A 60948-nucleotide genomic window follows, 5' to 3' on the forward strand; every position below is an offset into this window, starting at 1 on the left:
AGTTACCGATACGCGTATGAATTTTGTCGTGTCATAAAGAGCTGTCGTAATAATACGTTCTAGATGAGGCGGCGAAGATTGGTTTGAGCAAGCGTTGTGCACGAATGTCTGATAATCTCGCCAGTTAGAACAACGGATGAGAGGTGGAGGAGCTTGAAGGAACCATTGCAGTTGTACATATGTAGGTATGTGGTCGCTACCATGCGTTTCCAGATCTGTGCACCAGGTTGTTGAGGGTAGAAGGCTTCTCGACACAAATGTAAGGTCCGAGGAGCTACTACATTTCGGGCCTCAGAGAAATGTAGGGCAACCGTCATTAATGGTTGCCAAACCCTCGTTATGTATGAAGTTTGTAAATTCTTCACCCTGTCTATTCATTTAACACTGCGCCATAATAGGTGGTGGGCGTTAAAGTCTCCGGTAATTATACGTAGTCCAGGGCACATTTGCACGACAGAACTGAGGTGTAGGCGATAAAATCTCTCTTTTGGCGGTGTGTAGCCTCCAATGATCGAAAACAAGCGCTGCTTATGTCTTACCGTCACACAGATGTATTCATTAGAAGCCTGTTCCGCGACCATATGCCGGGCGTATACCATCATGTCCCGACGTATGCACAGCAGAACTTTCTCAGCCTGGTAGTCTCTGGCACTATATCGGCGAGTCCAATAAGGGTTATATTGAACAGCGTAGGGCTGGGTACGCCTCCTTGAGGTACGCCACTGCTGATTTGACGACGACTGGTCTCCCCATCTGTCGTCGTCATAAATATGGTCCGGCTTGTAAGGTAGTTCACTAACCAGTGAAGCATCCTACCTCCAATTCCTAGCTCCTCAAGTGCGTCAAGAATGGCGTCATGCAACACATTGTCATATGTACCTTTGACGCCCAAAAACAGTGCTCCTGACAAGCGTCGACGCTTGTTATACTGTTCGCGTAGTTTCCTTTCCCTTTCCGCAGAGAGGCAGCTGCTTCTGTGCGCCGACGGTGACGCCGCTCACGGCAAAAGCACAAGCGTGCCAGCAGTACAACCAGACCACATGAACCGGAGGCTCCACAAGCGCCCCGCATCTTGTCCGCGCAACCGTCGACAGAACCAGAAAACGTATGGAAAGCCCAAGTGATCACTGCCGGTATATCGAGGCCGGCGAGAACGCCCACAGTGAGCTGGCCCAGTGCAATATGCTGCTGAGGTTGCCTGGCCTTTCCTTCCGTCGATAGGTTCTCGCAAGGATCATACGGACGAAGGTTCTACGGTGCGTCCTGCTGACAAGATTGACGGAGCCGAAGTCCAGAGCATGCTTCGACAACTGATGAATACGATGTGTGATATGTACTTTCTAGTCTACGCACGCAATCAGCGTTGGCTGCGTTACAAATTATTAAAGCCAGCTGCGCTCTCGCGCCCCTCGCAACAGCTCACTTGCGCAAGCTGTGGGAGGGAGCCAATCACATTCGAGAATTTCGATTCGAGTTGGTCTCGATTGCGCTCTGAGGTGGTCGTGTGATACCGGTATACCTTTATGTCGTAATTTCGTTACCTGTGGATTTGAGAGGAGGACATTACAATCCATTCACAACGTCAAACCGCTTTTTTTTCTAACCTTGTTTCCACTTTCTTGCGCCTGCAAACGGACCTGGAGAGAACGCCGCGCCTGCTAAGCGCCGTTGCGAAGGTGCTAATCTTTTGAAACACGAGTGGCGCTCGCCGAGGTCTTTGACGCCTTCAAAGATAAAAATTTGTTTCTTCAGCACTGGCAATTCGATCCGGCAGGTTAGCGGTCGTACTATCGGTGCTGGCAGTGACACCTTATGAAAAGAGGCACTGCTTCGCCGTGAGGGCCACAGAGCGCGCGTGGTCGCAATGAGACGCCCCACTGCTATGCTGCAACTATTGCTTCTGCTGGCAGCCGATGCGGCGTGGGCGGCCGACAGCCAGCAGGCGTACACCTGCAACGCCACGCAGCTCTTGTCCTCGGAGCTCCTCGCAGAGATACGCAGCTACGCGCCGGTAGTGCAGAGCATCATCGACTACGTGCTCCGAGGCCCCGAGCGCAACCGCACCTATGAAGAACTGGCCAAGTTTGTGGACCGATTCGGCGCCCGCATCACGGGATCGCGGAACCTGGAGAACGCCATCGACTACATGGTGGAGCTCTTGGGCCGCCAGGAGCTGGACCACGTGTACACGGAGCGGGTGGCCGTTCCGCACTGGGTGCGCGGCAACGAGTCGGCCTGGATAGTGCGGCCGCGCATGCAAAAGCTCAACATGCTGGGTTTGGGTGGCAGCGTGGGCACGTCGCCCGGCGGCATCATTGCACCGGTTCTGGTAGTCCGGTCATTCGAGGAGCTGCACTCCAACGCCTCAAAGGTAGGTGGACACGGCCATGCGTGGACGACTACCAGAGATTTCGTTTCCTCTTCAGACACAGCGAGTGGCACAACGGCGATAGTATGACGATTGCCGTTTTCAGCAGTCATTCCTGTCAAAGAGCCACATTTTGGTGAATTCGTGCCTGAGAGACGCTCACGTTTTGTAATGCCGCGCGGACGTGCTCACACGCGAACCGTCTGAGACGAAAAAGCCGTGTTTGTGCTCAACCCTCGAACCCTTTGACCTTTTAGCGGGGAACTCGAATGCCACGTAGCTGGACAGAACCAAGGCAATCTTGTTTTCCGCCGCTTGAAGATACTGAAATTATTATTTTGTAATTTTTGGCACGTAAAATCCCATACTTTGTTTAATATACTTCAAGCAGAAAGGGAGCCAATATAGAACAAAAGCATCTGCCTTTATCTAGCGAAGAAATGGTTACTTCAACTTCTGTGATATATGTCTCTATCAACATTACCACATTCTTCTTGACTGAGCTGTGGCAGCAACGAAATAAAATTTTCCGTTACAGCTTCGCTATTAACAACTTTATGACATTGAAAAAATATTTTCATAATGATCCGTGAACGCTTTCATTATTCTAGCCTGGTCATTAACAATCGCTCCGGCATACTCATCTCGAGCACTTGCTTCGACAGAGCATGTCGACGCTCATCACCAAGCGAACGACTACAAGGCTATTGCTCCAAATACCGACGAATACGCGGCTCGGACTGGTGCACCTCTGTATCTCTCAGTGTCCATTGTCTGCATTTGTGCCTTAATGTTGTAAATGTCTTCAATGTACTTGCCAGGATAAATTAAATTAAATTATGGGGCTTTACGTGCCAAAACCACTTTCTGATTATGAGGCACGCCGTAGTGGGGGACTCCGGAAATTTGGACTACCCGGGGATCTTTAACGTGCACTTAAATCTAAGTACACGGGTGTTTTCGCATTTCGCCCCCATCGAAATGCGGCCGCCGCGACCGGGATTCGATCCCGCGACCTCGTGCTCAGCAGCCCAACACCATAGCCACTGAGCAACCACGCCGGGTGTACTTGCCACGATGAAGGCATTCAAGTTCGTGTAGCTGGTTTAGCAACTTGCATAACTCTTTATATTTCTTTTTCTTAAAAGACAATATGAAAGCTTCTTCAATGGCTATCATTTTAACTTCTTGCTTGAATATCTCCCACTGTGCAAAGAGAGATAAAGAACTGCGACTTCATACTTCATTAGGAATTTCCAGGACGCGCTTTTGAAAACGGTTATGTGAAAGCAATATAATATTAGTTTTCCGTAAATTCCAGCCCATCCGCGAACTTTGAAATTGCCAGTTGGCAAAACAAACCGACACCAAACAATGATCACTGAAGAACACAGGGTAAGCCACTTTAGCCCGGTGCGCAAATTTTTGAATAGATAAATATAACTAAGCCGCCACCACAAGAGGGATGGTCTAAACGAAATGTACGGTAATGTTTTAAGTGAATGCCTGTTATGCTGATTACCAGGTTTCTTGCAATGCAATGATATCAGGTGAGTGTTGGCTACAGAAATAATATAAGTCAATAGCAGCGGAATAAATGGAACGGCAATTCCACTGTAATACTTTTAGCATACCTATGTTGAGCTAAGATCGCCAGCAGAAACTGCCTTGTCGAAGATGCTATCTTTGGAAAAATCTTTGTTATAAATGTTATCCTTCTGACCCTTTTTAGTCTTCATGTTATGTGTCATTGTAGATCCCTGCGCTACGGGATATGCGCGGCATTTAAGAGCACGGGAGTAAATCTCCATGTGTGTTTTTTGCGAGCCACAATCTGAGCTCAAATCTGATCCATGTTTGGCATGATACACAGGAGAGGTCTCGTTAGGCCGAATATTAGAAGGGCCTGGATTCGATGTTTCTGCACGATTCGCATTTGAAAACATTGGAAGTTTAGGGGCCATGATTGGGCGGGCAACCACCTGAAGGAGTTGATTCATTTGGGTGGTAACCATTTGTTCCAATGACTCCGATAGGCTCGCAAATATATTTTACATTCCCTTCTGCATTGCCCGCTCTCTGTATACTGCCGAAGCTATGACATCAGGAAGTGATGAGCCAACTGCATGAGATAGTCGATTTGCCGCACCGTCATACTCGCGAGATCGCTCTGCAATGATAGAACGGGCTTCCCGTCTTGAGCGTCTCTTTTATTCAATTATTTCTAAAGTTTGTAATTCCTACGCTCTCGCAGAGCAGTTAGTGTGGTTAGCTGAGTGAGAACCACTGCAGAGACGACACTGTTCTCCCTGTGATGAACAACATTTAAATTCGTGATTTTCTCCTCAATTACAACACCGAGGAACCGATCGGCATCCCTTAATGCTATGCCCATATCGCCAGCACCTAATACACTGGAGGAGGCGAGGGGATAGCGATTCAACCCGGTAAATGAGTGGCCACGCCTTGATCTCTTTCGGAGGAGTTGTTCCAGCGAAGGTAACGATGACTGATTCTGTGAGGATCTTCTTGTTCGCAGATAAGTGAGAGCAACGAAATACGGCCACGGCTCAGGCCACAAAAAACATGTCTCAAATCCAGGAAGGGGAAATGACCCCACGAACATAGTCCTTTAACACAAGCTAAGTGAGCAGGGATGAAGGAGCTCACCGGATGTGAGGCAAGCGCTGTACATTTGAGAAAGTCAACGATAGAGGCCTCATCTGGCGAATAGCAGAGAATTTCAGCGCGACCAAACTGCCGTACTTCGGTGATCAGTTGGTAGTGGGATGCCGCCTTCTGAAGTTCTTCCTGAATGAATTTGGGGTTCTTCATTCGGATTGACTCCCCATTGGACGGCACCAGGGCCACATGAACGTTGGTCAGTCCGCTGCTCACGAGAAGTTCAATGGGATAATCATGAGGTGCAAGAGAAGCCGACCAGGCAGTGCTAGCCTGGCCGGGGGAAGACATCAGTCTGGTTTGCTCAGGTCAATCACCACCCGATATCCAACCACTCCCCAAGGCACCAAGACACCAGGAAGGGTCGTGTCCAGAGAAACGGCTCGCAGAGTCCCACGGCTAGGATACGTCGAACAACCAAGCGCGGCTTGCACAAACATTTAATAACGAAATAACGAACTTTAGAACGCATTCTTGTGCCGGCTAGGAATTGTCTAGGGATCATTTAAGAACGCGTTCTTAGATTCGTTATTATTTTCGTTATTAAATGTTCGTGCAAGCCGCCCCAGGTAGGCCAGTGACCGAACAGCTTGCTTGCTTGCTCCTCACTTGTGGCGCTTACTCTCTACGGGGAATTGGCCAAGAAGCCGGCGGTTAAAGGTTAAAGGGAAGGGGAAAGAGGAAAAGCTAAACGGAAAAGTAAATCAGGGTGAAGTTTAACGTTCACGTTAATTAAGCAGCGCTTCTTTGCAACACGGCCGTTCGAAGCGGCTTCTTCTTCTTCCCCTACCGCACCACGGCGGCCCCACGTGCGTGCGTCATTGCGCACGTCACGTCGCAGCCATCTGACTGACTAAACGTGTGGCCCAGTGCGCGTGTCGTTGGACACGTGATGGCGCAGCCAATGGGTGGCGCCACGCAGCCAATGAGGTGGCGCCACGTCATGAGTATATACCGCCTAACTTCAATAAAGTGCACGATGCTTTTTTTTCCAGTTATGTGCTCTCTTGTTTATGAGCTCATCATTTCGCTTATTATTCTTGTATTTTTTTAGTACTGTTTAGTATTTGTACTGGAGTGGCAACATTTCTTTAATTTTTTTTTTCATTGTTTATTAAACAAACTGTATCGTTTGTCTTTTTTCTAATATCTACATTCCGGACCCTGTTATCTTGTACAATGCTTTAATACTTGTATAAGATGTGTATACATTTTTCCACTGCTATTAATAATGTATGTCTATTATGTTTTGTTATATGCTCTATATACTCTTTTAATCCTACTGTAACGCCCCCCTTACCCAATGCCTCATACGAGGCCTGTAAGGACATTGTTAAATAAATAAATAAATAAATAAATAAATAAATAAATAAAATGAGTGTATAAATAAAAAAGCATTAATGTCCAATTGAGTGCCGCTGAGCCGTCCATCGAGTTATCAACTCCTCGCGGGCAAGCGAGCGCGTTGAGACGCTTGGCGCGTTTTCATTTGGCCTTACCGAGGCGCAGTTAAAACGCTGGCGAGAGCTTGCGCGGACAAGGAACGCGCAGAAAAAAAAAAGAACATTTCACCAAAGTGACTATATATAATGCTTTCGCATTTCTACACGTAAGCAGTCTTAAGTGTCTCTGCCGGTTTTTTTTTTCTTTTTTTTTTAACAGCGAGTGGGCGTCTTACGGTGTAATTTTGCAGTTGTGCTCGGTCCCTATTCATAGTGAGCCAGTTTCTTTTGCAGAGGGTGTTTGGGCACTAGGGTAAAGAAATGACTTTCGAAGTGGCTGTGGCCTAGGCTGCCATGCGCCACTCGAGGTCGCCGCGCTCGTAAATGGCTGGGGCTGCTGCGCTTGCTTCAATCACCTGCGCTACCTAGGTGGAGACGGACGGGTTCCGGCGTGATCAAATGGGTTGGATATCCCTTTGCATTACGCCATTTCTGGACCGTAAGTGTCGGACGGTGGTGGCGGCATATATCCGAGTAAGCGCGAAATTTCTGCAACAAATTACACACCTGTAGGCCTTATAATTACTGGTGAGCACTGGTTTGAATTTCTTACATTATACATGGTACGACTGAGTGAGCTCTCTCAACCTCGACCACTCCCGCTCGAACCGACAAACCTACTGCCGAGCTATGCCTCTCTGAACGCGGAGAGTCAATTGCGGCATGCGTGGCGCGACAACGGCGCCATCTGTGCAGGTGACACATACCTGATCGAGTAATGGCGTCTTTCCTCTACACAACGATACCGAAGTAAGGCGCCTGGGTGTAGTACGCTTGCAAAGATATAAGCGATAATGCTATAACACGTTCTCGTCACATGCGGTTTTAGCAAGCGACCTCCTCTGACATCAACAATAGAGTTGTATTACTTGCCTCGAGAACACCCCTCTAAGAAGTGGTTACAAGCAAAATAAAAGGCGTGCGCAAATGTGTGTGTTTTTTTCTTCAGTGTGGCTCCCATCAGTGTTGCCACATTAGCAAGAATTACAACAAAATACTTTTTTCTTTTTGTTCCACTCCCACTTACCTCTCATCCATCCATTGCACGACGACGAGATTCCGTCCTGGCAGGACAACCCGCTGTTTCGCGTACTTGTAAACATGTGCAAATCACGAGGGGAAAAATATTCCGAACAACCAAATCTTTGGTTATCTAAGCTCATATACGGCGACAACTATGGAGTGCCGCCGATGCGATTCACTCGTCTACCTGTCTTCTACCGTTCAATTCTTGCGCTTGCTCGAGCTCACTGTGCTGCCGCACGCATTGCCTTGTATTAGCATCCATTCGCGCCCGACGAGATCATCGTGATTCAGCTTTCCCTCCTTTTCCCTCAGCGATTTCTTCTGCACTCGAAACCTTTCTAGGAGGCGCCACCCTGACGAGAGGAGTTCTCGCCCGTCGTCTTGCACTCTCCGTGCACGACACCTCACGCAATGGCTAACCAACCGCGCTGGATATCCAGCATACACTACATATTACAAGTGCCGAATAAATGCATCGCAGTGCGGCTCCGCTATAGCATGCGAAATGGCTATAAAAAGCTGTACCTCTGCCCGTGTAACCCCATATTACCTAATACATACTCGCAGTGGCCGCTATGGTTTTCACACCTATGTATGAATGTAACATTTTTTTGCCTTTCAATTGCAGACAGTTGTAGCGAAACCGTGTCAAATCCAACGTGCAGCTCTATACCTATATGGTCGCTCGATCCTAGTGCTTCACTCCCTCACCAGCGCCGGTCTATCTCGTGGATACAATAACGATATGGCTTGACCATGCATGCGTGCCCACAAGCTAACTTGCTGAGTGGGAGTTCCAGTTGTGGAGGTGAGCCCTTATGCCTTGAAGTGGTAACATTTTTTTTTTTTTTTTCAGCGCTCGCAATGTTATCTCGCCGGTTAGCGGCCGAGCGGGCAGGTGCACCTGCAATTGAGAAGAGCTTTCGGCGTACAATTTCTGATCACGCCGCTGGCAAGTTGCCTTTTGCGCCGTCCTTTCCCCAGCACTGAGCGCGCGAACTGATGCACTCGCGCAGGCCCGCGGCAGGGTGGTGGTGTTCGACGAGGAGTTCGTCAGCTACGGGCGCACCGTGGAGTACCGCGAGAACGGCGCCGCCGAGGCCGAGCGCGTGGGCGCCGTGGCCGCGCTAGTGCGCTCGGTGACGCCCTTCTCGATCGGGAGCCCGCACACCGGGTGGATGAACTACGAACGCGGCGAGCCTCGCATCCCGTGCGCCTCCATCACCGTCGAGGACGCGCAGCTGCTCCGAAGGCTCCAGGACAGAGGTGCGTCCACGCCTCACGGCGCACACAAAGGCGTCGGTCACGGCCACATTCGGCCACTTCGCGCGTCAAACGTTGTCCTGTTTTGCGAAACAAAGTATGGGTAGTTTTCACGCCAACATCAAGGACGAAGCCTTCTCACCGTGCTGTAGTACCCAAACAGGGCAGGTACCATGACGTAAGTGCACCATACTATCACGCGCATATCGTTTTACGCTGTGACGGTGACGGCGTTTTCGCCTATATGGTTATCACTCTTCTGTTATCGATTGGTCGCTCGGCGCAAGTCGCGCCTGACGTGCTATCGTGCTGTCACGTTTCTTGTTTACGCAGCTTCTCGACGTCCTATTGCACCAAGATGGCGGCCACGGTGACGTTAATGCAAGCCATCTAAAATTGATTTGTCGGTAAACACGTAAAAAAATCAAGAAAAATGAACGCGCCCTCCCATTCACGTACGCCCACTGTGGTTGGTTAACGTTAAAATACTTCCTGAAAGGCAGGGGCGTTGGCTTGGAAGCAATGACCAAGATGGCGACGACAATCGTTTTCCCTTGTAATAACTACCAGGTGCGGTTCTTTTTTTTGCATTTTTTATATTTGTAATAACAAAACATCAGAGGTCGTCTCATTTATCGACGTGTGGTTAATCTCCCTCGTAGGGCATGCCATGCGTGATAAATGAATACTGGTAAGCGCAGCTTCAAGACGGGACAAGAGAAAACACCGACGCACAGCACAAGCGTCGGTGGTTCATACACCGGTGGTTCTTCTTTTCTAAACATATCGTCAAATTTTCGCGAAAGTAAAGCAGCTGTAGACGTAAAATCTTTTATGACGTACGTCATAAAAACAAAACCGCAGACCACTGTGCACAAGATCTGTTCGAACAAAAAATAGTCAAGTGCCACTATGTATAACGAAGTGAGCAGGGCTCGGAATATCCGTCGTTATGCATGTCACTCCGTTATAAAGGTCGCGTCCTTTTAAAAAAAACAAGTCAAAATATAAGCATGCTGAAATTAATGAAGCCTCATGCAGACCATGCTGAGATGCTTACTTTAAAAAACCGGTAATTGTTTTCTGCACACGTTGCTTCACATAGCAATTGACTAACCGTTGATGTGATGCTGTTGATGGTGACAGCCTGCTCAAATTGGGAATCCTGGCAGTCACACACAGAATAGCGGAAGGGAGTCGAATGGCACTAACGCCACCCGAGCCGCCATCACTCTATTAGTAAAGTGCCGCGCAGAGAACAAACACTTCTAGGTGTAGTTACCTTACTAGTACGAATCCTTCTTATGTAGACATAAATGCGATCGAAATACATAAATTTGCTTAATGTAATCTGCTAAATGGGATGTAAGTAGCACATACTTGAGTAAGGCTGCTTCTTAATCAGTTGACTGACAGCTGTTGCATTCTCACAGGGTCTTTGTGCTAAAAGCTGATCAGCTCTTAGCGTTTTTTGATGACAATGCAGGTGCATCGAAAAAAAAAAAAAAAAAAAAAAAAAATATATATATATATATATATATATATATATATGCAGGGTATCTTTTTAGACAACACAGCTTTTTAGTAAGAAAATATTATGAGCGTAGCGAACGTGGCGTATTTGCAGAGAAGTTCCAAGGCGAGGTGGTTATACCTGCCTCTACTAACATGAGTTTCACAATACTAGTTAAAATATCTCTTAAACATTGCTATTCGATTATGGGTATCCCGAATTAAGTGCGATTTCCAATATTCAAAAAATTGGGGTGCCATTAAAATATGTCTGCCTGCAAATTTACCATATATTAATTAAGCAGCTGCCACTCTGGTTCTAATAAAATTGTTAAGGATATATTTAATTACTCTTCTGAAGCTCACACTATTAGCGCCAAATTATGTCCGCCTCACCTTGAAGCTCCTCTGCAAGAACGCCACGTTCGCTACGCTCATAGCCTTTTTATAAAAATCTGTACAGTCTAAAGAAATAAAGAAAACAAATTACGTAAGCAATCGATTCCTCGATGTTCCTAGTTGTCGGGCGCTGTATTGTTCTCGTGTAACTTCTCAAAATATTTTACTTTTTTTTTTCAGGTATAGAGGTTCAAGTCCACATTGTAATGGATGCACAAAACCTGCCGCTGACCACATCACGGAATACTATAGCTGAACTAAAAGGCACAACCATGCCCGACGAGGTGAGCTCCTTGTTTGCAGAAACAAACCAATCAGAAGACAACCTATAGATTTATTCATACTCTTCAAAGGTGAATCCAAGAGTGGCGAAGTCCTAACGAACGCACGGGCGAATGATAGATTAAGACTCTATACAACAAAGGCACTTGATTCTAAGGGACGAGGATTCGTAGTCTTTTGAGATATATTACCCTGCTTGTGCGGTATTTCGACACGTGAGAAATATATAGCTGTAGGTTTGACATGTTTTGAAGGTTTCAGAGTCTATTTTTAGATGAAAAGGGGATCATTCTGCCATACGTCATTTTCTAGATTTACCGTGCTCTAGACATTGCAACGTGCAGCTTCCTGTAGTTTCCGTGTCATAAGATGCACGGTATATCACTCACCCACGCACGCGCACGCTCGACATCCCTTTCCAACTTAATTGCGCTAGTGTCAATGGTCCTACCTACCCTACCTACCCAATTTTGTCGACATTTGAAGCAGACGTTCGGAGCGAACGTTTTGAAACAGACGCTTTCTACTGCACTTTCGCTGTAAAAAAATCGTTTGAAAGAAAAAATGTGTCAGAAAAATATTTTCTTAACGAAAGAGCACAATACAAAGCCTTCTTATTGCGTATCTTTGTGCTTATTCTCGTGAATGTTCAGAAGTGTCTGCGAAGGCTTTCATTTTGAAAAGCATGCTTCGTACCAGAAGTATGACGCATGAACCGCGATATATTCGCAGTAGGTGGCCGTACCTATAATTTAGTAGGGTGCTCTTCGAGCTTGGAACTACGCCGACTGCTCAAGGATCAGCAATATACGTGCAAAAGAGACCTGCTTTGACTGAAAAAAAAAAAAAAACATAAATACGGTATGCTGCCGGCATTCAATAATATTTTATTGAATGCGTAACTTCATGTGCGACCTCAAGTAAACGAAGCGTACATTGGAAGTAAGTCAGGCCCGATATGCTTGTGAAATATGGTTTTGAATGTTGTTGGCACACAAGTGCTAACGAAGCACGTGTTTGGATCGAATATGCATATTCGCTGTTGCAGAAACTAACCGAAGCACCAAGCCAGGGATTCCAAATGAAGAACGAAACACGCGCGCGCGCAGAAAATTTTTTTAGCTGAGACTTTGGCATGGCAGCTAGCCTGTAAATATACAAGCAATAACTTTTGCCCTTGATTGCGAACTTGTCAGTGCCTTCTGAAATGGACGCGCCTTTACAGTCGCCTTTTCCAACCTCACACAAGAGGGAATTAGGACTTTGCACATGGATGAGTTGTCTGCGACCATGTCCATTTTACGTGACAGTTTTTGTATTATAGTTCTTAGCAAGCAAGCTGTCCGCGAGGCGCAGGTGCCGGATTCAGAAAATCCAACACTAAGAGCGGTCTTTATAGTTATAGTAGTTCCATCACTGAGTGACCCAATCGGGCACGGGCGCCGAGCAATCACCGATGCCTGCTGCAGTCGAAGAACTTTGCGAGTCTTTAATGGCAGCCCTGCTCTGGAACGCACCGTATGGATGAGCTCGCGCCGGAGTGTCAGACAGACAGACAGACAGACAGACAGACAGACAGACAGACAGACAGACAGACAGACAGACAGACAGACAGACAGACAGACAGACAGACAGACAGACAGACAGACAGACAGACAGACAGACAGACAGACAGACAGACAGACAGACAGACAGACAGACAGACAGACAGACAGACAGACAGACAGACAGACAGACAGACAGACAGACAGACAGACAGACAGACAGACAGACAGACAGACAGACAGACAGACAGACAGACAGACAGACAGACAGACAGACAGACAGACAGACAGACAGACAGACAGACAGACAGACAGACAGACAGACAGACAGACAGACAGACAGACAGACAGACAGACAGACAGACAGACAGACAGACAGACAGACAGACAGACAGACAGACAGACAGACAGACAGACAGACAGACAGACAGACAGACAGACAGACAGACAGACAGACAGACAGACAGACAGACAGACAGACAGACAGACAGACAGACAGACAGACAGACAGACAGACAGACAGACAGACAGACAGACAGACAGACAGACAGACAGACAGACAGACAGACAGACAGACAGACAGACAGACAGACAGACAGACAGACAGACAGACAGACAGACAGACAGACAGACAGACAGACAGACAGACAGACAGACAGACAGACAGACAGACAGACAGACAGACAGACAGACAGACAGACAGACAGACAGACAGACAGACAGACAGACAGACAGACAGACAGACAGACAGACAGACAGACAGACAGACAGACAGACAGACAGACAGACAGACAGACAGACAGACAGACAGACAGACAGACAGACAGACAGACAGACAGACAGACAGACAGACAGACAGACAGACAGACAGACAGACAGACAGACAGACAGACAGACAGACAGACAGACAGACAGACAGACAGACAGACAGACAGACAGACAGACAGACAGACAGACAGACAGACAGACAGACAGACAGACAGACAGACAGACAGACAGACAGACAGACAGACAGACAGACAGACAGACAGACAGACAGACAGACAGACAGACAGACAGACAGACAGACAGACGGACGGACGGACGGACGGACGGACGGACGGACGGACGGACGGACGGACGGACGGACGGACGGACGGACGGACGGACGGACGGACGGACGGACGGACGGACGGACGGACGGACGGACGGACGGACGGACGGACGGACGGACGGACGGACGGACGGACGGACGGACGGACGGACGGACGGACGGACGGACGGACGGACGGACGGACGGACGGACGGACGGACGGACGGACGGACGGACGGACGGACGGACGGACGGACGGACGGACGGACGGACGGACGGACGGACGGACAGACAGACAGACAGACAGACAGACAGACAGAGACACAGACAGACAGACAGACAGACAGACAGACAGGCGCTCGTCGTCCCATGACCAAGAATGATCCCCTTTAATGTACCGTCGTGAAATATACACAGCCAGAATGGTCACATGACTTGTGTGAGAACTGGTCAAAGAAATGAAAGCATAGCGCTTATCTCAGCGCGTGTCTGTGGCACAGGCACATACAGTGCGTATCGGGATGACGTCACAGGAGTACTGCTTGTGTGTTTTTGAGGATTCACTAGTTCAGGAACCGAATTCGCGCAACCTTTTGTTAAGAAGAGTTTGCCATTGGCTGGCGTCCTTCACTAATGATATGTTAAGCATAACCTACTCTTACGAAGGATTCTAGCCTAAGCACATTTTTGTTAATATGGGCCAAGATTTGTATAACGTGCTTTATCTCTATTTCAGTTAAACGCCTGATTGGGAACAGCGCGTATGAGTGTGCAAATTGACGTGGAAAGCTATAGGTACTGCAATAGTTGGTTGCGAGCGCATAAGTGCGTTACAAATAAACCACATTGTTCTCAGGTAAACACCCCAAGCAGTGGCTCAGTGGCTATTGCGTTATGCTGTTGAGCGTGAGGGAGAAATGCAAAATCACTTTTGCGCTTAGATTTATGTGCACGCTGAACGCCAGGTGGTCTAAATTAAACCGCATACCCTTCCAGTACGGCGCGTCCCACAGCCTCTGCGTTGCTTTACGACGCAGGGGCCGTGGACCCCATAAATCAATCAGTCTCGCGTAACCCCTCGGCTAGCTCGGGCAATGGCGCTTGGCCCTCATGGCCCATGAGGCTACACGTCACAGAACTCAGGCGGGCTCGCGTCTTGGCTTGCAGCCAAATCATTGCAGCCAAAAAACCGGTGAGGGAACTCTTTCCCCTGACGGAAACCGATGCCGTTACGGGACGTGGAGGGTGACAGCTGTGTGAATCAGGCCTTCTTACACAAAAAAGGACGCGCGAATGCTTGCGTCTGTTCTTTCGCATACGGTTCGGTCGCACACAGGTGGTGCTCGTGAGCGGCCACCTGGACTCGTGGGACGTGGGCCAGGGCGCCATGGACGACGGCGGTGGCGCCTTCGTCTCGTGGCGGGCGCTGTCGCTGCTGCGGAGGCTGGGCCTGCGGCCGCGGCGCACGCTGCGCGCCTTGCTCTGGACGGGCGAAGAGGAGGGCGTGTGGGGCGGCCGCGCCTACTACGAGCGCCACAGCGGCCGGCCCGAGGCACTGCGCCGGCTCAACCTGGTCATGGAGTCCGACCTGGGCACGTTCCGGCCGCTGGGGCTCAGACTGGCGGCCGCCGACCCGCGCGCGCGCTGCATGGCCGCCCAGGTGCTGCGCTTGTTCGGCTCCATCAACGCGACCCGACTGACGCTGGGGCCCGACGGGCCGGATATCCAGCCCTGGGTCGACGCCGGCGTGCCGGGCGTCTCGCTGGACACGGCCAACGAGGAATACTTCTACTTCCACCACACGGACGGCGACTCCATGACCGTCGAAGACCCTACCAACCTGGATTTGTGCACCGCCCTATGGGCGGCTTCCGCCTTCGTCTTCGCTGACCTCAGCGAGCGCCTGCCGCGGCCGTAGCGGCGGGATGGCGGCAGTAGGCGGAGGGCTCGAGAACTCCTGCGAAAGACTTGCGCCCCATTCACGTCAATAATGGGCGCGTTCACTGATTGATTGGTTCATTGACTTAACGATCGGCATTAAGATAATTAAATAGTAATTGCTTCCAGCCTTGTCAGCTCTCGTCTTCACAAGAATGAACTGTTTATTTAAAGAATTAAGAAAAGCTCTTCCGACCTACTTATAATGCGTATGAACATGTTCTCTTGGAGTTAATTTGCCTCGAAGATGCCTTTCCTTTGCGCATTCTTAGATGGTATAGGACTATATCACAAGCGTGTATAGTGCTCAGCTGTTCAAACGCGATACTCAGAGCGCATGACTTTCGTCCTTTCATGCACCGTATACCTATGGGCGAGGGGGAGCTGATGCATTGTGGCTGGTTAAAAAGACACACGGTGTGCACCTTTTTTTACCCAGCGGCCGTGATGGCGGTTCGAAAGCGAGAGCCTTTGCGACGCTTGCGCGCTCACCGTAACGCAAGAAGCGCCGGCCGCGCCACGCGGTCTGATTATCGCGTTTGAAATACAGTTTGTTACGTGAACGCCCCAAAATTTCATCAGAGCAACAAAGCTTACAACTGTGCTAAAAATTTGTCGACTATAAAACATTACAACAAATGACAAAGCACGAAAAAAATAACACACTTCTTCGTATATAATAGTAGAAAACATCATAGAAAACGCTTGGATTTGAAAATACAGGTAAAAGCAAATATAGAAGTATAAGAAAATTAGAAAAAGAAATTGTGAGGGAGAGGCAAAAAAGCAAAGAGAAATACAAATGCTAAGGAAGCAGACAAGCCAAGAAAAATAATTTTAATACGACTGGTTGGTCTTGCAAATGCAGAAAAAAAAATAACGAAAAAAACAGAACACTACAAAAGACGACAGTAGGGGGCCAGTAGCAGTTTACCCTGAGTGAAATGGTGCAGTTCACCACGGGATATACGAGCCAAGGGTCGGATGCTTAATGAGAGGATCAATATTGCAAAATGTTCGGAGGAATACAAATGTACACGTAATTAGTGAAACGGTATTGAAAAATCGAGAGTTTTAAAGCGAAGATTTCTTTGTCTACCACGCCACGGGGTTGGCAGCCGCCTGATGGTATAGGCACGCACGCCTACCACGCCACAGGTTGTGTGCGTGCGTGCTTGCGCGTACTCGTGCTTCGAATCTGTGCTTGCACTCACACAAAGCTTCGCTGTATATAGATTCCAACTCGTTGGATATGCTGCATGTTTTTTTAAATCTTTTTTTATCTATTCAATGGCGGGATTTCTTATCTACCCTCTTAGACTCGATCCGTGGTCCCTCAATTTCTAGCGGTAGCGCTATTTTCCTTTTACGATAATGGCTACATCACATAATGCTAGGACAACTGGGCGAGTTCGTGCGGTGACGTTATCCAGACAACGCGAGAGACTGAAGACGAAGAAACAAAAGCGCTGTTGTTGCTCTTGTCCAGTGAACATGGGTCTTGGCCAAGACGTGGGCGGATTATTCCAATTTATATTCATAAATAAATTTTCAGGGCTGATATGGAGGAAGTGCTGTTGAAAGGCGAAGTTACATGTTAAAATTAGCGCAATATAACAGTAAGAGTCAATATTCCTTAATAGAAAAGTGCATGATGTTACGTTGCTTAGTCGTCTTTGTCTTTGGCTATGTTTCAATTATATTTATACTGTAAATTTTAATTTTCACAAGTTCCAGTTATTCGTTCTGATTGAAATTATATTCTTCAATATTAGTACTAGTTTTGTAACCGCCCGATTCATGCCCTATCCCCCGGGGTTGCTTGCACTAGCATACTGAGAAACAACAACAACAACATCTACATCTCCGGTGTGCGGTATGACTCGGTTTTGGCAAAATGCGGTAAAGATATAGTTTTGGCTGGTGACTTCAACTCTCATCATGGGGATCCAGGACAGACCAGTGCGGAAAGCGTCTATGAGACTGGGCAATAACGAATGACTTTTCGTGTCGAAATTCGGGATCAGTTACATTTCTTCGCGGACAGTTTAGATCTGTGCTGTATCTTACATTTTCTTGTCCAAGTCTTTCCACATCCGCATGGGAAATGGTGAATGTCGGGACAACCAGCGATCATTTTCCAGTTGTGTTTGAAGTGGTAGGTCCGCAGTCCACCGTGGAGGCTCGAATCCACTCTTTTGTGGATTACCATACATTTAAAAATGCTTGCAGACCACTTTCAAATCAATTGAAAATTCTCCATTGAAAGCTGAGGATATTTGCTCAACCATAGATACTTCGTGCAAAAGATCAGAGTTTCAGTTAAAGGCACGCAACGACACTGCTTCTACAAATTGGTGGAATGACGATTGCTCGCGGGACTATACAAGACTACGTAAAGCCGCATGGAAACAACTCATGCACAACCAGTCTCCGAAAAACTGGAGCAACTATAAATTTATTGCTGTAACATTTAAAAGAACGGTATCTAAGGCAAAAGACGATTACAATGTCCGGCATTTCGAATTCCTTTCAAAATCAAATAATAAGCGTGCATTATTTCGGTTTTTAAGATCCCAAAAAATGATTCCGTGCCTCTTGAACTGAGATTCGGTAGTTTGAACCACCAGTGAAAAAGCTGACTCTCTAGATCTAATTGCGAGAGGGTTAGAGACCCGATTAATTCACTACCTCTCTTCCCTTCTCTCCTTACGGACAGGGCACTTCAGAAGACTTCGAAGAGTTTGCTGTGTCAGAATTGTCCCAAGCTGTTTCCTCTTTACAAACTGCAGCACGAGGTCTCGATGTACTCACTACTAAGATGATTAAACTTCTCTTTGAAGTCGCTCCTAACGGCTTGTTAAATGCCTGTAAATTACTCAATACAATATGCATGCATCCCTCCTGTGTGGAGAATTGCGAAGGTGATTCCTCTGCTGAAAGACCAAACCAAAGGGTACGTTCTAGACAATATTCGGCCTATTTCTCTAACATCAAATCTTGTAAAATTAATAGAAAGATTATTAACCGCACGTATGGTTAAGTTTGTGACCACAAGAGAATTATTGAGCCCTGGCCAAATTGGATTTAGACCAGGGATGTCAAGTTGGTGCGCACATGTCGACCTAGTGAGCTGAATTCAGTTGGCTCGTTACCAAAAATAATATGTAGCTCTAGTTACATTAGACATTTCTAAAGCATACGATAGTGTGGAATCATCATCATCATCATCATCATCATCATCATCATCATCATCAGCCTAGTTACGCCCACTGCAGGGCAAAGGCCTCTCCCATACTTCTCCAACTACCCCGGTCATGTACTAATTGTACATGACCCCCTACTACGCTTTCCTTCCCTTGGAATCCAGTCCGTAACCCTTAATGACCATCGGTTATCTTCCCTCCTCATTACATGTCCGGCCCATGCCCATTTCTTTTTTTTTTTTTATTTCAGCTAAGATGTCATTAACTCGCGTTTGTTCCCTCACCCAATCTGCTCTTTTCTTATCCCTTAGCGTTACACCCATCATTCTTCTTTCCATAACTTGTTGCGTCGTCCTCAATTCAAGTAGAACCCTTTTCGTAAGCCTCCAGGTTTCTGCCCCGTAGGTGAGTACTGGTAAGACACAGCTGTTATACACTTTCCTCTTGAGGGATAGTGGCAACCTGCTGTTCATGACTTGAGAATGCCTGCCAAACGCCCCCCAGCCCATTCTTATTCTTCTGGTTATTTCAGTCTCATGATCCGGATCCGTGGTCACTACCTGCCCTAAGTAGATGTATTCCCTTACCACTTCCAGTGCCTCGCTACCTATCGTAAACTGCTGTTCTCTTCCGAGACTGTTAAACATTACTTTAGTTTTCTGTAGATTAATTTTCAGACCCACCCTTCTGCTTTGCCTCTCCAGGTCAGTGAGCATGCATTGCAATTGGTCTCCGGAGTTACTAAGCAAGGCAATATCATCAGCGAATCGCAAGTTGCTACGGTATTCTCCATCAACTTTTATCCCCAATTCTTCCCACTCCAGGTCTCTGAATACCTCCTGTAAACACGCTGTGAATAGCATTGGAGATATCGTATCTCCCTGTCTGACGCCTTTCTTTATTGGGATTTTGTTGCTTTCTTTGTGGAGGATTACGGTGGCTGTGGAACCGCTATAGATAGCTTCCAGTATCTTTACATATGGCTCATCTACACCCTGATTCCGTAGTGCCTCCATGACTGCTGAGGTTTCGACTGAATCAAATGCTTTTTCGTAATCAATGAAGGCTATATATAAGGGTTGGTTATATTCCGCACATTTCTCTATCACCTGATTGATAGTGTGAATATGGTCTATTGTTGAGTATCCTTTACGGAATCCTGCCTGGTCCTTTGGTTGACAGAAGTCTAAGGTATTCCTGATTCTATTTGCGATTACCTTAGTAAATACTTTGTAGGCAACGGACAGTAAGCTGATCGGTCTATAATTTTTCAAGTCTTTGGCGTCCCCTTTCTTATGGATTAGGATTATGTTAGCGTTCTTCCAAGATTCCGGTACGTTCGAGGTCATGAGGCATTGTGTATATAGGGCGGACAACCTTTCTAGGACAGTGTTCCCACCATCCTTCTACAAATCTGCTGTTACCTGATCCTCCCCAGCTGCCTTCCCCCTTTGCATAGCTCCCAAGGCGTTCTTTACCTATTCCGGTGTTACTTGTGGGATTTCAAGTTCCTCTAGACTATTCTCTCTCACCTTATCGTCGTGGGTGTTACTGGTACTGTATAAATCTCTATAAAACTCTTCAGCCACTTGAACTATCTCATCCAAATTAGTAACGATATTGCCGGCTTTGTCTCTTAACGCACACATCTGATTCTTGCCTATTCCTAGTTTCTTCTGTACTGCTTTTAGGCTTCCTCCGTTCCTGAGAGCCTGTTCAATTCTATCCATATTATAGTTCCTTATGTCCGCTGTATTAAGCTTGTTGATTAACTTAGAAAGTTCTGCCAGTTCTATTCTAGCTGTAGGGTTAGAGGCTTTCATACATTGGCGTTTCTTGATCAGATCTTTCGTCTCCTGCGATAGCTTACTGGTTTCCTGTTTAACGGCGTTACCACCGACTTCTATTGCGCACTCCTTAATGATGCCCATAAGATTGTCGTTCATTGCTTCAACACTATGGTCCTCATCCTGGGTTAAAGCCGAATACCTGTTCTGTAGCTTGATCCGGAATTCCTCTAGTTTCCCTCTTACCGCTAACTCATTGATTGGTTTCTTATGTACCAGTTTCTTCCGTTCCCTCCTCAAGTCAAGGCTAATTCGAGTTCTTACCATCCTATGGTCACTGCAGCGCACCTTGCCGAGCACGTCTACATCTTGTATGATGCCAGGGTTCGCGCAGAGTATAAAGTCGATTTCATTTCTAGTCTCACCATTCGGGCTCCTCCATGTCCACTTTCGGCTAACCCGCTTGCGGAAAAAGGTATTCATTATCCGCATATTATTCTGTTCTGCAAACTCTACTAACAACTCTCCTCTGCTATTCCTAGAGCCTATGCCATATTCCCCCACTGACTTGTCTCCGGCCTGCTTCTTGCCTACCCTGGCATTGAAATCGCCCATCAGTATACTGTATTTAGTGTGGAATACCCTATATTAATAAAGAGGATGCAGGATATTGGATTGCCTGAATAATTTGCAACGTGGACTACTGAGTTCTTGCAGGGCAGGGAGTTCTACTGTGCACAAAGTGCAATTTCTTCGGGAAAATTGAGACAAACGCGTGGTGTTCCTCAAGGAGCAGTTTTGTCCCCGCTGTTGTTTAACATCCTACCCAGCTCCATTCCTTATCATCAGAATGTAAGCACGTACGTTGACCCTGATGATATAGCGTTTTTTACTGCGGCAAGTGATATTCAGTCACTACGAGTGCTTACAGGATTACTTATGCGAGCTAGAAGCATGGCTTGACAGTTTTCGCTTGCCCCTTAATCTAAATAAGAGTGCCGTTCTTGTCTTTCCTCTATAAGACCCAGTTATAATATCCCTTTCATACCGCCATTTCCCTATCCCACAAGTGGAAAAAGTCAAGTACCTTGGAATTATTCATGATGGGAATCTTAATTGGCATCATCATATTGAATATATAACTTCAAAAGCTTCCCGTGCAATGGGGATATTAAGAAGGATAAGCAATAATCGATGGGGCATGCGCAGAGACGCACAAATAATGATTTACCGCATGTATGTCCGACCTATACTAGAGTTCGGCTGTGTGTTATTCTCCGGCGCCGCGGCTTACAAGCTACACGTCCACTCGTTTTGCTGGAACTGGAAGCCCTTCGCTTATGTCTGGGGCTACCAAAGTTTGTAGCCAACGCTGTGCTCTACAAGGAATCACGATTACTTTCCCTTGAAATGAGATTTAAAATACTTAATGTTCAAACATTCATAAGGCTCTGTGAAACCCCACTAAGAAGGTCCCAGTCCATCTTCATCAAGCAACGAGCCCAATTTTTTGGAGTGAAATGGCCTCGGTTTCACACGCCACAAGTAATTATAGCACAATCGTTATTGAATGCGTTAGATGTAAATATAAATGATGTAACCACGGCAAACAGCATCTCAAATTTATTCGTTATTACTTATGATGACTTATACCCAAATAATGCAAAACAGCTTCCCTCGCATATTCTTAACGGCTTACTCCAGGATCACTTGAATCAGCTCCACACTAACGTAATTATAGCAACAGATGCTTCACAGAGTGAGGAAAAGGCAGGAGTTGGAATTTTTTCATCATCACTAGATTGTTTTTTTTCCGTTCAGCTTCCCGACTTCACTCCAATATATCTAGCGGAATGCCTAGCTGTTGTCCTAGCTTTACGTAAGCTACAATCTTCCAGGACAACCGCGGTAATAATCAGATTCTTTGTCGCTGTGCACCTCACGTACTGCTCCCGGCAAGTCGCATATATTAAAAACTTTGTACTCACTGGCTCCAAGTCATTTGCGGAGTTTACGATTAATATGGGTACCTGGGCATATTTATGAATGAGGCGGCAGACAGCTTGACCAAGGATTCTACCAGCGGCTCGGTGCTTTCCATTCTTCCAACAATTGGTTTTATCACGTCTGTCAGGTTCAGAAGATACATCCTTATAATATCAAAATCAAATCTTAAATCATCCTCGGAACTACACTACTTACAATTCCCTTGGAGCAGGAAAGTTTGCAAAACAAGAGAAACGGAAGTGACATTAACGAGACTGCATTATCGAATCACATCCTTAAATCTATACATGCACCGATCTGGTATGGCAATATCCCCGTTGTGCCATTTTTGCAACTCAGTAGAGACGATCGAGCACTACTTACTGGAATGCCGGCGTTTCTCCTCCCTGAGAAAAATGACATTAGAAATTACAGTGCGACAGCTCGGCCTGCCGTTGAACACTCCGGTACTGCTGTCCTTCGGAGCGTCTGTGCTTGGGCACTCACACAGGAATGTGCGTATCACCTTAGAAAAATTAATTACTGAATCAAACCAATGTCATTTTTGACCGTATTATTCTTTTCATTCCTCCTTTATTTCCTCACACATATATATATATATATATATATATATATATATTCTCTTGATTGAACGACAGTCTACTGAACCGTTTTGAATTTTCCTCGCTTCAATTTATGCAACAAAATTATAGATTTTAAAATTCATTGCCTGAACACATAAGCAAAGTCTGCCCGACTTTTGGCCAATCCCCGTGAGTGGGTATGCGCCAAACTCATCAGGGGCATCATCATCATCAACATCACCGGCGGCGTAAGCGTGTCCACAAAGCGGTCGCAGAACGCGCCGTTGCCATGGCCAGATCGCGGCCGCTCGGGGCGCACATCTCAGCGTCGCATCCTCGACGTTCCTCGGAATCGCTAGTGGGTCCCACCGCGGGATGAAGACGCTGCAGATAACTCCTGGATCGAGTATCGCGGCAACTGCGGCGGCGCTTATCGGAAAGCGGAAGCCGTAGCAGCCGGCATCTTCGGCGTGTTCCATCCGAGTGGCCGTTGTTGCGGAGGGATCCGGCGGCCGTCTACGACCAGAGGTCCAGCACTGGTGCCGCTCACTTGAGGCAGCCACGATGAACCCGGCGCTACCACTGCTTCTCTCTGTGATGTTCTCGAAGAACGGCCCCGCAACCGACAGGTGCGATTCATTAGTATACATGCACCACACCCCTTCTCAACGGACGCACAGGAGATATAAGAGAATGGCGCTTTCTTTAAACCTGCGTTCATCCATCTTCACATCAACGTTTTCTGACTGGTCAACGGCGTTCTACTCGGGCCTCCTTGTCAGGTTTCTTTCTTGCGTCCGTTGCGTTGCGCAGCTTTGCAGCGTGAACCAAATGTCTGTTCGTGCCACCGAACAGGTGCGACCTGCCCTCGACGCTCGTCGACGAGATCGACGGTTATGGGCCCGTGGTGCGGCGCATCCTGTCGGCCTTCGACGATGGACCCCAGTCCGGCGCCACGTACCGGGCTCTGGCCGAGTTCGCCGATCGGTTCGGCCACCGCCTGGTCGGGTCGGAGAGCCTCGAGGCCGCCATCGACAACATAGTGGCGTCACTGCGGGCCGCCGGCCTGGACCGCGTCGAAACGGAGCCCGTGGACACGCCAGTGTGGCAGCGTGGTCGCGAGCTGGCGCAACTGGTCGAGCCCCGGCCCGTACCCCTCGACGTGCTCGGCCTGGGCGGCTCGGTGGCCACGCCTCCAGGGGGCCTCACGGCTCCCGTGCTGGCGGTGCGCTCCTTCGAGGAACTCGATAGTCGCCGCGCCGAGGTGAGCGTCTCAAGTGCTGGCACGCGGCATCTCTCGGTCGGCCCTGCCACAAGGCCTGTAGTGCGCGTGACGGAAGCCGTCGCTAGTTTTCCGCAGTCCGCAAACGTGGGCCGACTTTTTAAAGACGCGGCACAAGAGAATTAGGGGTGTGCGAATATTCGCAACTTACGAATAAAGAACCGAATATTGTCCTACTGGACTCAAATTCATTAGTGACTGTTCGCAAATATTAATATTTCTGGAACATCTTTTACGAGCACTTCACGCGAATTGTGTACGAACAAAAAGAAGCTGAAGGAAAAATGCAGTAACCTTCGTCCTAGTCATTGTAGACCTAACGTATGCAGTATAGCATGCGGCGTCGCTGAAAAAGCAACATTTCTACGATTAAACTACCATCATTCGCCCTAATGTTTTGTTTAGACATGACATTCAGCAGTATTGCTTGTTATAATGTATTTTTAAAGCGAAGCTTTCTTTGCCTCTTCCTTCGCCTTTCCCACTGCTGCTGCTGCTTCTGCTGCTGTTGTCTGGCACACCGCGTCGGAGGGTGGTTCAGAGCGTATGTATACATGACAAGAACGCGGCAGAGAGGAAAGGCGACGCGAGAAACCCTTTTGGACTTTTCCATCGCGTCGCATGTCCACAATGTCCTTTGGAGCTCCTTGGCCGACGCCACAAATTCGCCTCTTGACAGCTGTAATTATTTGTGACTCCCCCGCAGGAGCATTGCAGAAACTGCAGCGCTTACCATTCTACTAACGTGCAACAGTCCAGAAGAGAAGTATAGATGGAATGGTAGAGAGGAGATAGGGAGAGTAGGCAGAGAATGGGTATAACTATAGTGAACTAGAATATTTCTAGTCCACTGTAGGTATACCGACGCAGCCACGAAACGGGCGAATACGAAACGGGCCTTGATGCTATTCGCTGGCAACTCACATACATGGGGGGAGGGCGGGAGAAGGAAAAGGCGACGCGAGAAGGCGAGGAAATGCTACTGCTATAGGCACAACAGCCGGTTGCGGGCAAACTGGATAAATTTAAGTTCAAGGTATGGTACGGTACGTTTCTGCTATTTCTGAAAAATAAACGGCATGCAAATATGTCGAGCGGACAACTTACGCAGGGCGTGCAGAAGCAGAGCCGCATTAATTAAAGCTCACCGCAGGGTCCAGGCGACACTACCGAACCGGTCGCACGTCAAATCAACACTTCTGCGCTCGCCGCGGCAGCTTTGCGGCTATGGCATTGCTCGAGGCCGCGGGCATGGTCTAGACCGCAGCAACTGCATTTCCACGGGGAAAAAAACGCTCGTGCACCTAGATTTAGGGACACGTTAACGAACACCCCGGTGCCAAAATTAATTCTGATTCCGCCACTACGACGTGCCGCGTAATCTGATTGTGGTTTTGCCACAAACAGCGCCATAATTCAATTAAACTTTAATAATTCTGTCACACTGTGATGTGGCATGTCAGGCAATGAAGAAGTGTGGCGCACAAGAGCGCCTCACGCAAACACCTCTCCCTGTGTGTTCTGTGTACTACGCAGACAAACAGCAGTGGTGCACGCAAGGTAAATTTTATTATCATCATTATCAAATTTTATTATCAACTCGCCACTATCGTGTTGGGCTAAACATTGACGAAATTAAACATTCGCCGCCAACATCATCGCTAAGTATCGTCAATCAAAGCAAAACAGCACAGAAATATTCACTTACAGCTATTCCAACAGTGCGTGGGATCCACATAATTTTAATTCATTTTTTATGTTAGCCCCAAGGTCATGCGGCATTAGACTTATGGATGCGGTACGTGTGTGCAAGCTCTCTTCGGATTAAATCTCAACTCAATTCGATAATATAATATTTGAAACAATACTAACCATCTACTGCGACTCTTCCAACTAGTGAATTAAGTGCCGTTTTCTTTATGTCATCGTCATAAACGACGTGAATTTTTCGTTTGGTCTTTAAGCTATACACGGATGCTCACGGGGCTGCATTTTAAAATTTCGTTATAATGATGGAGCTGCGCAGGCTTCGAACGCTCGCGAGTATTCGAACCAACTGCTCTTTCGTTCCAAATGCTCCATTTGTGAGTTTAATAAGGTTTGCTTTGCCAATCACAATATGCAGTGTAATGACAGAAAATTGCTAATGTCGTGAATACCAAAAAGTGAGCATTATTTAATAATAATGGTAAAAAAAGGCTGTTCAGTTTTCGATAACTATTCGAAAATTCCTCGATATTCGATTCGATGCTTCTAGCACTATTCGATTCGCATTCGGCTCGCTTTAAAAAATTGCAATTTGCACTTACCTAAAGAGGATGAACACTTAAAACTCTGGCTTCAATCCGAATGAAAATTAAAGGGTCTTTACACAATTATCGCAAGCCTCTGGGCCGAATTTTATTGTTGTGGATCATTTTTGGGAAGAGTAGGCGGTAAGAGAGAAGTTATGGCAAGTACAAGCGTTAAAAATACCCTGAACAGGCTACTTTCAGAAATTACGATAGAAATTACTGTTGTGCACTGGAAGGTGTAAAGCGCCGTGCAGCGAGCGTTCTTACAGCAAGAATTATCGAAAATGGCTATGTGAAAGCGGAGATAGAAGCAAAGGATTGTTTGCGAGGTCCTAGTGTGAGAAGGGGAGCTACCCTCCCCACAACGGAGGTTTTCCCCATTCGTGCGAAATTCCTCGACCAAGCCTTGTACGTCCTGGACTGAGGACCCATGCCCCCACCAGGCCCCATAACCCTATTTTTCCTCAATAAAGTTATTTCCTCTTTCTCTCTCTCTTCCCTGCATTCTCTATCGTCTTCGTCCGGTTTAAGTCACGAGTTCCGCCTCCCCCCTTCCCCCTCCTTTTTTTTTCTTTTTTATATTTCTCTTATCCTAATGCTACGCGGAGAATTTCTGTTGGTGGTTCTGTGCGATTTGAATTTGGCGGAAATTCACGTGTTGTTCGCGTTGGCTATTTGTCTGGAACAAAAAACTTCGCGAATTTGGCTGCTATAAGGTCGTTTTTCATAAAGGTTCTTCGCACTTTCTATTCTTTTTGCCCTTCGTCATTGGCTTGCACGAAACGAATCCATAAAATCGGGTGAAAAACGTTATTACAAAGTATCATCTCTATATAGTGTTTTTCTGCGCGATTATTACGCTATACCAATCCCACTTCGCTTCGATGCTTTGACGATGAAGTTCCAAGCTTTCAGGGCTTGTAGCCAGAAAAGCGCAAGTGTCGCCCGCAATGTCGCTACGGTATTGTATGCTATGAGCGTAGCAAACGTGTCCTTTACGCAAAGTTCCTTGGCGAGGCGGACATACTTTGCTGCGAGTAGCGTAGGTAACAGGAGAGCATAATTAACAATTAACAACAACAAAAAAAAGATATCTTGAGCATTGGAGGTAGTGGTTTATATGGTAAATTTGGTTGCAGTCCCATGTTAGTGCACCCCTATTTTTTTTATAAATCTTGAAAATCGCACCTCACTCGAGATATTCATACCAAATTTCAACGCTCAATCCAGGCTATATCGAAACCGAGTGCGCCCCGCGGGACCCCGCTGTACCGTGACGAAGAGTGCGACAAACTATGAATGATGGCGTGTCGCTGCAAATACCCCGATATATACCGCACGTCGCCACAAATACTTGCCAGGTAAAACCAGTATTAGCATCAGTCTCGGCCGAGACTGGCCACGACGGTCAGCTTGAAACTTTCGACGCGCTTTTCGTCACGGGGTGTTTCCGTGTGATATGATCGCGGGGCCGCCTTTTCTGCGCTCCCGGCGCCCTCGGTTCCAATATTTCCAGGATTGAGTGTTGAAATTCGCTGAATTTTGGAATCACTTGCGATTTTCAGCCTTTAGAAAAATGGGGCGCATTAAAATGTGATTGCCTCCAAATTGGCGAGGTTCTAATAGGAATGAGAAGTTCTTGTTATTTAGTATTTGAAACCCACGTTATCAGGGATAAAGTATACCGAGAAACTTATCTGCAAGAACATCACGTTCACTACGCTCATACAAAAAAAAAAAAAAAAAAAAAAAAAAAAAAATCTGGGGCCAAATTCACAAAGCTTTTCGTTCGTAAGTGCTGTTTATCATTGGCTGATTGCCTTCGCTAATAATATATCTCACGAACGTTTTTGTGAATATGGGCCCTGTTTTCGAAAAAAAAACAAAAACACACACCCCTTCCTGTACACTTGCGAATGGTCACTAAAAACAACAGCGTTCCTTGCAAACGCCAATTAAAGCTTCAAATAAGCCGACTCCGATAGCGCATGTTTTTAAAGACAAATATAGAAACATCTGCGTGAGTTACACGGAACTTTGAGGTTACGAAACCGTGATAACACTTGATATAGGCCAATATCCCTGCTTTACAGTATAGCGGGCGCAAATCTCCAAAGGTATATCTGAGGATGCCGTTAGAAAATATAAGAATGCTTCTCGAGGATTTGATGATTACAGCGCATACAGTTGATGTCCAAGGAGAGACTATGTATCACCCGCCGTGGTGGCGTCGTGGCTATGGCGTTGCGCTACTAAGCTCGAAGGCGTGGGAGCGAATCCCGGCTGCAGCGGCCGCATGCAGATGGGGGTGAAATGCAAGAACGCCCGTGTACCGTGCGTTGGGTGTAAAGAGCCCCTGCATGGTGGTCGAAATTAAGCCGGAGTCTCTCATTACGGCGTGCATGCCTCATAATAACATCGTGGTTTTGGCACGTAAAACCCCATAATTAAATTTTTACTATATAGCGAGACAATATAGACACATAGGTGGCAATAAGCGACAGACGATTAAATCGCTCAAAATACCAACGACGAGGTAGCCTCGAACACGAAAATAAGCATTTGACACGACGTGCGATCGATCATGCAAAGAAAAAAAAAAGATATAGAAGAGAATTTTTTTTATGAGCATCGCGGGTCAGAGAGAATTGTTAACTTTACCATCGAAAAACTGTTTTTTTTTTCTTTTGTTCCTTTGGCCCTACGATTCACAGGTGTCATCAGTCAGTCACAGTATCACAGTATTCATAGTATCACAGTCTAGCCCGGCATCGGGTGATTGTCGCAATAAATGAGCTGAAACAAATACAGTCGGCTTCACCCTTATGTAGAGCGTGGGAATTAACGGCGGCCTCCGGGGCGCTCAGGAGCCAGCCAGCGACGCCTAACGGTAGTTGCTGGGCCCAAACGTGCCCAGCAGCTACCGAGATGTCAGGCCCAGCAGCTAGCGTTAGACGTCGCTGGCTCCCTCCGGAGCGCACCAGATGCCGCCGTTAATTCCCACGCTCTACACAAAGGTGAAGCCGACTGTACACAAAAAGTCTGTGTTTCTACATTCTGCAATAATTTCACTTATCACTTTCATATTCCTATTAATGCGGCGCCATATAAAATTAATGCGGTGCCATAAATTTCGGCCTAAACCCTATCCTGCTTCTTCGTCGTCACAGGGAAAACTCGCAACATTTCATTCGTGTGCCAACTATTTCTAATTGGCCCACCACCTTTCCTTAATTATATATTCTGTTACGAAGAAAGATGGCTCTGTTCTCGTCTGTGTAGATTACCGACGCCTTAACAAGATCACTCGCAAGGATGTCTATCCCCTACAGCGCATAGATGACGCCACTGACTGTCTGCAAGGCTCGGAATTCTTTTCTTTCTTAGATTTGCGGTCGGGATATTGGCAAGCGCCATGTGGCAGAAGTCGACCGGCCGAAGACAGCATTTGTTATTCCTGGTGCTTATACGAATTTAACGTAATGCCTTTTGGACTTTGTAATGCGCCCGCAACATTTTAGCGCATGATGGACACAGTTTTGCGAGGCTTAAAACGACACATGTGCCTGTGCTTCTCGATGATGATGTCGTCCTTGCTCTGGACTTCACACGCACCTTCAGCGGCTCAAATGTGTCCTGACATGCTTAATGAATGTCGACCTACAGCTGAACTTGAAAAAGTGCCGCTTTGCAGCGAGACAGCTTACAATACCCGGTCATGTTGTATTTAAGGGCGGCGTTCTCCCCGATCCGACCAAACTTCGCGCCATCGCTGAATTCTCTAAACCAACGTCGATAAAGGAACTACGTAGTTTCGTTGGACTCTGTTTCTACTTCAGATGGCTCATTAGAAATTTTGCCGCCATCTTATCACCCCTGACGAAGCTTCTCGGAAGCAATGGCGCTCTCTCCTCATGGCCATCGGAGTGGGAGGACGCTTTCACGAATCTGCGCCGTCTTCTTTCTCCACCCCCAATTTCGCACCAGTACTACCCAACAGCTTCTACAGAAGGCACACGGAACCCAGCGGTGTCGGCGGCGCTGTCCTTGCGCAACATGAACACGCATTCGGTGAATACGTCGCAGCATACGCAAGTCGAACACCGACAAAAGCCGATACCAACAGTGCATGCGACGGAGAAAGAATCTTTAGCCATCATCTGGACCATTACTAAGTTCTGTCCTTGTTTGTATGGGCGCCCATTCGATGTCGTCACAGACCATCATGCACTTTCTTGGATCCCATCATTGACAGATCCTTCAGGCCGCCTTGCTCGCTGGACACTTCGGCTACAAGGCTTTGACATCCGAGTCGTGTGTCGAAATGGACGCCAGCATTCTGACGCCGACGCCCTGTCACGCTCTCCCTTGTCCGACAACATTTCCTATTCCTCAGCGTCTGTCTACTATTTCCTCGATTGACATTGGAACCATCGCTTCCGAGCAGCCCAAGGACCACTGGATTGCCTACCTTAGAGACTTTCTCTCCGATTCATCAACACAACCGACAACTCGCGCGCTGCGTCGTCAAGCTCACCATTTCGCCATTCGCGATGACCTGCTTCACCGACGTAATTATTTCTCAGACGGTCGTCAACGGTTATTGGTAATACCTCGAAGCCTGCGCTCCGAAATCTGCGCATCCTTCCATGCTGATCCGTAGTGTGGGCATTCTGGAGTTTTGAAAACGAGGGACTGCTACGTTTAAAAATTTGTTCGCTCTTGTCCCGATTGCCAACGCCGCAACTCCTCTGGCCCCCAGTCGCCAAGTGCTCTACAGCCTCTATCTTGCCCTGCGCGACCATATGGACGTGTCGGCATTAATTCGTATGGGCAACTTCCCCTAAGAACTGGTGCTAACCGCTGCGCCATCGTCGTAGTTCATCACCTCACGCGATACGCCGAAACCGCCGCCCTACCGCGGCGTTGCGTCGTTCCTCCTTCACAGTTTTATTCTCCGCCACGGTCCACCCCAGGAACTGCTCAGTGGTTGCTGCCGCGCCATTTTGTCCGAAGTCGTTGAGGCCATCCTCAATCAGTGCTGTGTTGTTCCTCGGACAACTACCGCCTATCACCCTCAAACCAACGGGCTCAGCGAACGCTTCAACCGTACGTTTGGCGACATGCTTGCACTGTATGTCACCTCTGACCACTCAAAGTGGGACCTCATTCTACCCTTTGTCACCTATGCATACAGCTCCGCGATAGAAAGTACCACTGGTTTTTCGCCATTTTCCTTATTGTATGGCCGCCATCCGTCGCACACTGTCGACACAATTCTCCCTTACCGGCCTGATGCATCCGAGTGTGTACGCGTTTCTGCCGCTGTGAGACATGCTGAGGAGTGCCGCGAACTCGCAGGGGCCTTAACTTCATCTGACCAAGAACGCCAGAAGAGCAGCCGCCCCGAAAACACCGACGCGCCCACTTTCCTTCCTGGCATGCACGCTTGTGCGCCTGTCAGTTCCTGCCACTGCAGCTGGTCTCTCAACAAAACTACTGCCCAAGTACGAAGGCCTGTAAAGCTTTTGCTTGGCGCCTGTGCTGCTCATGCAGGGGAGGCCCAAACACCAGCTTCGTCTTAGCGCCTTTATGTGAAGTTTCATTTGAACTATAGTGACTACAAACAAGATATATATGGAACCCGGCAGTGGCTTCACGGGTGACATTTCTGAATGTTGATCACCAGAATGTTGAACTTGCTTTCACCGTTGTGCATCCCTCTTTCTATGTCATCATCATCCCTCATCACACCTTTATGTCCCCGTTCCTGCTCCCTATGTGCACAGTAGCCGGCTATAGCGCGCTACCTCAGGCCGACCTCTCTGCCTTCTTTAACATAAACTCTTTCTCTCTCTCTCTCTCACCACATCATCGAGCGCACATCTCCCGTGAATTACGTCATCGCACCAGTCACGCCGTCTTCGGACTTGCGCCGCCGGGGACGTCCATGTGTAGCGCCTGAAGACTAACTTCGACCCGCTCATTGTGGTACACTCGTAGGTCAGCAGAACGGCTCCTTTTCGTTCCCGCGGGTAATTGTACAGTCAAGACAACGACCGCTCGCCAATCATCATCACCAGCGCTGCGCACGGGGTTCGCCGCTCGTGCTGGGACTCTTGCTGCTGCTTGACCGCCGTGTTAGCCGCTTTCAGTACGCAGCCAATAAACCTCTTCACAGTTCATTATAGCGATTGATCGGCGCCTGTTCTTACGAACTGCACTTAAGTACAAACTGCATCGCGAATATGAGCTAAGGGCGCGAATTCGCATTGCCCTTTGTTCGTAAAAACTCCTTTTCATTGACCAGTTACCAGTATAGCCTTCGCTAATATTTTCACGATTTGCCTGCTGCTGTTTTTACGACGTCTTGAGAGCTCGGCTTCACAGAAACATTCTTCCGCTAGAATTCTTTGTAAGAGCAGATATCAGCCAATCTTGATGTTGTAGATATTATTAGTGCAGATGGTTGGGGGATGGCAAACAGCACTTACGAACGAAAAACTATAAGAAATCGGCCCTTGGGTTCACATTCACAGAAAAATCACTTATGCTTGTACTGTTCGTAAGTGCAGGTGATATCCAATCGATATGATGGACAAATTGTCGAAAGCGAGCGGCCAATGGGGAACAGAACGTATGCGAACAACAACCTTGGTGAATTAGGCCCTTGTTACGTAAACAGTGGGCCCAGGGCCCGTAACAACGGCAGATACAGGAGTTCATCTTAAAACTTTTTGTGCACAAACAAACAGGGACGAAGAATAGGAGCAACAAAAGGACGAGCGCTTTCTAACTGTGTTGCTCCTATTCTTCGTCCCTGTTTATTTGCGCACAAAATGTTTTATGAATCGCTTCCAACTAGGCCGACTCGCAGTTATGCTTCAGATACAGGAGTGCCTGCCGCCAACTGGAGCGCACTAAATGAAAATTAAATTCTGAGGTTCTACGCGCCAAAAACACGATATGATTAGGCCCGCCACAGTGCAGGACTCCGGATTAACTTTGACCAGCAGGGCTTTTTTAATGTGCACCCAATCACGGTACACGGGCTTTTTTTGCATTTCGCCTCCCATCGAAACGCTGCCGCCGCGGCCGGGATTTGATCCCGCGACCTTGTGCTTAGCAGCGCAACGCCAAAGCCAATACGCAACCTCGGCGGGTAACTGGAGTGCACTCTCCTCCAGTGAATGTCCCGGTTTGAAATTAGACATATACGGGGTGTTCGCCGATCGGACACATTGAAACCTTTTGTTGATATTCGTCATCCAGGTGAACGGCACCATCGTGCTGTTCAATCCAGAGTGGACCGACTACTGGCGGTACGTGCCGTACCGCACCAAGGGGCCTTCCTACGCAGCCAGGTACGCCACCACCTATTCTAATAGATAGAACAGAACATTTATTTGGGCAAAAATAGACATTCACAGGCAAATTCCAGTCCACGTAAGCCTTGTGGCTTGTATGCGTGACTGGGCAGTCTCGGCTCACAACCACCTTCTCTCAGTAACAAGCAGCAAGTTCCGGAACTATGCAATGCTTGCGAATAATTTCGCAGCTGGAAACAGAAATACATGTGTAAATAACTGCCCTGCAAAAGGTAAGTTATGCATAAAAGAAAAGTAATTTAATAAAAAATAAATATTAAAATGAGGCAAGTAAGCAGGAAAACGGAAAAAAAAATCGACACAGCGCCCAGAATAAAAACACGCATATACAGAAAGGCAGACAGAGACTGCTTGATGACATCGTACATCGAATTATTACATAACTTATAGTGGGCATTTGTTTTTCTTCCTTCAACCTCTCTTTAGATGTTCGAACACATAATCGGTGACCTTATGAAACCTCGCATTTGTTTAAATGAATTGGGAGTAAAACTAGTTTGCAACTTATTGAAATGAAATGTAATACAAAACAAAAGGATTCTCCTCCAATATTTTGTTAAGAACAGTACAAGTTTACACTCCTTGATTTGCCTAAGCTGTCTCGTTTTGATATTTTCAATATCGAAGCTAGTAGAGTGCTACTTTTTTACTTATAGCATCGAATGCAAATTGTCTATGTCACCTATCTAGTAAACTGAAGCAGTTCATAATGTCTGCTGGAGCTTCTCTATGCAATGTGTTCCGTAAGTGAGGAAAACACGAATTTTATATACAGGATTGAATCTAACCAGTTAAACTTGTAATGGGAGGATGAACCGTAAACTGTTAAGAGCCGCACCTATAACATATTCACCTAACGCCTTAGGTACAGCCTTCATAGGGGAGACATCTCAAAAAGGTGTCACGTTGTGCGTGTAAGCACACAACCAAAGCTCAGGCTGCAGAAGTCCTGGACTAAGGACCCCCCACCCCCATCCCTTGGCGTAAGCAGAAGGAAGCATGATTGCGTTTTTCTTTATTTCTCGAATAAAGTTTGCTTCTCCTCCTCCATAGCCGCATTGCTATGCATTCAATGTGGTCATTCCAAGATTTAAATGATATAGAAGTGATGACCTAGGTATTTAGCACTGTGTACTAAGGTCACTGGAGGGCAAGAACAATTCTAGCAGCTGCTGTTATGAAGGAATATTGGATGTGAAGGCGTTAATGTTTTTGTACGATCCGTAGAAACATAGTAGATTGGTCTTGAATTTGTTTGTGAGGATTCGATTTCCTATAAACCAATCTAATAGGCACATAATACGCTGCTACGTAAAATAATTGCAGTCCCATCAGCATGCAAATAAACTTTAGAAGTAATTTGTAGGCATGCTAGATCATTGATGTAGATTTTAAATCGTAATTTCCTCACCATAGATGCCTGGGACACACCGCAAGTAACTTTTAGCGGCTTGCTCACAAATAACTTGTTTTAACACACTAAGTGAGATCGGAACATTAATTTTTGAAATAAGTACGGAAAGGAACTCCTGAAGCGAAAGTTGGCCAATTTTTCATGTAATAATAAATGGTCAGTTGTATCAAATGTCATTTGCTAGTCTACAAAAGAAAAAGAGGGAAAACATGAGAAATATAAAATTTTTATCAGTTCCCTGGCCCAGAAAGTCCGTAAAATTCTCAAGAATCATTGTTGTACTTCAACCTCTGCGGAAACCGTATTGTGAGTAATTTAGCAAGCTGTATTTTTCTGAGACGTTTGTCACATTCTTGTGAATTATTTTTACCCGAATACAGGCTAAATAATTCAGTATTGCTATGGGTCTGTAATTGTTGTATACTGATTGCGAGTCCATTTTCTAATGTGGTCGTACCATGCTTGTCTTCATACTTTCCGGCATTACACCTGTCCTAACTGTTTAGTTTATATAAAAACTAACAGCGTCTTAGTGTCACTAAAAGTGTAGGCAATATCTCTTATAATAATTGCATCAGTTCCTGGCGATCGAGTAATGGGAATTTAACGCACTGGTTCCCACAGCTCAACCTCTGCAACTTCTAACATGAATGTGAAGTGCACATCGGAACTTTGGAAAGTGTTGAATGAATTGCAGAGCTAATTAATCTTGAACTTGTTTTACTTATTTAATAAAGCACTGATTGAAGCTGTTAGCCAGTACATCCCTAGTGATGTTAAGAAATGCTGATAGGAGGGATTCATGGATGCCCTTCCTGGTTGGCCTTCTGTTTCCTGAGAGTTGCCATTTTTCCTACCGTTTTTGCCGCAAGCATTAACTATAATTTATTAGTAGTGCTTCTTTACCAATTTGATTTTAGCTGTAACATTGTTTCTTATTTGCATAAAATTCTTGCCCGAAAATACCATCATCAGGGTTTTCATGACTCCCGGGGTTTCTTCATTTTATATTGATGTTTTTTTTTCTTCGCTGACTGTATACTTATTAAACTTTTAAGCTAACTCATAGGCTCGAATGTGATCGCAACTTATTAGAAAGCTTCAGTTGATATTATTGATGCGTTTATTTGCCTTTTCGGAATTTATTACCAACCATTGTTCTACTGACGCATGGAAATTAACAATCGACCTCTCTAATACTGTCAAGGCAGTAAAATAGTGATCCACGACCTTCTATTCATTAATGCATCGAAACATATTTTATTTCGCCATTATTATCCGTTGATTCTCATAGTCATGGTTTGTACATGCTCTATTGATACCTGTGTAAATAATTTGGTGGCAAGGAATTCTTCCTTTGTAATACTTTGCATAAGAATCTGCATACCATGACTTGCCAGCAGGGTTAAATATTATGTCGTTAATAATGTATGGTTACCATCAACGTCAATGATTATATCTTGGGCTAAAATAACTTGTTTACAAATACCGTGTTTATTTAAGAATCGGACATTTCAGCAAGAAAAATATGAACCCTTTTACCAGATGTTCTATAAATTGCTCACACTAAACTCTTCTCCCGTTTTGTCTACGGAAAGAGCTCATTAAATGTGACTTATATGCGGTCACACAAAGGAGGGTTCATTGCCCAGTTGCCGTCTGCCAAGTTCACGTTCTACGTGACGCCTGCGGCAGAAAGGATTCCACCGCTATGGCCGCGAGTTGTGGCGCTTGCTAACACCCCACACGTATAATACCCTAAAACGTGGTTGTAAAAACTGCGCAGCGGTAGTTAAATTAGCAGGAGTGTCGCACGCGTAATGCAAGGACGTGGGTTCGGATCCAGATCTCCGGTAAGTTGTTTTTTCGTCCACTTTAATTTCCCTTTAATTTATCATTTCTACATTTCAATTAAAGCAAGTAATTTACCCTATGCTTTTCTTGTCTGTTGACTTCGCATTACTACGACTAGCAAAAAATCGTGCCCTACACTTTTAGTAAAGTTTTTCCTTCCTCCGCCGGGTTCTTCTTCCTTCGTGTTTTAGTTCGCTCTCGGCTCTTCCTGAGCCGCTGCACTGTTCTCTGCTTCGGTATTCCAGGACTAAAGATGCTGGATGTCAATAATTCGAACTGAATTTATTTACAGGCAGGCATTAGCGGTTACACTGAGTATACATTAACAAGGGAAACGGGTTCACATTTACGAATGCGGCTGAGCAAGGCCTCGGAGCAGTCCGTCGCTCCGATCGGGCACCTGACGAGATCGGTCCGTCGACTCTCAAGCCTCAGCTCACACTGCCCGCTCAGCCGCGCACATTCTCACCCCCAGCCGCGGGACCATGTGTCCGAGCTGCGTAACTCGCACCGGCGGCGGCCGCCGCTCGGACCACCCGAGCCGCCCGAGCCGCCTCGGCCCGACCCAACACTCCCCAATTACTCCCTTCTCCAGATGCCGCTACAGCGGCTCGCTGCGCGATTTATGGCGCTCGCCAGAACCAGTGCGCGAGAACCCCTGCCGCTCCCTTTTTTGCCGAACAGCGTTCGGCCACCGCCTTCCCAAAGCAGGCGCTCTCTGGAAGCGGCCCGGGTGCGAGCCAACAGCACAACATCGCAATGCAACACATACACAAAAGCAGAGTGGACCCCAGAGAAGTCGAGCAAGGACGCACTTAAGCAAAGAAAAAGAATGCACACATGAGCTTCACCAAGCCGAACATTCACAACGACCTTACACTTCCCCTTCTCGTTCCTCAAAATCATAACCAGTCACTTTTTTACTAATACAACGTTATCGCCACCGTCTTTACCTTTCCTACAATGGAAAAACGCATTGAATCTGGCAATTTGAAAATGCCGAAATTGGTGGTACTCATTCATGATGTTGATCTCTGTTAAGAACAAACAAGTGCGGTAATATCGACTGAACTTACATCTACAATGTGTCCCAACACCTTTTCAGACTTCTAATATTGACATGCAGTAGTTCAAACGCAACATGACCCGAATGTTCAAAAACCCAGACTTGTTTTCTTTCTGTCCAGTCCGCAAAAGTATAAAAGTTTTCAGACATGGTAAACAAGTTTGGATAACACTTCTTACAGGGGCACCAAGCTTCCAGCTTCTTAACTAATATATGTGCCTATTATGGACCTATACGAAGCGATAGTGCATGCCTCTAGCTCGCTTCTTTGTCAGCTAGAGCAGCCTCTTCATAGTTGTCAAATTCTTATTAATGTACATTTTCATATTTTTTAAGGACTTTCCGTTTCTTAAAGGGACAGACAACCGATTTTTATGTACATAGTTTTTTATGGCGCAACGCGAATCTCACCCTCGGTAGTGTTGTTAGGATCGTCCTGCAGGGGTACTGCTCTGCAAAGCTATTTCAGCCCGCTGCACGTGCTTCGATCGACCCGCGGTGGTGGCGCCCTTCGGAGAACTAGCGAGGACGACAGCGCTAACCGACCATGAACTTCCTTCGGAGAACTGGAGACTACGGCAGCAGGATGGATGGATGGATGGATATTATGAGCGTCCCCTTTGGAACGGGGCGGTGGGTTGCGCCACCAAGCTCTTGCTACTATACTGCCTAATATCCTGCCTAGGTTAAACAATGAAAAAAGAAAAAAAAAACACTGTGAACTACCACGCCCAAATTTTCTGATCCCCTATTGCGAACTGTGCTTTTGTACGTCTCCGTCTTTTGTCGTTTCCCTACTTTTCTTCCACCAATCCTCCAGTCGCCTCTTACTAATGTCTATTGCGGACATGTTTGCTTTACCACTGCTCCCTCTGAACCCAAGGGCTTCAAGGAGGCCAGTGGTGCCTAAATCGACCGCTGGGTAGACGTCTTCACATTCTAATAAAACATGCTCCGTAGTTTCCCTAGCTTTACCGCAGCAAGCACATGCTTTTTCTTCCTTCTTATATCTCGCTTTATAGGTGCGTGTTCTAAGGCATCCCGATCTCGCTTCGAAAAGTAATGAGCTTCTCTTTGAGTTATCATAAATGGTTTCTTTCCTGATTTCGTTTTTTCCTCTTAAGTAGTTACTCATGGCAGGTTTCTTTTCCATTGCCGCCACCCATGAGATTAATTCAGCCTCTCTGACTTTCCGCTTGACCTTCTTTGTTGCTGTGTTGTCCACCCTACAGGCCGCATACTTGCTGGTAAGCTTCCTAGTTCTTTTCCTCCACTGTGAATCAATGTTTTTCCTGTACAGATACCTGAACACCAAACGTGGCCAGCCGGGCTGGCCACGTTTGGCGCCCCCTGTATTGTTGGTTGATTTGCCGGGTCTTCATGGGCTCTCTGCAGCAAGAATAGCTTCCCTAACAAAAGGGTGCTTTCCGGTATTTGGGCCCCAGGATTCGTCACAGTCTGCTGACACTCGTGGCGACTACAGGAGAAAGGCAGCTCTGGAATTTAGAGGCGCCGGCTGGGGTCAGGCGTGACCACCTGGCTACGAAGACGCGCTCAACTTGGGTTCTGAGAATCCAAAGTGCGTACGTGTGTGTGTGAGCCCTCCTCCTTCAAAAAGGCGGGTCAACTTCAATGACGTTGGATGCTACGAATTAGCGGTGAACTGCCGTTTACCTCACCTAGGGATCTAGGGAGAACGGAGTGTTTATAAGCGGCTGTTTGTCGGCTGCTAGGTGTGCTCGTCATCGTGCTCGACCAGCCGTGTGCTGGGTGTGTTTGGAGCTTCGTGCTCGCATGCTGTATGCTTCGTCTTGCGTGCTCCATTTGGGAGCCACGCTCGACTGTCGAATGTATCTCTTGTTTAAAATGTAAATATTGTAAATAAACCCTGTACGCCTAGTTCCTCCCGAGTTCCTCTCTACGACCTTCAACCCCTTCAACTGGTGGCAGCGGCGAGATCGTCCTCCAAATCTTACAGTGTTTACATCTGCAGCGGTTACTTCCAAAAGCACGCGGATATTTAGTTAGCAGAATTTTTCGATCTGAGCAGCCTCTAAAAAAGTAAGAGTCCTTCCTCCAGCAACGCTGAGAAGTGAGAGCGATGTCGATAGCTCGCCTCGCAAATTGTGAAAGCCGCCTATCGTTCCGTTTTCACAGGAGTGAGTGTAACTGTGGTTAACCACCTACATGCATTTTGACCTTTTCAACCACTTTTGAAAATAAAAAAAAGCTGGTGCAATAAGTTCGCGTTGATGTACAGGCATTTCTTATATTTGTGCCGCGTTTTCCCCCAAGTACACGGCTACGTCATGGCTGGCTGGCTCCCGTCGTCGCCGTCGTTCTGTCGATAGACGAGCCAACGCAACTCATTGAAGGCGAAGGCAGCGCCACTTTTCTGCTCACTACAAACAAAGAATTATCTCCACGTTGTAAGTCAGGAAAAACTTATAATAATAAAAAGGAACATGCTACATTTCAATACTAATAAAAAGACCAGGAACCGCGTACGCTAGTAGAAGGTCACGTGGTGGACCTTCTATGTAGCTTCATGTCCTTGCCGCGTGGGGCACCAAAGGTCATTTTTCGAGAGATTTAGTGACGAATAAAAAAGATAAATATACGCTTAATGAGAAAAACATGGCTCGTTTTAGCCCCTACGATAGGGAATCATTCCATCAGCGGGGTTATCTCGAGTCATGTTCTGAGCGGTTGTCTGTCCCTTTAACCTCTTGTCTCGAGCCTCCCAGCTAACAAAACACAAATATAGCGAGAGTTATTCCACGAATAGCCTCAGAATGGTGATGATTGCGGGTGGGAAGCCCAGATTTCGTGGTGAGGGCCTAAGTATACCCTCACAAACATTGATAACCTGAATCCCTAGGTAATTTCTTCGTTAGTATAGTTCCAATTTTTCAACTTCCAGTTTCAATTGAGAGTCGTTTGACCTAAACTATAGCTTCTAGTTCACTAGTTTTCTTTTTCAGGTTTTTGACCTCTTCCTTGTTTGTTTCAAAGGACTTCAAGATCACGTCGTGATTCTCGGACAGTACACCTAGATAGCTTCTATAGTCTGAATAGCGATAGCTTATTTTTTAATTTTGGAATTAGGGGCGTCGGTGCTTCGCTAGCTACATATTGATACGAAGCCATCAAATGGCCCATTGAGCGAGAAAGCCGGCGCCTGTAGCAGCGAAACGGCGCCTAAATTTCATTGGCTGCGACTCCATGTCACGTGAGCGCCTTGACGGAGCAGAGCGGGCGAAAGGGAACAGCTTCTGCTGCACTGGCGCGCCAGGTGTTGCGTGAGGGGAGAGGACATCGCCGCAACGCCACGTCACCCTCGCTCTGGGAAGCCTGTGTTATCCGCGCATTCCTTGTCCGCGCAAGGTCCCGCCTGCGTTCTAACTTCGCCTCAGTAATCGCTATAAAAAATTATTGTATAAGAACTGAATGAATTCGAAAGGGAAAGCGTTGGAAGTAGGGTGTTTCGAACCTACGACCCCACGCTCAGAAGCCGGTGAGTTTCTTACCTACTGGGCTAAACCAGCGCCTCCTACACAGCAGGCCTGTGCACTCCGCTTTATATGACATCATGTTACTTGGACCAAAACATCCATTGCCAAGCCCGGCGTGACGAAAGCGGTGACGTCAAAATCAACGCGGCTTGCTCGGGAGCGTCCCCAAGATTCTATGGCAGTCGGGTAAGGTAGCATGATGTCACGGACCGAAGTACACCGGCCTTGTGCTATCTAGGAGGCGTTGGCCAAGCGTCTCAACGCGCTCGCTTGCCCGCGAGGAGTTCATAATTCGAAGGACCGCTCAGCGGTGCTCAGTTGGACATTAATGCTTTCGCATTCACAACTCATAAAATGTGCTTAGGTGTCCTCGGATTTTTCCTGACGCTTCTCTGGTTTATTCAAACTGCTCAGTACTGTATTAAGCCTATAGCTATAACCTGCATCGAGGCTGGCTATGTCAGGGGTCCCAGGGAGCCAGTCCCTACCTGCTTCTGCATCAGTCGCGATCTACTCTAAGTACATGTCTAGCATGACCATGATCTAATATTTTCATCCAGAAATGCGCATATGGCTCTTCTCCGTGAGATAAGAGCATTCTCAGAAATGACAGCGATTGCTCATAATAATAATAATAATAATAATAATAATAATAATAATAATAATAATAATAATAATAATAATAATAATAATAATAATAATAATAATTTGTTAACCCTTAAGGACCCTTAACAGGGCATTACACAGGGGGGGAACAGTATTTAAATAACATATAAAGAAGCGAATGCTATACAACAATGAATCAACTACGTTACAAGTACAGAGCGCGCGCACACACTAAAAGGATACAGTAAAGAGCAGTGGAAAACACAAGGAAAAAAACAAAGGTAAAACACACATCCTTCCATAGATGGATGGGATGGAGCAAGTAATTAGGAATAAGCTAACAAACGAAGATATACTTTGTAATAAAAGATTGACACCCAACAGGACATTGAAATACAAGACAAAGTATACAAAGCATAATGTAAATCAATATCTTCTATTGGACAACGCCTGTATCGTAAAAGTGGTGTGAGAAAACAAAAATGCGTAGTTCAAGTTATTTAACAAAAAGCTCAGTTAAGGACTGCCTGAATTTTTCTGGATTTCTCTCAAGAGCAACTGCTTCGGGAAGGCAATTCCAGTCTTCAATAGCTGCGGGAAGAAACGATTTATTGAATGCAAGAGTCGAACCATGAAGGCGTTGGACGCTGTTGGAGTTGAACAGGCGGCGAGAAGTTCGAGCGAGTGGCAGTAACAGTGCACCATGCAGGTTAGAAAAGTTGTGATTTAGCTTATGGAATAGGCTGAGACGTGAGATTCTGCGTCTTACTGCTAAAGGGGGTAGTTCAAGAGTTGATTTAATGTTCGAGCGAGTGGCAGTAACAGTGTACCATGCAGGTTAGAAAAGTTGTGATTTAGCTTATGGAATAGGCTGAGACGTGAGATTCTGCGTCTTACTGCTAAAGGGGGTAGTTCAAGAGTTGATTTAATCTGATTTCCGGGAGTGGGGGGGGGACAGACGTAGTGTTCTATTTAAGTAACCTAGCGACCTTGAGGTATCAGTAACAACATTCGAGATATGCTCTGACCATGTCAGTTTACTGTTAATGAGGATGCCTAGATATCGGTAAGAGCTAGCATGTGATAAAGCTGTCGAATTAAGGGAATACTGAAAAATCAGATTAGTTTTTTTGCGTGAAACAACCATGCATTTGCACTTTGAGGTATTAGGCTCCATCAACCAGCGCGAGCACCACGTTTGAATTACGTTTAGGTCGCGCTGTAGTAATGATTGATCACTACTGTTTGAGATTCGACGATATACAACGCAATCATCAGCAAAGAGGCGAACAGATGACGTTATTCCAGATGGCAAGTCATTTATGAAGATAAGAAAGAGAAGCGGGCCAAGAACTGATCTCTAAGGGACGCCGGATACTACTTGTGCTGCTGTTGAAAGCTTACCGCCAATGACTGTGAACTGAGATCGTGCTGTTAGAAAGCTTTTGATCCATGACAAGGTAAGCGGGTCAAGATTAAGATAACTGAGTTTGGCCGTGAGACGACGATGAGCAACAGGGTCAAATGCCTTTGAAAAATCGATGTAGATGACGTCGGTCTGAAAAGACGAATTCAAGTTCAAGTTAAGGTCTGTAGTGAATTCGCATAATTGTGTTTCACATGATAACCCGGGGCGAAAGCCGTGCTGCTTGCGGAAAAAGAAAGAATTATTATCGAGATGACTGGCGACGTGGGAATATATGATGTGTTCCATTAGTTTGCATGCAACGCATGTCAGCGATATAGGCCGATAATTTGACGGGTGAGAGCGGTTGCCCTTTTTGAAAACCGGGGTTACTTTCGCAGTCTTCCAGTCGTGCGGAATTTCACCTTCTAAAAGGGACTGCGCAAAAACTATCTGCAAGATGCGACTCGACACGTCCTTAGTACTTTTAAGGAACTTTGTAGGGATATTGTCAGGTCCTGGAGCACTCGAAATTTTTAATTTGTTAATGAGGCACAAAATACCTTCAACTGTGATGACGACCGGCGGCGTTGCACCGAAATTTGGTCTAGGCAGCGCCGGTACATCATGAACAGGTTCGGAGGTGAAAACAGACGAGAAATAGGAGTTCATGACATTAGCCCGCTGATCAAGTGGAACGTCAGAGCCGTCTGGATAAACAAGCGCAATGTTATGGGATTGATTCTTTGGTTTTAAGTTGCTCTAAAATTCTTTAGGGTTAACACTAATGATATTTTTTAGATCCTCATGATGAAATTTGCGTTTCGATTGCCTCAAAAGACGGGCGTATTCGCGCAGCCGATCCGAGTATTTCTTCCATTTAGATGCTGAGTACGATTTCTGAGCGACACGATACAATCTTTTTTTCTTGCGCGATAGTCTTTTTAGCGAGTTAGAATACCAGGGTTGGCCTGCATCGCCTCGAATGCGAATCAGAGGGACGTGTTTGTCAATTAAATTTTGAATTTGCTGTTTGAACAGCAACCAGTTATTGTTAACTGATCGTGAAGAAGCATATTGACGAAAACATTCATAGAAAGATTCTAGTTCGGAGTTAATCGCAGAAAAGTTGGCCTTGTTGCAGCTCCTGATATATTTTTTTACTGGCTGTTTTTTTTTTAATGGGGAAAGATAGGTGGAATGTTACGGCTTTGTGATCACTTAGTTCCGTGGGAAGGGACACTGATGAAATTAAGTCAGGGTTTGAGACCAAAACAAGATCGAGTATGTTAGAGCCCCGAGTGAGCGAGTGGACAGTCTGAGTAAGGTTGAACCATAGGGTTAACTGAAGGAAGTCTTTGGATAATCGTGAGGATGCGATTGAGTTCTTCCAGTCAATGTCAGGGAAGTTGAAATCACCACAAAGGATGTAATTGGCCTTGGGGAACCGGGAAGTCAAATGAACTAGAACCGAGTGTAAGTCATTAGTGAAGGTGTGGTCACAGTCCGGAGGGTGATAACATGCTACAAGTATGTTTGTACATGTTTTGAGGGACAGTTTAACGTAGATAATATCTAGGCTGCAGTTAATCGTAATGGAGCATGAGGCTATATTGGATCGAACGAAGACCAATACACCACCGCCCCTGCGTGAAGTCCTCTCGTATCTATAAGTAATGAATGAGGTGGCATCCTCCAATAGTTCGTCGCTCTCGATGTCCGGAGTTAGCCATGATTCGGTAAAGACGGCAAAGTCGGTTTCACTATCCTGAAGAAGAGCTTCCACGATATCCTTTTTTGGTAAGTAACTACGGACGTTCGAAAGCACACCCTGCATAAGGTGATAAGTTGCTTCAAAGACAGGAGTGGGAGGGTCAAGGGCGAAGGATGAAAACGGGTGAGTGCAAGCACGTGTTGCTGGCTAGGATTTGAATTCGATAACACAGTGAGTCTGAGCATTGTAAACAAAACGCTTATTGCCTATGATAAGTTCATCGAACCTAATCTTAAAAGGAAGGCTTCTCTCCTGCGCGGAAAGGTAAAGTTTTTTCCTAGCCAGGCGCACACGTGCGGCATAATCTTCGCGTATAGCAAACGATGTGCCTTTTAACTTCCCGCCACAGGAGAGAATTTGGGATTTGTCTTTAAACCGTGCAAACTTCACGATAATAGGGCGGTTCTTCTTTTCTTGGAATTGACCTAGTCTATGGGCCCGTTCAATGTTATTAGTATAGACTGATACGTCCAGTTTGTCACGGCAGAAAGAAATAATCTGGTCCTCGGACTGCTCCCAAGACTCGCCAACCACGTCACGGAGACCAAAAAAGACCAAGTTACAACGCCAAAGTCTATTCTCCGAGTCGTCGCATTTTTCAGTTAAAGCTTGCACTTCTGACTAAAGCTTGGAAATTACAGAACCAGCCTCAGTGCCGTGGATAGAATGGCAAGCTTTATTTGCTTCAACGGTTTGCTCCATATTTGCTCCATATGGATGTGCCTTGTGAAAGTACTGGCATTAATTTATAAATTGGAATATGTGCGCTAATGTAACTAGTTAAATAGTTGATAGAAGTTTTTAAAATAATCAATTATGTATTTTAATTTTTTGCGGGTAATGTTCACCTATTTGAGTAATCCAGCTTAGCCAATAAATTTGTGCGACATGCTACAGGCGATTTTTTAAATTCTGTTTACGATAAAAAAAAAAAGTCGCAGTCTCGCCCAAAAGGTGAAGCATTGATTATGATACCAAATTAGTAGACATATACGAAGTAAGGATAGGAGCTTTATCGATCGTATAAACTTGGAAGCAATAGCTTACTAACTAAATTGACAAGCATGAGGTCACGTGCGCGCAAGCAAACATGAACATATCTCGCTCGATGACCGCGGAAGCTCAGCTGTCAGAACGCTGAAGTGAGGAAGCGCGGCAGTAGCAGTGAGTGAATTGACCTCCATGCTGTGGCTCTCACTTCACGGCGACAGCGACGACCTCTGAGCCATCATCACGGCAACATCACGGCGACGGCAGAAAAGCTCCTGGAGTGTCCATATAATTGCTATCACAATAAAAACAACCGATATAGTATAAATATGGCTGAAGCTTCTGCGAGCGCCTCTGCTGTGAATATTTATGTATGCCTGTATTATCCTAGAGTAATCAAGCTCGAACGAAAAAATTCACGTCTGATCAGCAAGACCGGAAGACTACTTAGAAGTATATCATATAGCTAATTAGCCTTGTACTGACGCGTACACACACCTTCTTTATGGAGGAGGAAAACTAATACGCATGTCCAATCACTCAGCGAACGTCTTGTGTGTCTTTTTCTGCGCCTGTATTTGAATTCTCCTGTTCGCGAGTTATTTGCCCGAAATGGCGCAAGCAGAGCGCCGTGCGTGCAATATGCGCAGATACGGCGCCGTGGCGGCTCTGGTGCGCTCGGCGACCCCGGCCTCGCTGTACACGCCGCACACGGGAATGCTGAAGTACCTGCCCGACCACCCGAAGATCCCCGCCGCCGCAGTCACTGTCGAGGACGCCGAATTGCTGACAAGGCTCGTGGAACGCGGTGAGCTTTACTCGGTTGGTGAAGGTGGTGAGCAGTGCGGGTAATCTAATCGCGGAAACTTTGACGTTATAACGAGATGTGGCTCTCGTGTGGTCTTATCTAGGTATTTCCAAAGGAATAAAAAAAAATAACTTACCGCACCAAATCGAAAGCGTCATCATTTTATTTTTCATCTTTGATGAATGAATGAATGAATGAATGAATGAATGAATGAATGAATGAATGAATGAATGAATGCGGTTTTATTATTAACACACAAGATACAGTACAAGGGAATATTATACAGGAGGAGGTCTCGAGGTCAAAGACTGTAACGGGACCTCCTGTACAGCGTATGTAAAAATGTAAACAGTTGCAACAAATAATGTAAAAAATTAAAAAATAGCAAACATAGCATTGGTTTGCGTTTAGCAGTACTAATACAAATCAGCTGCACACATGCTAGTAAAAAATTATAATAATTATTACATTCGACTAACTACAGAAGTAACTATAGCGCCATAATGAAAGTAAATTGATAATGAGACATAACCAACCGAACTTTTATTTGTGCAGCGTAAGTATTAACAAAATGTACATTTGGAAGGGTGAAAAGGAAAAAAAAGACAACTTAGTTATTGGAGACGATAAAATGTGGTTTTTAGTTCTCGTTTAAATTGAAATTATTTACATGACTTAATAGTAGGAGGTAGTGTGTTCCTGAAGGAAACGGACGAAAAATGGATACTGTGCTTACCATAATTTGTGCGTACCTTGGGAAGAATAAAATTATTGTTTACTGCAAATCGCGTAAGATTAGTATTCATTAGACAAGATTGAGGTAACAGACTCTTGTGGTGAGCCTAATCTAGTTGTCGGTATAAAAAAAACGTACCAAGATTAAAGTTAACAAGTTCGTCTACAGTAAGAATGTTATAGTTATGTAATAACTGTTTGGAATTGAAATGGTTAGGACTAAATGTGATTATTTTAACAGCCTGGTTTTGTAATACTTGTAATGATCGAAAGTGGGCACGGTACGTATTGCCCCAGCATGCAATACAATAGTCTATATGTGAATGGATAAATGAGTAGTATAAAGAGAGTAGTGTTTTATGGTTAAATACATACCGAGCTTTTAAAAGTGTCCTTATTCCGCATGTTGCCTTCTGCCTAATGTTGGCTATGTGTTGATAAAATTTAAGGTTAGAATCAAGTTCTACACCCAAATAGTTACCGGAAGTACTATGCCAGATAAGATTATTACCAATGTAGCGCGGAAGAATGAATGCGGATGAGTGTTGGTGGGACGTGAATAAAACAAATTTAGTTTTAGACGAGCTTATATTGAGGTGGGTAATTCTGCACCAATTTAACACGTTGTTTAAGTCAGTATTAAGTTTCGAAACTCGGTTCCTTATAAACAAATGTCAGAGTTAAAGATAGTTGTGTCATCTGCATAAAGAATGTAGTTAGAAGAAAGCAGGCATTTAGGTAGGTCATTAACATATATTAAAAACAACAGTGGGCCAAGTATGGATCCCTGTGGTACACCAATGTTTGTTATCATTGATTTAGAAAGAACACCATTAATTCTAACTCTTTGTGCTCTATTTTTTTAGTAATATTGTATTAAAGCAGGACCTGTTATTCTGATAGATTCAAGTTTAAGGGATAAAATCCAGTGGTTAATTTTATCAAATGCTTTAGTTAAATCCACGAACACTGATCCAGCATACAGGCCCTTATCGATTGCCATCTTTAATTGTTCAATTAGGACGATGAGAGCAAGTTCAGTTGAATAGCCCTTGCAGAAGCCGAATTGGAATGGTGAAATAATACTAAATTTAGATAGGTACTTAGGGCGCTTTTCTACCAGCCGTTCAATAACTTTGCTAAAAAAGGGTAGAATGCATATTGGCCTATAATTAGTAATCAAGGTATGGTCACCCTTTCTAGGTACTGGAGTAATTCTACCTTGTTTTAGTTCTTGTGGGAAGGTTCCAGTCTTAAACATTAGGTTAATAATAATTGCGAGAGCATCTGAGATTAGGTGCCCAATTAGGTTGATGTGATTCGAATGTATATTATCAAGACCTGCACTTGTTGCTTTTAAATTTCTTATAATGTTTTCTATTTCCTGTGGTGTAGTTGTAAACAAAAAGAACGAGTCAGGTAGGCGTCGCATTAAATGGCTATATTGCGTGGGTATATGCGAATCGCTACTAAAGAAAAATTCAGCAGAAGAATCAGCAATATCTTGTGAGGTGGTGTACGCTTTGTCGTTATGAATAATTTTCTTTAAAATATCGCGATTGTTTCGCCTATTTAAAAAAATTATTTACTATCTTACATTTCTTACTAATGTCTGTTCCGCATTCTAATATTTTTTTCTCGTAATAAAGTTTCTTTTTAGCTTTTTTTAGTTCGATACCAAGAAAGTTGGCAAATTTTTTATACCTCCTAGTCAAATTGCCGTTAAATGGCCGTAGTTACGTTTTCTTATACAGATTGTCTTTTTTGCGCATCAAGGCTAGAAGCTTATCTGACAGTCAAGAATTCTGTGGGGACACAAACTTTTTTTTTGCATGTGACTTTGCGGGTATGGCAGTCAAAATACGATTTTAGTACAGATATAAAGAACGAGAAGGCCGTTTGTGGATCTTTCATGTCTGCTATAGACGACCAATCAGCTTGGCTCAGTGAATAAATGAAAGCTTCTTTGTCAAGTGTTAGCTTTGTGTAAGTGGCTTCGACAGAGCTTTCATTATTCTGAAAGCGTAAAAATATCGGGTAGTGATGAGTCAGATTTTGTAACAGGCCAAAGTATCCTGCCAGACTGTACCAGACAGACTGTAACAGACTGTATCCTGCCAAAGCCACACTAACTGTGCCAGATCTGCTTTCTGAGGACAAACTTATATATATATATATATATATATATATATATATATATATATATATATATATATATATATATATATATATATATATATATATATATATATAAATTTTTTTTTTATGTGGCACGACCAGACAGAGAATGGCTGCTGTGCCAATTCCGTGGCATTGCAGGTCGGCATTGGAGCGCACTTGTTTTCACATTTTTTGTCTCCAAAGCTGTGCGTCTTCATTGCAAGCGCGTGAATTAAGAAGGATGCAAGGGTTGGCAACGAACAGCGTAAAGCACAAGGCCTGCGATGCACGACCATGATTAACCATGATTCTGGAATTCAGTGTCTCCTCATTGATCGGTGTCTGTGCGCTCCGCGCGCAACACGGAGAAGCGGGCGCATCCGGCAGCTAAATGCATTTTACTGCACCGCGAGTCTACATTGAATCGGCATTAGAGCGCTTTTTCCAGTTTATCTTTCTCTTTTTCCGCAAACCCAGTCCACATAATCTGTGACGGCTGGCGATGATCCTGTGTCGGTGCCCGGAGCCACCATGCAGTGTGTGCGTGCAAACCAAGCTGCACAAACTTTACGAAGACAACGTCTTCTTTGTTGACTTCACACGTGCGTGTTGTACGTGTGAGCATCCGGGCATCTGTGCGGCCTCTGGGTCAAAAACGGCCCTTTCGCGCCTCATTATGCAAAAAAGAAGTGAGGCGTGCAGACAGGGCACAAGAGTAGAGAAGTGGACAACACGTCACAAGTGGACTACTCTTGTGTCCTGTCTGCACGCCTCACTTCTTTTTTGCATAATGAATCCTTACCAACTAGCTCAGCTTTCTGTCGTTCTAACCTTTCGCGCCTCCTTTCGACCGTGGTAGCAAGACGCAAAAGGTAGCAAAATGTAGGTCTCAACGCAACAAAAAGCGAGAATTAGTCGCAGAGCAGGCAACATTAACGGTACGGGCGTAATTAGTGCCATTGTAGTAAAATATTGACCACGGTGCACCATACTCTCGGATAGATCCGCTTGGCATATTGAAAAAAAAAAAGAAAGAAAGAAAGGCGTATCAACCAAATACGACGCGAAAGAAGACGCCGACATACATGCGCGTAAAAAAACAGAGCGAATAAAAAAAAAACTCGGCCTGAATAAAACAAACAGGTAGTCCGGAAAGAAAATGTAAAGACCGGCAATGGAACGAATAAAATAATGCAAATAACGGTAACAAATATTATGCGATTATGCAAGATTGCATCAGTCCTTGTAGCTGCTGACACTACGTAGGCGCTGTGCGACATGTACAGCCTTCAAGATTGGCCCATGTCGCAATGGAACAGGTAGCAATTCACGTTTCTTCGCTACAGTACAAAAACCACCACCACCACCACCACCAACAACAACAACACAAAAAGAAAAAAGAAAGAAACACACACAAAAAAACAACCAATCGTCATGAATTTGCCGTCATACTATCGTCGTCGTCTTGCTGCTGCTGCTGCTGCTGCTGTCCTCACGCACACGCGTACGCACGAAGCTGCTCGCCTTCGAACCCGTTGGCCCGTCTGGTAACGTTTTGCAGAACCTCAAACGATGATGGGTGGCTACCAGAAGAATGCTTCGCATAACATCGATTCCTACATCGTGCAGGATCTGCACATTGTCTTCGTCACAAACGTCCTCAACTTGACTGTTTATAAGTTTACCACATAATTTACGCTCAGTGTACCTCTTAAACTTACGAGTTGTAGCCGATGACTTCGCAACGCGTATTCACTTGAAACGAAGTCTGAGAACTACACCAGTTTCGAGATATTAATTTTCAAAGGGTCTGATGAAATGCATTAGTGTTCCAGTTACTTTTGTGCTTCAATGTATAACACAGCGTCTCCTTAAATAATGTAGGTGGAACAACAGTGCATTTTTACGGCAAGTTTGACGGCGCATATCTCGAAACTAGTGCCATCCTCAGAACAAGTCGATATGCCTTGCAAGCTCGCTTGATACAATTCGTAGATTGAAATACGTGCCGTAATGTAATTAATAAAATAATTGATATAATTATGGTAACTACTAAATTAGGCATTTTGATTTCTCGTAGAAACAATCACCGCCTCATCGAATAATTTAGCGCAAGGGTTAGAAATGTGCCATCTGCTACAGCCAATTTTTAAAAATTTAGTGCAGCTGCAACACACACACACAGCGCACACACAAACACAATATATATATATATATATATATATATATATATATATATATATATATATATATATATATATATATATATATATATATATATATATATATATATATATATATACAGTTAAATAAAAGCCTCAGACCTGCAGGTAGATGATAATTTTGGAGCTGTTTACCAATCTATAGCTAAAGAGAACTTTTCTGAATATTTGCAAAGTCATTCGTGTGATCCCACTCGTGAAACATGGCAATATCCCACTTTTTCAGACCCTCAAGCCACACAGGCTATCTTTGTAAGGTCGTGGAGAAAATTGCCGACCAATGAAACTGTTTTCAAATGACATGACAGTTTCTACTGCGGCATTGCACTAGTAGTGCTGGATCTTGTCATATGAGTTTAACACGTAGAGAATTAACCATAACAGTCTTTCTCAATGTCAACGAGGCGCCAGGCACTGCAAATCACAACCCATGTGCTCACAACCCATGTGCTCGTTAGTGTTAGATTTAACTTTTGTGCGGCCGATTCCTGAAGTGAATTCCTCAATTTTTAGGTAGCTCAAACATTTTTATTCAGACAATTGAAGATCCGAGTAGTTGTCGCCGTATCATGCAGGGAGTTCCGCGAGACAGTGAATTGGTATTCTTCTTTTCAATTAACCTAATAGCAACTTTACAGCGAAAACTACAGTGTACACTGGTCTGCAATGTACATTATAAGCTGATGACCTGTGTAACACGGGCCGTCTGGTTCATGCGTTCCTCTGCTTCGATCGGCGCTGCAAGAACAACACCTCGAGGATACTGAAACCTTCGTGAAAGAGACGGGTGTGATTTTTTTCTTTTTTTAACGTTTAGACTAGCGGCCGTTCATTTCATTAAATGGCAGCTGGAAAATTATTGCCTAACGCTTGAAGGGCCAAACTATCCATGACTGACGGCCTTCTCTACGTGCAGGTTCCAACGTTGTCGTGCACCTGGAGATGAGCAACAACCACACGCAGGGCGTCTCCAGAAACATTGTTGCCGACATCACGGGCTCAGTCTTTCCGGAGCAGGTAAAATGTGCACGAACGGGAGTCGCGCTACCAGACACTGGCGACGTTCGCTTAATCGTATTTTCTTGTTTTGAGTAGCACATGCTTTACATCTCTTTTTTTTAGTGCATTTTGCCCTCTCTTCATAAGAATCTTCAGCATTTGTATACTTGGATACATATATTGCCAGGGAAGCATTCACGGCAAACGTTCACTAGCCGCCAGTGCGTTTGTCCGTGGCGGAGTGGCCATTGAACAGCGACTTCACAGGGCACAGTGCAATTAGTTCAGTACAGTCAAATAGGAAACGGAGATTTTTTTCCCTAGTTTTGCCTGCGCTACCTTGCTACCGAAACCAATGGTCGAGAGAAAAAGAGAGTCCTGATGCCTAGCTAAATGACGACAAACGGCTGAAATGATTTCGAAGTCGGCTCAGTTCATCGTTACTCTAAGCGGGACAGGTTGTCCCTTCTCTCCACCTTGCACACAAACATCTAAAACGAGGCCAAACGTAACAAAAATTCTTTAATTCATTTGGTACCATAAGAAGAAAACACTCCACTTATCTCGGCGCCTCTGCGACTTGTATACAAGGTCATGAGGCCGGCCAAGGTGTGTGATGTCGCAGGGAAGCCCGAACTATTGTGTGATCAGCACATGTGTTATTCTTGGACCGTATTCCACAAAAAGTCATTTTGCTAGAACTATTCGAAAGACAAGATGCCAATCAAACGTGTGCGAAGGCAGCCGGACAATGGCTAAGTTGATGACGATCAAAAAGCTTTGAATTCGACCCCTGTAACTTAAAAAACGGTCTTCAGCATTGAAAAAAGAAATAAACGAACACTATGTTATAAAAATAGGCAGTTATTTTTTTCTGCATTATGATAGTTCATTATTGATCGTGTTTACCTTGTGTGATTATTGAGGTCTGCATGCAAGGCTACGGAAGTACAACTAATAATTGAGACACGGTGAAGTGCTCTTCATCTCGTTTCCAGCCCCAAAAAATGCATCCCAAGTTATAATATTTAATGTGTGTTTCAGCTGCATCGTTCGGAAATGCATCTAGAAATAGTTGAAGGGGGATAATAAGATCTGCTTCATCATGATGGTGTTGCCCACGTTAAAGCTATGTATCTTTCGCGAAATAATAAGTCGCTATAATTTGTCACTAAATAGTTATTCAATGAAACGCGCGCACTCACTAACACATAGAGCTATCGTACTTAGGTGTTTTGTCTAAATCTGAACCTTGCCACCCCTTCTGAGGGAACTCGGCATTATCGATAACGCAATGCTACCTCACGCCAGTTAGCTTGTTTGGCGCACAAGACCTTATACATGACAGCATGCGTAGAAAAGAAACTTGCACGCCCAGAGGAGTCGCCCCTCGCTGGCTTATTTGTTTAGTCTAACGCGTGGCTTTTTTTATCGGCTGTACAAGAGCTCGAATCGTTACATCCTTGAAGCTTCCCCGAGACTTCACTGGCGCGGTGAGGCAGATGGTTTTGAGTTTCGGCTCTCTTGAGGGCGCGGTCTGCCTGTCGGCAAGCCAGAATGATCGCTGCGAGATAACGGCGACTAAGCGTGCATCGCTGACGGATCTTCTAGCACTCTCATTTCCGGGCGCGGAAGCTGCACACTTCTCGCTTTCTATTTCAATGCCAACTAATTTCGAAGTTAACACAGCCACGCCGTGTGTACCGGTATCATGTCTTCGAAAATCTTCAAAAAAATTTGGCAGTCACAACTCCAGTTGAGCGCACGTAGTGCGAATCGTTGTTGTTTGGTAGTAGAAGTGCACTCACGAAGAATGGTAATATTCTGAAGCGAAACGTATACTGCACGTTATGAAGATTACATGTTTATGACAAATAGCATTGCTAGAGATTATGAATGTGCACAATTTTACAAGCTTACATTGTTAGAAATGCACATCGTTTGACATAATTGCTCAATGTTCATTGGTTCACCGATTGTGGTTTCGACCGTGTCTTGCCCAGTGATATCACTGGTGGTTTCACTAGTGGATTCACTGGGGCATAGTAAGCCCAATGTGCGTCATTTCTGACGTCAATGCGCACTTGTGGAAGAACCCAGGTACGCTATGCCTATAGAGTCCGACAGCGCATGTGTCAAGCGATATAAGTGATTGCACATAGGTTCATCAGCGCTCAACTGGGTCTGAAGGTCACATTGAGCGCTATCTGGGCGTTCTGCAAAAGCTGTGCGCGACAAATGTACTCATAGGTCACTGTTTGAGATGCTGTGTTAGGCTTCATTGCTTGCCTCCCAGATCGGCCCACGAAAAGGGTCAAATACCAGCGGGAAAAACGGGCCTACATTCGACAAGAACGATTTGCTTTAGTTCATACTAACGCGCACTATAGAGGGACATCAGCTTTCAAGTTATGAATGAATGAATGAATTAATGAATGAATGAATGAATGAATGAATGAATGAATGAATGAATGAATGAATGGTTTATTTCATCTTGAGTACAATTTCAAGAAAGGTGCAGGGGCAAAAGGCGCACAGCGCCTGACAGGGGCCCCTGTACCCGCAAAATACGCATGTATTGTACATTATTTAGTGGTAGTTCATTGTCAGTGAGCAGTTATGGCATAGGTAATCTGAATGGACCGGTTAAAGTTAGTGCACCTGGGTTATTTAGCTCAGTGCTGTTCTGGCGTCTTATAACTCCAGATATGTCAAGAACGATCCCGCTGAAGCGCTCGTATACACTCTAAGAAAAATTTGCGCCATTTGTGGCTTATCGTGTCCCCAAACCATAAACGTTGCCTACCTCGCGTGCATTTCCTTACTTTAGCGATGCGCTACCAATATTTATCGGGCACGAACTGCATGCGCGTATCAGCGTTGCATATATAGTGTTCCTGACACAAAAGCAGCAAGCGCATAGCGTTAAACGAAGAGTACACAAGATTGATGACCATTATCCTTGGGAGACAATAACCCAGAAGAGGACAATTATTTTCTTGTTAGTGTACATAAGTTTACAAAGCGGCCTGGGTCTTTATTTAGGTTTCGCGCTTATGACTGCTTGGTTTTCGCTGAAATTGAACCACAAGGTCAAATGTTCGCATCGCTAGAAAAACACTGTGTTTGCTTGTCTGATTCGTTCAATAAAGACGAAACATCACCGCAGTGCTCACGCCTCGTCATTGGAGAAGCCAGCTGCTAGAGGTACGTGAACCGGTTTTTCCGCCTGTGCGCAGCTAAATGACCGGACGAACCAGTCGAGCAGCGATGCCAAGTGCTCTATTGACCGGCGCATGCGGACACGGAGAATGCAATTGTGTTGTAAAATTTAACCCTTTAAGGAGGAAGCATAAAATATTCGGAGGAAACGTATATTTCTTTAATTGAAATATGCAAAATGCACGAAGAAAAAAAGATGTTCAATGAAAAAATATATACTTTGAGGAAACTTTATTTAGTAATGTAGGTTGTCTAGATGTGGGGAACAGCTAGCATGGCAGAACACCAGCGCGAGCTTCACCCCACGCTACCCATGGTTTCGTGCACAACTTGTACAGACAGTTCTGGTTGGATGCAGCAAAGAGGTGTGCATTACATTTCGTTTACATCAACTGCGTGGCCACTGCAGCCGGGTCGGTCTATTGCGTGTGATCGGGCTTTACGGAAATAAAAGAATCGCGCACCAAGCTTCATTGTCCTCTGTCCCTGCTCTAATCCAACAAATTACGCTTGCTGCATACAATTCATTTATGGCCCAAGTCTTTTAGCCAGAAACTCCGCACTGAAACAAAAACTCAGTAAGAAAAATAATTTTGTTTTGTTGCCTGCAGGAAACGCTAGTATATGCTTATACGTTTAACCAAAGACACAACAGCGGCAAGCGACAAACTATTATCTAGAAGGTCGGATAAAACGTAGGCCATGCGACTCGCACACCCTATTTGTGGGCAGTTTTTTGCAGCTAAAACCGATAACAGACTGACTGCCTTTGTTGGCTTCCATTACTATATGCCCGATAGCTCAGACGGATGTGGTATGCTCGTGCAGTACGTGATCGTGGGCGCGCACACGGACAGCTGGGACGTGGGCCAGGGCGTGGTGGACGACGCGGGTGGCGTGTTCATCTGCATGGCAGCGATGGCGCAGCTGCGCCGCATGCAGCTGCGACCACGGCGCACGCTGCGCCTGGTGCTGTGGACGGCGGAGGAGGTCGGCATGCATGGGGCCATCGAGTTCGTTCGCCGGCACCGGGACGAGATGGACGCCGTGTCGCTGGCGCTCGAGTCGGACATCGGCACGTTTGCGCCCGTCGGGCTCACCACGAGCGGCGGCGACAACACGACCGCTTGCATCCTGCGCCGGCTGCTGACCCTGACCGCGCCCGTGGGCGCTACGCGGCTCGAGCCCAGCCGCGGCCGCGGCTCCGACGTCAGCAAGCTGGAAGAGCTTGGCGTGCCGGTTTCCGTGCTTTTGACGCGTAACGAGCGGTACTTCCACTACCACCACACGCGCGCCGACACCGTGAGCGCCATCAGCAGCCGCGACCTGGACCTGTGCGCGGCCTTTTTGACGGCCGTGGCTTACGCGGTGGCTGACCTGCGAGACATGCTGCCCCGAGGTCATTGATCCCCGCACCGCCGGGAGAGACTCGATGCGTGCGCTATCTCTGACACTTGCCGTGGCATGGACACACTTTGCGAGGATGAACGCAGCAATGTACAGCGGCTCCTGTCGGCGGAGCTGGGAACAGGCTTATAGTTAGACTGGCAGCTGTCACTGACACTCGCTGGTTGCATCCTTTGCGCGCAGGTCTGCAAGTGCGTTTCTGTATCCTCTGTGCGAATGCTGTTTCTTTTTTGCTTCCCTTCTATCGTCAACTTCCTTTTTCTATCCCCTCCTTCTAAAGAGTAGGCAGGCTTTGTGCCCCTCTCAGTGGCCTGTTGCCAGCATGCTTCTTCCCTATTTCCCTCTCTGCTTTGTATGCGTTTTCATATCAGACAATAAGGCTTACGTTCTTGCCTTGCATGTGAACGTTTGAATGTGAGAAAAATAAAGTATACAAAGCGCCCGCTTTGTATAGGCGGGCACTTCTCCTGGTACGTCTAGGCTCATGGGATATCTGTGTTGCTCAGTCTCCCACACGACGCCAAGAAAGGAGAGTTGGAGATCCCGTGTAATACTAGCCCGAATTTATCCCATTACCCAGAGAGTCTTTTTCACACCCCGTGCTTACGTGAATATGATGCGACCGCGAATGCAACGCAAAGCGGACTTTTTTGAGGCTTCAGAAATAAAATACGCGCATAGTATTGCGACGATAGCGAAGGCGAACGCCGCATGCGGCGACCACTGCCAGTCAGTTTAGGAAAAATGAGAAACACGCACATGAATCGCCCGCCAGCGCTGCGCGGCCTCAAGGAGTTCAAGGTGTCAGGCCCTCATACAAATACCGCCCTGCTGCCTCTTAATTCCGCACTCCTTGCTGCGTGACTTAGGATATTAGGAGCCTGGAAAAGAATGTATACAAGTTGTTGTTGTCCTGAGTGGCCGTGGCACATACCCACAGTGGGGGATTGGCCAAAAATCGGGTGGTTCAATTAGGTGCATAAAAATAATTACAAGGGAGTTAGCAATTTGAGCGTTGGAGCGCCGAAGTTACATACAAGTTATTGAACTCATGCGAGGCTTTTCGTTTTTCTTTTCTTCGGGGCTCATTGGTGGAGCCCAATATAGGGCACTCTGCGCTGAAAAAAAAAAAAGAAAGACGCGCTCCGTTTTTGTTTTTCTGCTGTTTTGTCGGCGCTCTACATGTTTCTTAGAAGTACAAAATACTGGGCGAGTGGTTATCCGCACTGACGAAGAATATAGCGCGATACACAAGGGACGAGAAACGATGACGACACCAGCGCACTCTAGCCACTAGATGCTCGCATCGACATAGAAAATATTTGCGTCCACCAACTTTGCTTGCCTGATTTGTCCAATAGAAAAAATATGACACCGTCATGTGCACACTTCGACATTGTAGAAGCGGGCTGAAACATGAACTGAGACGCCTGCGCGCAGCTGAATGACCGGACGAACAAGTCTTTCATTTAGCGGTGCATGACGGTCCCCCCAAATATGCAATTTTGTTGCAAAACTAAGCCCTTTAAGGAACGAACAACAACAACAAAAAAAACATTTGAAGGAAATGTTTAGCTGTCATTTCACCAATATTCGGCGTACTTTTTAAAGTTCTTATTTCCACACGGAAAATTCGCTTTATTTCAGTTAATATATTCTTCAATACATGTCGCCGCTATATTTCGGTAGATATTTTTAGTTTACTTAATTTTTTTTTTGTGTGTGTGTGTGTGTGTGTGCGCGCGCGTGTGTTTTCTGACTAACTTTGTTGACGCTGGAACGTGTAGTATCACCGCAGATCCCGCTCTTCGCCACTGTATAGTTGCGTCCAATACATAGAATAACGAATGTTTCAAGAGACGCAGTCTTGCAGGGGCACTAACCATACCGAGATGCGGCTATGCAGTAATTAAGAGCGAGTGCATTTGATACACGAACACAAATAGAATGAGACTTCACTTATAACATCATGCGTGTACAGACCTGAAACGAAGAACTCAGAAAAAAAAATATTATTGGGTAGATACTACTCTGCATTGATACGACCACAAGGCACCGCAGACCCGTCTGCGTACTGTTAGATACGGGACCTTTTCTTGAGCCTCCTTCGAGTTCACCAGACCACATCGAATCGCGTCACACCTAATTAAGGAGCGCAGAAGCACATCTACCATGTTCCCGAGGCGCGGCAAGTCCAAACATGTTGGCGTCCCCCACCTCGTGCGCCACATGTGGAGCTATTTTTCCATTGCTTTACTCTTCCCGAAAGTGGGTCCCGAGCCAAGCTTACTCTTCCAGGTAACGTGGGTCCCGAGCCAAGCTGCTTTGCAGCTCTGAAAGGTCGCTCGAAGACAACCCGTCTACCCCCATCCGCCTATTGTGACGGCGCTTGCAAGCCGCGAGGCAACGACGGCCGTAATGCACCGTGAAGCTCTGGGAGCAATCCCCCCCGTCCGCCTTTGTGACGGCAGTTGCAGACCAGGAAGGCAATACCGCAGACAAGTAATCCCTCGGACAATTGAAGCCCAAGGAGCGACCCTCTGAGCCGAATGTGACGTACACTCGCACGGGCGCCTACCATTGGCCGAAAATTACGCCACCTGAGCGGGCTCGCCGATTGGCCGAACGGGACGTGACTTCGAGACACCGAAGGGGC

The 60948-nt window shown here is 45.9% G+C and overlaps 2 protein-coding genes across 2 annotated transcripts; both read left to right on the forward strand.

Moving 5' to 3' along the window:
- The first annotated feature begins 1864 nt into the window (after window positions 1-1864).
- Window positions 1865-15716, forward strand: LOC126545680 (carboxypeptidase Q-like). Its single transcript, XM_050193622.2, has 4 exons — window positions 1865-2371; window positions 8595-8844; window positions 10933-11036; window positions 14987-15716. The coding sequence occupies exons 1-4, from the start codon at window positions 1865-1867 to the stop codon at window positions 15566-15568; spliced, it is 1443 nt and encodes a 480-aa protein (XP_050049579.1). The 3' UTR covers window positions 15569-15716.
- A 7537-nt stretch (window positions 15717-23253) lies between these two features.
- On the forward strand, window positions 23254-58765 carry LOC126545681 (carboxypeptidase Q-like). Its single transcript, XM_050193623.3, has 6 exons — window positions 23254-23780; window positions 24007-24415; window positions 34000-34091; window positions 47390-47547; window positions 53581-53681; window positions 57714-58765. The coding sequence occupies exons 1-6, from the start codon at window positions 23716-23718 to the stop codon at window positions 58290-58292; spliced, it is 1404 nt and encodes a 467-aa protein (XP_050049580.1). The 5' UTR covers window positions 23254-23715; the 3' UTR covers window positions 58293-58765.
- Window positions 58766-60948: the final 2183 nt, after the last annotated feature.

This window comes from Dermacentor andersoni, chromosome 1, assembly GCF_023375885.2.
Source record: "Dermacentor andersoni chromosome 1, qqDerAnde1_hic_scaffold, whole genome shotgun sequence".
Lineage (NCBI taxonomy): Eukaryota > Metazoa > Arthropoda > Arachnida > Ixodida > Ixodidae > Dermacentor > Dermacentor andersoni.

Bases quoted from the DNA above. Each gene is read 5' to 3' on its own strand.
- LOC126545680 (XM_050193622.2), top strand. From the start codon at position 1,865: ATGAGACGCCCCACTGCTATGCTGCAACTATTGCTTCTGCTGGCAGCC. The intron at 8,845-10,932 runs GTGCGTCCACGC...TTTTTTTTTCAG, and splicing joins CCGAAGGCTCCAGGACAGAG to GTATAGAGGTTCAAGTCCAC. The intron at 11,037-14,986 runs GTGAGCTCCTTG...GGTCGCACACAG, and splicing joins GCACAACCATGCCCGACGAG to GTGGTGCTCGTGAGCGGCCA.
- LOC126545681 (XM_050193623.3), top strand. From the start codon at position 23,716: ATGAACCCGGCGCTACCACTGCTTCTCTCTGTGATGTTCTCGAAGAAC. The intron at 24,416-33,999 runs GTGAGCGTCTCA...TTCGTCATCCAG, and splicing joins TCGATAGTCGCCGCGCCGAG to GTGAACGGCACCATCGTGCT. The intron at 53,682-57,713 runs GTAAAATGTGCA...ATGCTCGTGCAG, and splicing joins GCTCAGTCTTTCCGGAGCAG to TACGTGATCGTGGGCGCGCA.